Source organism: Phocoena sinus, chromosome 5, assembly GCF_008692025.1.
Source record: "Phocoena sinus isolate mPhoSin1 chromosome 5, mPhoSin1.pri, whole genome shotgun sequence".
NCBI classification, from domain to species: Eukaryota; Metazoa; Chordata; class Mammalia; order Artiodactyla; family Phocoenidae; genus Phocoena; species Phocoena sinus.
This window is the reverse complement of record NC_045767.1, coordinates 47,106,559-47,178,647: the sequence shown is the minus strand read 5'-3', so window position 1 is coordinate 47,178,647 and position 72,089 is coordinate 47,106,559. Positions and strand designations below refer to the sequence as shown.

Below are 72,089 nucleotides of genomic sequence, written 5' to 3'. Positions count from 1 at the left end.
GAATGTATGGTATTTGTCTTTCTTTGTCTGACTTCTTTCACTTAGCATGATGTCCTCAGGTCCACCCATGTTGGTGAAAAAGGTAGGATTTCCTTCTTTTTTTAAGAATGAATTATATATATATATACAGTTGACCCTTGCACAACATCGAGCTTAGGGTTACTGACCCTCCACACAATCAAAAATCCACATGTAAGTTACAGATGGCCCTCCATATCCAAGGTTCCACATCCGTGGATTCAACTAACCTTGGATAGTGGTGTAGTATGAATTTATTGAGACAAATCTGCATACAAGTGGACCCACAGAGTTCAAACCCACATTGTTCAAGGGTAAGTAGAATTACATTTTATCTGTTCACCTGTGATGGATACTTAGGTTGTTTCCATGTCTTGGGTATGGAGAATAATGCTACAATGAACATAGGAATTCAGATATCTCTTTGAGGTAGTGATTTCCCTTCTTTTGGATATATGCTGAGAAGTGAGATTGCTGGATCATATGATAGTTCTAATTTAAAATATTTGTGGAATTCCACACTGTTTTCCATAGTTACTGCACCAATTTACATTCTCACCAACAAAGCACAAGAATTTCCTTTTCTCCACAGGATGGTCAGTATTTATTGTCTCATCTTTTTGCCTTTCCAAAAAGTGTAAGGTGATAACTCATTGTGGTTTTGATTTGCATTTCATTGATGATTAGTGATGTTGAGCATCTTTTCATATACCATTTGGCCATTTGTATATCTCCTTTGGAAAAATGTCCATTCAAGTCCTCCACCTATTTTTTAATCTGATTGGTTGGTTTTTTGTTTGTTTGTTTTTGTTTGGTATTGACTTGTATGAGTTACTTATACAGATTCAGATTGATCATTGACCCTTCATCAGATACATGGTCTGCATATTTTCTCCCACTCCAAAATTAGCTTTTCATTTTGCTAATTATTTCTTTTTCTGTGCAGATGTTTTCTAGTTCGATAGTCCTACTTGTTTGTTTTTGCTTTGTTGCTTGAGCATTTGGCATCATATTTAAAAAACCATTGCCAAGACTAATGTCAAGGAATTTTCCCATATGTTTTCTTCTAGTAGTTTTACATTTTCAGGTCTTACATGTAAGTCTTTAATACATAGCAAGTTAATCATGAGAGCAGTGTAAAATCAGAGTCAAATTTTATTTTTTGGTATGTAAATAGCTAGCTTTCTCAACATCATTTATTGGAAAAACTATACTTTCCACATTAAGTTGTTTTTTTGGCTCCTTTGTCAAATTTTAGTTGACCATATATATGTAGCTTTATTTCTGGGCTCTTGATTCTGTTGTATTGATTTATGTGTCTGTTTTATGTAAGTACTATATTCATTACATTGTTTTTATTACTATAGCTTGTAATAACGTTTGAAATCAGGAATTATGATGTTTACAGCTTTTTTATTCTTTCTCTGGATTTCTTTGGGTATTTAGGGTCTTTTATGGTTCCATAAGAATTTTTTTTTTTTTTTTTTTTTTTTTTTTTTTGCGGTACGTGGGCTTCTCACTGTTGTGGCCTCTCCCGCTGCGGAGCACAGGCTCCGGACGCGCAGGCCCAGCGACCACGGCTCACGGGCCCAGCCGCTCCGCGGCATGCGGGATCCTCCCGGACCGGGGCACGAACCCGCGTCCCCTGCATCGGCAGGCGGACTCTCAACCACTGCGCCACCAGGGAAGCCCCCATAAGAATTTTTGAATTGCTTTTTCTTCTATTTTTATGAAAAATGTCATTGAAATTTTGAAAGGGACTGCATTGAATCTATAGATAGCTTTAAGTAGTATGGACATTTTAATAATGTTAATTTTTATAATAATGAACATGAGATATCTTTCCATTTTTGTGTCTTCTTAATTTACTTCATCATTGTCATAATTTTCAGTGTACAGTTCATTCCAGTTCTTTGTTTACATTTATCTCTAGGTATTATATATATTTTTTATGCTATTGCAAATAGAATTCTTTCTTTCTTTTTCAGATAGTTATGTGTTAGAGTATAGAAACAGAACTGATTTTTGTATGTTAATTTTACTGAATTTATTTATTGGTTCTAATATTTCTTTGCTGGTGTCTTAGGATTTTCTATATATAATATCATTTCATCTGCAGTTAGAGACAATTTTACTCCTTCCTTTCTGACTTGGATGCCTTTCATTACTTTTTACTTCCTGATTGCTCTGGAAATGATTTCTAGTTCTATGTTGATTAAGAGTGGTGATAGCACAGTTGTCTTGTTTGTGATTTTAGGTGGAAAGCTTTCAACCCTTCACTGCTAAGTATGATTTAGCTGTGAGTTTACCACTTATGACCTTTATAATTTTGAGGTATATTCCTTCTATACCCAATTTGTTGAGAGTTTTTATCCTGAAAGCATGTTGAATTTTGTCAAATGCTTTTTCTATATCTATTGAGATGATCACATGATTTTTATCTTCCATTCTATTAATGTGGTATATCACATTTATTGATTTGCTCATGTTGAACCATCCTTGCATTCCAGGAATAAATTCTCCTTGATTATGGTATATTATCATTATATTGTGCTATTGAATTTGTTTTGTACTGGAGCAAGCAAGGAGCCTGGGTGTATGTGATACAGCCTCGGGCAAGGATGTGTCAAAAGCCTGGGTCTGTGTAGTTATTCTGGCATTGGTCCTAGTCTGGCATTGGTCCTAGTCAGGAGCCAGAGTTCATAAGGGCGAATTGGTATCCTGGGGCCATAGGAGCTTCCTAGGACCATGGGAGCCCATCAGGAGTCTGTTGCCATGGGAGCCTCCCAAGGCCATGGAAGCCAGCCAGTGCTGGGGTGAGCTGAGATCCTGGTTGGCAAGAGTCTACTAAGACCCTGGTGCCAGGAGAGCCACTCATTGCTGGGATGGGCCAGGAGCCTAGGTTTACAGGACCTTGCTGGGATCCTGGGGCCCCAGTGTCACCCAGGCCATGGAAACTTGCTGGGAGCCTGTAATTGCTGGAGACCTCCAGCATCCTAGTGTTGTGAGACTCACATGTGGCCAAAGGAGCTGGTAATTGCCAGTGAAAGTTGGGGGCCTTGGTTCATGGTAGCTTGCAGGGAGCCACCTAATGCCATGGGAGTTGGCATGACGTTGGGGTGGGCTAGCTTTGGGGTCCATGGTGAAGTAGATGCTCACTTTCCTCTCCTTCCTCTGTGGGATGGGTGTCTCTCTCTGCACTGGGCTACCCTGGCTTGGGGGGTAGTTATTGGGGGTAATGTGAATCTATCTTTCTTACCCTCCTCAATGCATCTTTTCTTATTTCTGTGCCTCATCTGGGTGCTATAATCTCTTGCCTGGGATCCTTAACTATTGTGAATTATTTTTACACATGGATAATTTTCTAAACTGATGTTGGGGGGCTGCCTGGGAAGACAAATAAGCACTAGAAACTCCTATGCCACCGTTTTGCTGATGTCACTCCTCAAGCAATTCTTAAGGAAGAAAAAAATTGTGAAATGTTATCAAGGCTTATAAAACTATTGCTGTTAGTGATGTAAATGATGGGAGGACTATAAAATGAAAGGACAAATATAAGCAACATAAATATTAAGAACATAAATATAGTAGTGCATTCTGGAAAGTTAAGAAAAATGAGGTTAGGAGGGCTTCCCTGGTGGTGCAGTGGTTGAGAGTCCGCCTGCCGATGCAGAGGACACAGGGTCGTGCCCCGGTCTGGGAAGATCCCACATGCTGCAGAGCAGCTGGGCCCGTGAGCCATGGCCACTGAGTCTGCACGTCCGGAGCCTGTGTTCCACAAAGGGAGAGGCCACAACAGTGAGAGGCCCACATACCACAAAAAAGAAAACAAAAAAGAAAAATGAGGTTAGATGAATGTGATATTTTTCTATATGTTAATATTTAAATACTTGAAGGTGTATTTAAGACCAAGTGTTTATGCTTTTCAGTGGGTCAAGATAAAGTAGAACACCCAATCATTCAGTTAGCCTTCTTCCAAATTACATATAGAAACCAGAGTCATTGACATAATTAAATTATCTTGGGAAATGTAAAACAATCAGTATACTGCTTCAAATGTGATCAGCAGTGATCACACAAGCAAGTATAAGCATCTTTTTGAAAGATGCTTGAAAAACTCATTCATTTCACCCATTACAAATAGAAATATTTACAAATATTTAAGGGGAAAGTGTCTTTTCAAAATTATGCAACACATCTAAGATTTATTGTCCTTTAAGACCTATACATAAATGAACTAGATTTTTACAAATACATGAATGCATTTTTATCTTTTAAATGACTAATAAGCTGTGACAAACCACTTGGAAGGAGGATACAAAATAGAGATAGAAAAATAATAAATGTTTATGAATAAAGGATAGATGTTATGTTCAATAATTAATTGTAGATAAACAGTTGAGAAATAAAGACTGAAATGGAAATTAGGATAGCATATCTTGCCCTCTGTTAACCATTGAAAACCTACCATACAAGCATATTTTCCATTTCTTATTTTAATTCTTCATCTGTAAATGCATCAGAAGATGACTACGTAAGAGCATTGCAATACAAATCAGGGCACTAGATCGCAGCTCATCTACCAACCAGCCCTGGGAGCCTGGTCAAGCACCTAAACCTCTCTCAGCTTTCTTTCCTGCAGTCCTTTTAATTCAACATCTATTTCTTGACAGTGTATGGACTAGATTCTCAGAGAACACTTGCTGTCAAGAAAGTTCCAGGGCTTCCCTGGTGGCGCAGTGGTTGAGAGTCCGCCTGCCGATGCAGGCGACGTGGGTTCGTGCCCCGGTACGGGAAGATCCCACATGCCGCTGAGTGGCTGGGCCCATGAGCCATGGCCACTGAGACTGCGCGTCCAGAGCCTGTGCTCCGGGATGGGAGAGGCCACAGCAGTGAGAGGCCTGCGTACCGCAAAAGAAAAAAAAAAAAAGAAAGTTCCAGTTCATTTAAGGGGAAGATGAGGATATTATATGCCTACCTGTAAAGAGACTTTGATCAAACTTCCCATCAGCTGTTACTGCTGGTAAATATTTTTCTCAATATAATGATTCATGCTCTGGACACTCATATGGCCAACAAAATTGTTAAGAATCACTCCCATTATCTCGTGAAAAATACTTCACCTCTCCAATTTTCAATCACCTGATCTATAGAGTAGTCATGATGATAACTATCTTGTTCTCTTGTAAGAACTGAAACAAGCAAGAATCTGTATATAAAGTACACAGAATATTGTCTGCTATCAAATATAACAGATTTTATTAGTAATATTTCTTCATCATCATCATCATCACCACCATCACCACGATCCTCATCATCGTAACTATTTTTTTTTTGAGTCAAATTCGGTTGATGAAACTTGCTAATCCAAGATAATTATTGAATCATCTAACAAAATCTTGGTTCTGCCAATGAACAGCAGTGTGACATTGGGCATGTTATTTACCTACTGATTACTTTACTGTGTCTCAGTTTTCTTGTTTTCAAAATAAGGATGGTAATATCATTTACCACATAGAATTGATGGAAGTGTTAAATGAGATAGAGTTTTCTCTTGCTATTTGAAAGTACAGCATTTCTACGAAAACTTCAGAAGTTTAAATGGCATAAAAGGAAGAAGCAATTACCTTAGGGCACGTCTTGCTAATGCATGCAAAAAATAAATTGAGATAAAGCACAGATGCTCACAGACACAGTTCAAAGCTGTGGCAGCTTGATGCTGAGAAGCAGAGTATAGTTCCTCAGGAAAGAGCTTGGGGGTGCCCCTCTCACCACTGGGACATGTGCTGCCTCTATAAGGGCTCATTGCAAAACAAACACTGGATGCTGGTTTTGCTTTACACCTTTTTTCATAAAGTGAAAATGCTCTTCGGATTTATTTTGTTAGCAAAAACAGGTACTAATGTAGGTCTTGTAAAAGTGAAATAGAGTGAACTTTCTGAAAAGTGGAGGATACTGTAAAACTTATTACTGACCACAGTTTCAAACACATTGTAAGTGTTCAGGAAGGGTATTTTATTATTACAAATATTGATATTAAATGTGTTCCTTTCTTCCTTCATTTATTCTTTTTTGAAAAATAGTAAAAACAATGGTAGTTATTAATAGTGACAGTATATTTATTAGCAGCATGAATTGCTGAAACTTCTTAAGGAAGGGACATGGAATTAATAATAGTAGTCATTAAGTGAGGTCATGAAAATGGTTACTGTAATCTGAAGATGGGAGAGGTATGCTTAGGTTGAGTTGTCCCTTTATTACTGATGAAGAATTTCTTACCAAACTGATGAGGATATTCTACCAGGAAGAGTATACTTTCCTCAGAAAACGACCCCCTAAGATGGACAGACTGTAGGTTACTTAATGAGAGACCTAGAAATGTCAGTGAGGGTGGGAGAAAATCTGAGGATTTTGAAAAGCAATCAGTGAAAAAAAAGTGACAATTCATGCTGGATGGAGAAGAAAGTAATACCGTCTGTACAGTGAGGAAATAGAAAGTATTTCTGGGAAGTAAAAATCCACTGATGATATTAGGCAGCTGTGTGGAGCCTGGGAGACTGCGAAGAGTGTCAAGACCATCAACATGAATAAATTGGAGGTCAGGAGATCATTGTGTTCATCAGTCAGTGTCACTGGTGATGAATGTTTCCAGGGGAAAGGTCAGGTGATGAGCGGGGACTAGAGTATTCCAGGGAACAGTGTTCTTCTGTTAAACAGGAGGCTCTTGGAATACTGACACGTGATCATTAAACCTGTCATATCAATGAACAAGGACCAAAATCAAATCAGAGTGGAGACTCTAAGAATTTTGATAAACTGAAAAAACTAGATCAAAATTACATGCCTTTCTACTGAACTATTACTTTTAGATATTTATGTAAAAATGCCAATTGCTATTTTATAACATACCACTATTTTAAAAAAAAAGTAGGTACTTGATATCTAAAAACATGCAAAATAAGCCAACTTTTTGTTTTCTTTTCTTATTGTTCAGATATTTCTAATGAAAGCAAGCTTGTAAAGCCATAACCAGTCAATCTCAAGTCAAGAGCTCTGCTAACAAAAGACAATGCCAGGAAATTAAGCAAGGCTCATTTTTGAATGGCTGCCTATTACTTGCGGGAATGGGACTGACAATTTATGGAGTCAGAGTGGATGTATTAACTCATTTTTAGATCACGCGCAAATACAGTATCAGGCCAGGTATGATGAGCAGAATGGGCTGGAATCACACAGATTCAGTTTTAAGAATTGTTATGTGTGTGACTGAGTGTACATTATTTAATTTTTCAGAGGCACAGTTTCTAAAACTGAAGAATGGGCACAATAATGTACTTCAGATTTGTTATTATAAATAAGTAAAATAATGTGTATATAATATCTAGTAAAGTGAGAGGCATCAGTTACGTCAGCAATAAATGACTATGTGTTTGATTATATGTATGTGTATGTCACAAAATTTGGCCTTATTTTAAATCTTAATACTGACTTGATGCATGAAATTCATTCTTTCAAAGAATATATATTGAGTCTCAGATACTGTTTAGGTGCCAGAGACATAGCAGTGACCCAAATAGCCAAAGTCTCAACCTCATAGACTTTATATTCTAGTGAGAGGGAGGCAGATGATAGACAAGTACTAACACAGTGTGTGTGACAATGCTAATCAAGGTCCAGGAGCTGCAAGTGCTGTCGGGGCAAAGGTGGGAAGGACTGTAAATTTAGAAATACGTGATAAATTGTGGATTTTAGAGGGAGTGGCCAACAGTGAAAAGATAAACTATGTGTAAAACATGGAGATGAGCAAAGGAGCTGTGTAGGTAACAGGAGGAGCACATTTCAGGAAGAGGGAAGAATTTGTGTAAAGGCTTTGAGTCAGGATATGCAAGGAGAACAGCGTGGCTGAAGGAGAATGAGCAAGGGTGACTATAGTAGGGAAAGGGGCAGAGGTGCAGCAGTGACTGGATCATACAGGACTTTGGAGACCATTTGGGGGGCTTCGCTTTGTACTCTGAGGAATATGAGAAAACATTGGAAATTACCAGTAAAGGAGTGACAGGAATTGACTGAATGTTCCAGTTATGCTTTTAAGTATGTTTCCAGGAATCTCTATTTTAAAATTCCCACAATACCCAGTGAAGAAGTTGCTGTTCTTATTGCCACTGTTCAAGCAAGGAAATGGAGGCTCAGGGACGTTAGGTAATTGACTAAGGCCATATGTTTAGTTTGTGGTTGAGCTGGGTTTCAAATCCAAGCAGATTCAGCCACACATCCTGCTTTATTTTTGGTTTTCTTCACTTTCAGTTGTGTCCATCCTATTCCTTGCTGTGTCTAGTCTACAAGTTTGTTCTGTAATACTGTTTTATGTTAATTTCTTCTACTTTATAGTCTCTATTGTCAACCCATTTCCTCATTTTAGCACCTTATTGTGAAGGGCTTATTTATATATTTTAGATTAGAATCTTAACAAGTTCCAAACTTTAATTAAACACTCTTTAGGAAAGATACAATTTTCTTTGGGTTGTCTTTTAGCTCTTCCAGACTATATTTTTTCTTGGTCCTTTTTATGTCATTTTTCTTTACTTTCTCTCTTCTTTCCTTCTCTCCCTCCATTTCTTCTTCTTCCTCCCTCCCTCCCTTCCTTCCTTCTTCTCTCCTTCTCTTCCTTCCTTCTTCCAACTTCCTAACTTTTTAAACTTCCTATCTCTTTTTTTTCTGATTTAATTAAGGTACTTCTCATGTTTTATGGCATTTGTCCTTCTATATTTTTGGTTATACACCTCTCTCCCCTTTTTCTCCTGTTTATTCATCCTAAGACAATGTCCAACTAATTTGATGTTGCTTACCCCACCAAAGAATGTCTCCAGCAACAAGCACTTAGAAGCTTATTAGAAATGCATCACACAAGCTTTGCTGGATCCACAGGTGATTCATAGATACATAAATGTCTGAGAAGCATGTTTCCTGCATAGGATTTGTCAGCCATACTCACTGTCCACTGGCCTTTTAGGTAGAAGCTGTTTCTCAGATTAAGAGTTTCAGAAAAGTTCAATTTCAAAGATAAATCTGATAGCCATTATCAAAAAGAAATTTATCTGATGTCACCAATATAGCAGAGTAGAAAACCCAGCCTCCATTCTCCTCAAAGATCAACAATGACACAGCTATCCATAAATGAAAATAGTTCTTACAGAGCCCAAATGTCCATTTTAAGCAACAGAGTGAGACAAAAAAACCCTGAGAATAACCACACCAAAAGGGAAGGAAGAATGAAACAATAATAGATGTAGAAAATTCTGAAGACTCCACAAATAACTAATAGAAAAATCCAGTAAAATTTTTGGGTATGAAATGAAAATACAAAAGTCAGATGCATTTCTATACACTAACAATGAACTATCTGAAAAAGATATAAAGATAATACATTAGCATTAGCATAAAAAACTAGCATGCTAGCATAAAAAACTAGCATACTAGCATAAAAAACTATAAAAATTTAGGAATATATTTAACCAAAGAAATGAAAGATCTGTATACTGAATCCTATAAGACACTGATGAAGCAAACTAAAGGAGACACAAATAAAGTAAAAGATATCCTAAGTACATGGGTCAGAAGAATTACTATTGTTCAAATGTACATAATACCCAAGCCATCTATAGATTCAATGCAATCTCTATAAAATTTCCAATGTAATTTTTCACTGAAATAGAAAAAAGAATACTAAAATTTTTATGGAATCACAAAAGACCCCAAATAACCAAAGCAATCCAGAGAAAGAAGAATAAAGCTGGAGGCAGCACACACTCTGATTTTAAACTATATTACAAAGCTGCAGTAATCAAAACAGTATGGTACTGGCATAAAAACAGACACATTGACCAGTGGAACAGATTTTAGAAATAAACCCATTCATGCATACTGAACAAATATTGAGAAGGGAGACAAGACTACTCAATGGGGAAAGGATAGTCTCTAATAAATGGTTTGAGGAAAATTGATTATTCCCATGCAAAAGTATGAAATTGGACCACTGTCTTACACCATTCACAAAAGTTAACTCAAAATACATTAAGGACTTAAACATAAGACCTGAAGCCATAAAACTCTTATAAGAAAACATAAGGAAAAAGCTCCTTGGTATTGTTCTTAGCAATAACTTTTGTATGTGACACCAAAAGCTCAATCCACAAAAGCTAAAATAAACAAGTGGGATTACATCAAACTAATAAGGACAACAAAAGAAACAACAATGTGACAAGGCAACCTATGGAATGTGTGAAAATATTTACAAATCATGCATCTGATAAGGGATTAATATACAAATTATATAAGGAACACATATAACTCAATATTTCATCAAATAATTGGATTAAAAAATGATAGGTGGGCTTCCCTGGTGGCGCAGTGGTTGAGAGTCCGCCTGCCGATGCAGGCGACACGGGTTCGTGCCCCAGTCCGGGAGGATTCCCACATGCCACGGAGCAGCTGGGCCCATGAGCCATGGCCCCTGAGCCTGTGCGTCCGGAGCCTGTGCTCCGTAGTGGGAGAGGCCACGGCAGTGAGAGGCCCGCGTACCGCAAAATAAATAAATAAATAAATAAATGATAGGTAGCCTGAATAGACATTCTTCCAAAGAAGTCATACAAGTTGTCAACAAGTATATGAAAAGGTGATAAACATCACTAATCTCAGGAAAATGCAAATCAAAACCACAACGAAATATCACTTTACACCAGTTAGAAAAGACAAGTGACAATAAAAATTCACAAGGCTGTGGAGAAAAGGGAACACCTGAGCACTGTTGGTGGTAATGTAAATTAGTACAGTCAAGATGGAAAACACTATGGAGTTTCCTCAAAATCTTAAAAGTAAAACTACAAAATGATTCAGCAATCCTATGGATGGTATGTATCCCAGGGAAATGAAATAACAACAACAACAAAATTAACAAAATGTTAATTATATGAGGTGAGGAATGCATTAAATAACCTTATTGTGGTAAATATTACTCAATATATACATGTTTCAAATCATCATATTGTACACCTTAAACTTACACAATGTTATATGTCCATTATATCTCAAAAAACCTAAGAAAACAATAAGAAATTTAACTAAAGGAGCCATGCTAAATAAAAGTGGGATCATTTTCTACCCCCATTCCCTCATTTTGTTCACATAGAAACATGAATTTTATAAGTTACACTCCACAGCTTGCACTAACTCTGGAATGCTTTTGGGTTTTGCTTCCCTATATCTTTTTTTTTTTTTTCTGGAAATGCATGTTTCAAAGATCCAATGAGCCACAGTTAGTTCCTACCTCTCATTTTCCTTCTTATCCTGATTTTGTAAGTGGAAGTCACTAAATATTCTTAGAATGAGACGTCTTAAAGGGAAGGAAGAATGCTATATTCTATCCTTCTCACAAAGTATATCCAGTTCTTCAGTCTCTGAGACAAGGGCAGAAAATGAAGGAAAGATGGCAGCTCCTCCCCTCCTTTTAGCCCAGTGGGTTTACTCCATTTCTGATGGCAAACAATGCATTGGAAACCAGCTGTGCTTCTTAGGTCACTGCTATAATTAGAAAATCTTTCCAGATTCTGGCAAAATAAAACTCTGAGAATTAGTTTTCAGTGTTCTCATGAGATACAGAGAAGTTAAAATACCTGCCTAAATTTCTAAGTGATATAGGCAAGAGCCAAAATGATTATACACATGTGCGCGCACACACACACACACACACACACACACACACCCCGCTGACACACATGTACACACAGAATGAGTTCCATCTCATGCCTTTATACTAACATGCTCTACATGATTTAAGCAAAATCTGAGGAATACCAACATGAGTACTGTCCAATGACATTAGTGTCATTCTCCATTTCATATTTCACTGCTGTTTTTGCAGCTGATGTGGTGCCACATCTTCTAATTACATTCCCAGGTCTCAGTCACTGCGAATATCTATAGATCACCTTCTTTTCCTAAATTGTGGCCTCTGTGTGGTTAAACCTGCTGCCCTCTCCCTTAAGTCCCAGCTGTTTGGATCCTGCTGTGAGAGATTGTGAGTGACTGGGTGCTGGACAGCTGCAACGTCAAGTTAAAAAGAAAAGACCAGCACATGTCTTTGCTACTGAAATCCTTGGTTTGTTCACGTGTTGTATATGAGCACAGAGAATACGTATCTCTCGTTCCTAAAGATTTGAATGTCTTATTTTTATCTCATTTTGTGGGACCGTACACTTACAGAGTGTGGAGCAGCATTCATCTTATAAAGTCAGAAATATTCTTGGTTTAATCTAAAATAATTTAATTGCATTCATTTTATGTAAATTTTTAAGCCAAATAAAATTATTCATAGATATGAGTCCAGTTCTGTGTTTTCTAGGCCACCATTACTTGCCTTTTGCATACAGTATCTTACTGTGAGTTCTGTAAGTCTTATAGATCTTGAAACATTCAAGGACTAGAAATAGCAGATGAGAACTTGGGAGGCATTATAACAGCTAAGTCATTATTTTACTTGGACAATTTAACTTAGTCAAACCAAATAGTAACATAAGATGAAACCCATGTGTATTAAATTGCCAAAATGTCTGTTTATTTTAAACAGCTTTTATTTCCTTTAATAACACTTCTGGAATATCACTTATAGCATATTCACTTTTTTAACTGCACTATTTATAGTTTTGAATGTCCTGAAGATATTATAACTAATTAGTCCTCTGAGCATATTGATTAAATTCATTTACATTTCATACACCTAAAGATCTAAAGAAAGAAAAAAATATTGGTGGAAGGTTATTTAAGAATACTGCACAGAGAAAATGAACAAAAATGAAAACAGTTAAAAATAATCAAATGCTCAATGTACACTGTTACTGCCAAACAATTTTAATACATTTTAGGAGAAATCATTCTGTTCTTAAAACTGTGCCTACGGATATTTTTCTCCCTTCAGTAATTATCTTTTATAGTCCCAGCAATTTAACATGGTGAATATGTTAATATTACTAACTTATCCTAGGCTTGCCCATTATGCATGAACTATATCTAAAAGGGATCAGATCTGCAAAAATCTCATCCTCAGACCTTTTTATAAATTATGAAGTGTTATGGATCAATTCAACAAGCACTTAAGGTTAATTAATGAATCCAACAATGATGATGCAGTGGGAATTATATGCCAGGCATGTTTGTTAGACTCTAGAGTCAGAAATGAAATGGCCATTAATCTGAGCTCACTGACAACTGAATGAGATAAGAATGTTATGGTATTGAGGTAGCAAGGCATAAATATTTTTTATTATGCATAAATCTGGGACTGTGATACATACAAAGAGGTATTTATTTATTTACTTATTACCTATGGGTAGTTTACAATCCCAAAGGGTAAATTAAATTTGTGACTTATTTGAAGAAAATTGAATTTTCCTCCCTAGTAGATCCTCTCTCCCTACTGAAGGGGAAGAAAACCATATTTCCAAGACATAGTCAGTAAATTGGTGTCATTTTTGTTGTTTTGCCTCAGAATGTCAGTATTTTTGAAGCTATTCTTAAAGAATAGATGGTAAATGTTTTAAAGGGGGAAAATCATATTAGTTTGCTGGCTTTGTCTTTTATGGGAAGACAATGATCTTACTGCATTTTGGTATGGTTATCCATCAGATAAATTTAATTCCCTGTTGAAGAGCTCATCTTTTTTTTTTTTTTCCTGTGGTACGCGGGCCTCTCACTGTTGCGGCCTCTCCCATTGCGGAGCACAGGGTCCGGATGCACAGGCTCAGTGGCCATGGCTCACGGGTCCAGCTACTCCGCGGCATGTGGGATCCTCCCGGACCGGGTCGCGAACCCGTGTCCCCTGCATCAGCAGGTGGACTCTCAACCACTGCGCCACCAGGGACACCTGAAGAGCTCTTTCTTTAAAGGGGTTTGGTATTTCTGGTATCAATCATCAGCAAAAGATATGGGACTTCATTCACTTTCTATTGTTGTTGTGACAAATTACCACAAATTTTGTGGCCTAAAAAAACAGAAATTGATTATCTTAACTGTTCTAGAAGTACAATGTCAGAAATGGGTCTTAGTGAGCTAAAATCAACGTGTCAGCAGGGCTGCATTTCTTCTGAAAGTTTTAAGGGATATCTGGTCCTTGCTTTTTCCAATCTAGAGACAGCTGCCTTTCTTACTTTGTGGTCACTTCCTCCAACTTCAAAGCCAACAACACAGTATATTAAAATCTCTCTCTGACTCTGATTTCTTCTTCTGCCTCTCTCTTTTATTTTAAAGAATCTTCTTGTGATTACCTTGAGCCCACCTAGATAATACAGGATAATATCTTGATCTTTAAGTAAGTAAAGATTAGTAAAATTAATTACATTTGCAACTTAATTGTCCACTGCCTTGTAACCTAACATATTCAGAGGATCTAGGGATTAGGATACAAACATCTTTGGGGAATCCTAATTCTGTCTATCACAATGGTTTGACCAAGAACTTCTGGGTTCCCTTATCTTGGATATGAATTTCAACTGGTTTTGGCAGAATCTCAAGTACTCCTGTATAACCACCAGCAAAGGTAGTTATAGAGGTGTAGAGCATGATATATGAACCAGGTAAAAGGGTCCCTGTCTGGATCATGAAGTGAAGAGGAGTTAAACTTATCTTGATACTATCTTGAACTATTTACCTTTTTTCATTCCTGAACCCTTAGGCAAAGCCTTGTCTTCCTTCTTCCTCATAGTACCGGTCAAGTTTGCAGTTAGTAAGAGAACAATTATGAGTCCAAATTTGGGCCTTAAGAAGACAGCAGTACCTTGATGCCTAAGTGGTATTTAGTTACCAAGGAATAGGTCATTCTTGGGGAATAATCTTTGAGACTATGAGTACCAACATTAATCTACAAGTGCCATTGTTCATCTCTTGTTGTTATTGGAGAAGGTTGGCTTGATTTTTATTATGGCATCTTTCTTTACATGGAGTAGTACAAAAATTAGGCAAATGTGATTTAAAAAACAACTAACTTAGTATAGAAAGCCCCATAAAGCAATGATTTCAAAGTACTGTGAAGTGAGGGTAAAGAAGCTTTGTGGCAAGAAAGATACTCAGTGTGGACATCTCTAATGTTTCTCTTTTCAGCTCTATTCATGGATATACTTACTTGATGCACTGACATGACTATCATGGTCATTGAGTCATTGTTCCCAACTCCTCACTTGATTCCCTATATTAGAATTGTGTATCCATGTCCTTTGTCATATGACTATGTAGTACTTCCTGGTGTGACAGGAAGTGTGTTGCTGTCCTGTTGATGTTGGACTTGGCCATTTTACTTACTTTCACTGATGGCATGTGGATGGGATTGGCAGTATGGGGGATATGTACCTACACTTTAAGAGCCCCTGCATGTTTCTGATTATTTTCCTGGCTCCTGGACTTTCCATGAGACATATGTGCTCCAGCTAGCCTCTGGTCTGAAGAGAGTGAATGACATATGGAAGAGACCTGAGCTCCACCCACACTCTGCAGCTCATCCCTTGCAGACATGTAGTCATATGAGCAAAAAAAAAAAGTTTGTTTCATTAGTCACTGGGATTTTGAGGTTATTTGTTATGAACTATTATGAAAGGCCATATTCAATTGCTACAGTATCCAAAATTGTACTGAAAATTTTTGTTGACTGTATAATGTTGTTCTCAGTTACAAAAATCTAAATGAATCTCTTGACTCCACTGTTTTCCTCAAATTCCATATATAATCAATCAACCGAGTCCAATAAATTAACCCTATTAAATTTCTCCATAATTTTTCTTTACTCACTGATCATATGTCACTGCTTTAGTTCATGTCAGCATTATTTCTCTCCTTGGTAATAGGAGAGGTAACAGCACCAGCATCTTAGATGCCTCCATCTCAAGCTTTCCAATCCATTCTTCACAATGATCTAGAGTAACTTTCGTAAAATGAGAGTCTAAGAGTGCCAGACTTCTGAATAGAATATGTAACTGTCTCTCTATTCCTTATACAATGAAGGGCAAATGCATTGTGGTGGCATGCTCAGCCCTTCATCATCTGATTTCTGCTTATCTGACTACCATGTCATTCTCCCACCTATATCCTATGCCTGATATAAGTCCCTCAGAAATCCAATCTGAAGTGTCTTGATATGTCATATATTAGTCTCAGTTTGGTCTATTTTTTTAAAGATAAAATTTCTTTGTTAGGAATGAATTGACTTCATGTTTTCATAATGATCAATTTGGCATGCTCTAAGACTCAGAGCTAACAGAAGTCCTTACATTAGTAAAATATTTCCTGACTTTCTCTCTCCAGGCAAAATCTGATGCTCCATTCTTGGCTCTTATAAACCCTTGCACAGACCATTACTATAGCACTTATATTATTGTATTAGAACAGACAGCATATCTATAGCCACTATAAAATAGTGAGCTGTTATTCTTTATGATCCTAGTCACCTAAACAGTGTCTAATAGATTGCTTTATGCATTCATTTTCTTATTCATTAAAAAAATGTTAATGAGGACTCTGTCTAATAGGTGATGGTTTAGGCATTGGGAATAAACAGTGAATGAAATGAACAACATATTTCTACTACTTCTGTAGCTACAGTGTGCAAGCACAGTATTAAACATATTACATATATTACCTGATTTACTTCTCTTAAACATTCTGAAAATTATATAGCACCCTTACTCCACATGTAAAGACACTAAAACTCAGAGTCATGCTCCCTTTGGCAACATACACTAAAATTGGAACAATACAGAGAAGATTAACATGGCCCCTGTGCAAGGATGACATGCAAATTTGTGAAGCACTCCATATTTTTACTGTCATACAAGTGGAGTAAGTCACAAAGAGAAAAACAAATATTGTATATTAATGCATGTATGTGGAACCTGAAAAAATTGGTGTAGATGATCTTATTTACAAAGCAGAAATAGAGACACAGACATACAGAACAAACATATGGATACCAAGGGGGAAAGGGGGTGGTGGGATGAATTGGGAGATGGGAATTGACATATATACACTCTTAATACTATGTATAAAATAGATAACTAATGAGGACCTACTGCGTAGCTCAGGAAACTCTAGTCGGTGCTCTGTGGTGACCTAAATGAGAAGAACATCCACAAAAGAGGGGATATATGTATACATACAGCTAATTCACTTTGCTGTACAGTATAAACTAACACAATATTGTAAAACAACTATACTCCAATAAAATAAATAAATAAGTAAAAACTTGAGTCTAAGAAGAGCTAGTGATGTGATTCCTCCATTTTTTTTTTCCTCACCTAGTGTGGGCCGGTAATTGAGCTTTGTGGATGCTACAGTGACTGTGAAAGACAGATTTCAATTATTTGTTGCTGTGTTACAACTCTAGGATACAGGGACTTAAACAGCCATTTTACCTTTACTCTCAATTTTGTGGGAAAGGAATTTGGATGGTTCATCTCTGATGCACATGGTAATAGTTATGGCTGGAAGATCCACTTCCAAATGGCTTCATCTCTCATGTTTGTTGCCTTGGTTCACCTTGCCAGCTCTCCTTTCCTCTTCTCTCCCTTCTTCTCTCTTCTCCTCTCTTTTCTTCTCTTCTCTTCTCCTCTCCTCTCTTTTCTTCGTTCCTCTCCACTCCTCTCCTCTTCATTCCTCTCCTCTCCTCTCCTCTTTTTTCCTCTCCCTGCCTCTCTCTGTTTTTCATTCCTTCTTCCCCTCTTTCCCCCAACCCTCTTTCTCATCCCCTCTCTCTCACTCTCATTCTCTCCCTCTGAGGTTTCTCAAACTCTAGGTCTCTCCCCACTGCTTGAACTTTTCAAAGCATGGTCATTTTTGACTACATAAATCATGTAAAACAGATTTATTTCTATCAGGCATGTCTCAACTTCAATGTTAAAACCTCAGAGAAGTCTTCCATGAACAACAAATCTTGGATAAGTCATCCACTATCAATTTTTTCATCCAGTATGAATTCTCTGCAAAACATTAATCAATATCTTATATATTTATTTATTCCCCATAATTTCCATTTATTTATTCACTCATGTATTCAATAAATATTTATTGAGCACATACATATATCAACAGCTATTATAGACATTTAGCAAACATCAGTAGGAAAGAAAAAGAAAAGCCACTAAGATTCCTGATGGCATGGAATGTATACTCCATAAGAGAAGGAATCTAGCCTGTCTTCCTCACCATTGTATATCCAGAGCCTAGAAAAATGCCTGACATGTAATATATGCTCAATAAACATTTTTGATCGACCAAATGAGCAAAAGTGGGGCTGTTATAAAAGGGGACAGGAGGAATCTTAGAGTAGTACGAGAGACACAACCAGGGGAACTCATTATCATTTGAAGATCATGGGAGAACTCCTTGCAGAGGTGATACTTAAGCTGAGAATCAGAAGATGGGTTGAAGTTAGTGACAATAGCAACATCAGTGGAGGCAGGACTTCACCAGAGTGATCTACATCCCAGTGATAGAAGTTAGATCTGAGATTCAAAGAAAAGTAGAGAATAATGGGAAGGAATATGCAATTTTCTCTTTTGGGGATTGAAGCTAGGATTTATATTAATTTTTATAGTAATTTTGAACTCTTAGCTCTTGAAACCATATATTATAATTATATACATAGAAAGATGGATTTTGTAACCTCCAGAGTACATTGACTTTTCAATGGTTGCTCTTGAAATTGATGCTCCCAAGTGCTAAACTTCTTTTTGAATTAAATTGAATATTTATTTCAAATTAAATATCTAGTAATCCTTTTTTTTGTTTGTTTGTTTTTTGCGGTACGCGGGCCTCTCACTGTTGTGGCTTCTCCCGTTGCGGAGCACAGGCTCCAGATGCGCAGGCTCAGCGGCCATGGCTCACGGGCCTAGCTGTGAGCATGTAGGATCTTCCCGGACCGGGGCACGAACTCGTGTCCCCTGCACTGGCAGGCGGACTCTCAACCACTGCGCCACCAGGGAAGCCCTAGTAATCCTCTTTTAATCATAGATTCAAAATGTATTGGAATTTACTTAAAGAAATATTATTACCTGGAGGGTATGTGTTTCAAGCCCCTCTTTACCACCAAGCTTCTTTCAACAATTGTCTATTCACAGCTTCTTTATTTGATTCTCATAAGTCCTGCAAGGTCTCACTGACTCTAAGATTCCAACTTCTACCCTGTTCTTGGGATATCTCCTGTTCTAAAGATATGACAATTACTTCTACTCTGCTCTTTCAGGGTGATAGGGGAAAGTGCTGTTTCAAGATTTATCCCCATTTGGTTTTGCCTCACATAACATCTCACTACAGTAACTTTCAGTTTCAGAAATAAGCAAGTTCATCTAAAAATTACAAAGCCACAAGGAAATATATAATATTTATAAATTTGATATGTACTCAAATATTGAGATACGTTGATGAGAATATTATTTTTCATAGAATAATACACAAATCAAAAATTAAAACCAGAAGTTTAAACAAAATAAAACCATATGTTACGATGTGTGATCTCATCAGACCTGTGCCCCTCCACCATTAGGTGGAGTCACTAAACCTATTCTCCTGATGTTTCATTTTACAAGAGTCTTGTATTAAGGTAGCACTGGACTCTTACTGACCCCTCACTTCCCTGGAAGATAGTAATCTAGAAATTTAGGGAGTAGAAACTAGGTAGGCAGAGCTCAACCTATTACCCATTCAGTTTTAATCTGGCTTCCAAGAAGTTTGTATTCTGGCCTGTTTTTGTCCCCAGTGGTTAAGTTTATTGGTAAAGGCTCCTTCCACATGGAGGAAGCAGTGCTACCTGTGACAAGGTGAGCCCTGATCCTGGGGAGCTGCATTTTGTTATCACACAGTGAGCTCTCCTCTCCATCAATTATATGAGTTATATTTTTATCTCCATAGGATAAACTTCTTCATATATCTCTTAACTGGTTCAGAATTTGAGTGGGAGATAGGAGACCCTTCAGATGTTAATATTGTAGGAACAATGTAGGAAGTAAATGGGAGCATATGTTACAAAAATGCACAGAACTGGGCTCCTTGTTCTTTTTTTGCCATTAAAAATTTTTTTGTTCTTGGGTAAATCATTTAAACTCCCTGAAACTCTGTTTTCAGTCATTAAACTGAGGGGAATGGACTATATTAATGTTTTTCAGACCCTAAAGTACCTACCATCCCCAGAGAGGTAGAAGAGGGCTCAGTGGAGGAGAAGCAACTTTGGAGTTCCCACATCTGCTTTATCAAGATCAGCTCTATTTCTAGAAAATATTGAGCTTCCCAGTAAGACTTTGCAATGAAATATTTGAAAACAATTCCATTAGATGATTTCCATTATTTCTTCCATCTCTGACACAGTGTTGCCGCATGTAAAATGACTAGTCAATGACTTGGTATAACAGGAATTATGCAGGCTTGGACACAAAGATCAGCCTAAGTTTGGATCTTGACTGTAACATACACAATGACATTCGACAAGATACACAACAGAGTTCTTGGATGGATGGATGGATAGATAGATGTATAGATAGATAGATAGATAGATAGATAGATAGATAGATAGATAGATACGCCATTATTTTATGTGGGGAATTCCTGAAATCACAGACAGTATTCAATAATTGCTAAGGCATTCTTACCCTCTCCCTTTCCATTTTTCAAAGGGAAAGCCTTTCAATAATAACATGAAATATTTATATGATGCTTTAAACCATTTTTACACATGGCCTTGTCTCATTTGCATCACATGATTCTCTAGTATAAGTCTACATTAATTTCCTCCTTTTTAAAGAGAGTAAACTAGCTCAGCAGTCTGGTCAAGGTCATGCAGCTACTAAATGGCAGGCTTAGGGTTTGAACCTGGTCTCTCCAATATTGAATCTGTCCTAGTGCCCGTGGACTAATAAGCCAGCTCTGAATGAGTCATAACATATTCAGTTTCACCTATCCTCATCACTTTTTATGGTTCAGATGACCAATGCGACTCTTGTAAAATGAAATTGGCAATTGTTCATGGCACTGGCAGTGGGTTGTTATGTCAGCTCATCTACTGAGGCAGCCATTGTGAAATAACGTGTGGTGACCCCTCAGTGTGAAGACTAGCACCTGTGTCATACTTGTCATTGTTCAGCATTAATATCTGCCCTGCTACTCCTTCAATACACTTTCCAAGTATCCACCACAATGTATTTGTTCTCAAAGCGACTTGGCTTCCAAGTTTGAAAAAATTGTATGCTGACTTCTGATGTTTAAACACGATGCTTGACTCTTCAATCCAGGTAAAATACTGTTGAAAACAAATAGTATTTCAAACAAGAGTTTTGGATAGCCAAGCTGTTGTTATCTCTTAAAAGATGCTGCGTGGAGACAATTTTTGTTGACGTGGTTACGATAAGCCAAATTCCACAGAAAATATAACCCAATTCTATCATTTTTTCCCAATTTCTGTCCATGTAACAGTAACTATTTTCTAGGCTAAAAAGCAAAGCAAGCAATGGAGCTTTGCCTCTGTAATGATATTTTTACTGCAGGCCTGCTATGAATATAGTTCCTAAAGTTTCTTTGAACTTACCCCAAATTCCAACTAATTCCCTCACCCTTCTGACTCTTTCCATTCTACTTTCTCAAGCAACTCATGAAAAACAACTCATAAACAGATAAACAGCAATAACAACAACAGCGACAAACTCAGCAGTGCATACCCACAGGGTTAGCAGGAAAATTAATGAGGATTATATACAACTTATTACCTTTTAAATGTGTGGTATTCATTGATGCCTCTCTTCCTTTCACAGCCCACATCTAGTCCTAAATCATGTACTGTCACCTTAACCTTAAAAGGATATCCAGAATATGATCCAGTCTTATCACCTCCGCGTGATTGGCCACATCCCTTTTCACTGATTATTTCAGTCATTCCTAACTGACTTTTCTACATTTGTCTTTATCAACAAAGTCTCATCCCAACACAACAGCCTAGGTGATATGATGTAAACCAGATACTGTCTTTCTTTTGTTCTAAACCCTGCAGTGACTGCCCTTCTCACTCAATCTAATACCCCCAATTCTTACAATGGACTATGAAGCCTTATAAATTCTGGCTTCTTGTTAGCTTTTTCCCCATTCTCTCCCTTGTTTCTTCTACTCCAGGCACACTGACCTCCTTGTTCTGCATACACACCAGGCCCAGGCATCTCCCACCAGGGGCCTTTTACTATAACTGCCTTTACTTGGAAAGCACTTCTCTGAGATCTCAGGGCAGCCCTGTCCTTCTTCTACAGGTCTTTAATTAAATGTTATCATTCTAGTGAGGATTTCTCTAACCATTCAAAAATAGCACATTGGTACTCTTTATCCCCCATACCTACTTTATTTTTATTCTGAGTCCAGAATAACATGTAACATATTTTGCTCATTATTTTGTTTATTTTCTGCTTTTCCCATCTAGAAGGTTAGCTCCACAAAGACAGGACTGTAGCTTGTATTAGTCTGTGCTTTATCCTCAACCCCTAAACCAATGCCTGGTGCTTGCTGGGTATCTATTTGGTATTTATTGAATGAATAGCTCTCCATTATATTTGCTCTGCAGACTGAGCCCTGATCAGTACAAAGAAACTGAATCTCTGTCCTGCATCATCTGCAGGATCTAGTTTGGTCACATGATTTCTAGCAAGATTAGCTGTGTAACTTTGCACAAGCCAATCAGCTTTATTTCCCTTTTTTTTTTTTTTTTTTTTTTTTTTTTTTTTTTTTTTTAATATCTTTATTGGGGTATAATTGCTTTACAATGGTGTGTTATTTTCTGCTTTACAACAAAGTGAATCAGCTATACATATACATATGTTCCCATATGTCTTCCCTCTTGCGTCTCCCTCCCTCCCACTCTCCCCATCCCACCCTTCCAGGCTGTCACAAAGCACCGAGCTAATATCCCTGTGCCTTGCGGCTGCTTCCCCCCAGCTATCTACCTTACTACGTTTGTTAGTGTGTATATGTCCATGACTCTCTCTCGCCCTGTCAAAACTCACCCTTCCCCCTCCCCATATCCTTAAGTCCGTTCTCCAGTAGGTCTGCGTCTTTATTCCTATCTTACCCCAAGGTTTTTCATGACATTTTTTTCCCTTAAATTCCATATATATGTGTTAGCATACGGTATTTGTCTTTTTCTTTCTGACTTACTTCACTCTGTATGACAGATTCTAGGTCTATCCATCTCATTACAAATAGCTCAATTTCATTTCTTTTTAAGGCTGAGTAATATTCCATTGTGTATATGTGCCACATCTTCTTTATCCATTCATCCGATGATGGGCGCTTAGGTTGTTTCCATGTCCTGGCTATTGTAAATAGAGCTGCAATGAACATTTTGGTACATGACTCTCTTTGAATTTTGGTTTTCTCAGGGTATATGCCAAGTAGTGGGATTGCTGGGTCATATGGTAATTCTATTTGTAGTTTTTTAAGGAACCTCCATACTGTTCTCCACAGTGGCTGAACCAATTCACATTCCCACCAGCAGTGCAAGAGTGTCCCCTTTTCTCCACACCCTCTCCAGCATTTATTGTTTCTAGATTTTTTGATGATGGCCATTCTGACTGGTGTGAGATGATATCTCATTGTAGTTTTGATTTGCATTTCTCTAATGATTAATGATGTTGAGCATTCTTTCATGTGTTTGTTGGCATTCTGTATATCTCCTTTGGAGAAATGTCTATTTAGGTCTTCTGCCCATTTTTGGATGGGGTTGTTTGTTTTTTTGTTATTGAGCTGCATGAGCTGCTTGTAAATTTTGGAGATTAATCCTTTGTCAGTTGCTTCATTTGCAAATGTTTTCTCCCATTCTGAGGGTTGTCTTTTGGTCTTGGTTATGGTTTCCTTTGCTGTGCAAAAGCTTTGAAGTTTCATTAGGTCCCATTTGTTTATTTTTGTTTTTATTTCCATTACTCTAGGAGGTGGGTCAGAAAGGATCTTGCTGTGATTTATGTCATAGAGTGTTCTTCCTATGTTTTCTTCTAAGAGTTTGATAGTTTCTGGCCTTACATTTAGGTCTTTAATCCATTTTGAGCTTATTTTTGTGTATGGTGTTAGGGAGTGATCTAATCTCATACTTTTACATGTACCTGTCCAGTTTTCCCAGCACCATTTATTGAAGAGGCTGTCCTTTCTCCACTGTACATTCCTGCCTCCTTTATCAAAGATAAGGTGTCCATATGTGCGTGGGTTTATCTCTGGGCTTTCTATCCTGTTCCACTGATCTATCTTTCTGTTTTTGTGCCAGTACCATACTGTCTTGATTACTGTTGCTTTGTAATATAGTCTGAAGTCAGGGAGCCTTATTCCTCCAGCTCCTTTTTTCGTTCTCAAGATTGCTTTGGCTATTCGGGGTCTTTTGTGTTTCCATACAAATTGCGAAATTTTTTGTTCTAGTTCTGTGAAAAATGCCAGTGGTAGTTTGATAGGGATTGCATTGAATCTGTAGATTGCTTTGGGGAGTAGAGTCATTTTCACAATGTTGATTCTTCCCATCCAAGAACATGGTATATCTCTCCATCTATTTGTATCATCTTTAATTTCTTTCATCAGTGTCTTATAATTTTCTGCATACAGGTCTTTCGTATCCTTAGGTAGGTTTATTCCTAGATATTTTATTCTTTTTGTTGCAATGGTAAATGGGAGTGTTTTCTTGATTTCACTTTCAGATTTTTCATCATTAGTATATAGGAATGCCAGAGATTTCTGTGCATTAATTTTGTATCCTGCTACTTTACCAAATTCATTGATTAGCTCTAGTAGTTTTCTGGTAGCATCTTTAGGATTCTCTATGTATAGTATCATGTCATCTGCAAACAGTGACAGCTTTACTTCTTCTTTTCCGATTTGGATTCCTTTTATTTCCTTTTCTTCTCTGATTGCTGTGGCTAAAACTTCCAAAACTATGTTGAATAAGAGTGGTGAGAGTGGGCAACCTTGTCTTGTTCCTGATCTTAGTGGAAATGCTTTCAGTTTTTCACCATTGAGGATGATGTTTGCTGTGGGCTTGTCATATATGGCTTTTATTATGTTTAGGAAAGTTCCCTCTATGCCTACTTTCTGGAGGGTTTTTATCATAAATGGGTGTTGAATTTTGTCGAAAGCTTTCTCTGCATCTATTGAGATGATCATATGGTTTTTCTCCTTCAATTTGTTAATATAGTTTATCACATTGATAGATTTGCGTATATTGAAGAATCCTTGCATTCCTGGAATAAACCCCACTTGATCATGGTGTATGATCCTTTTAATGTGCTGTTGGATTCTGTTTGCTAGTATTTTGTTGAGGATTTTTGCATCTATGTTCATCAGTGATATTGGCCTGTAGTTTTCTTTCTTTGTGACATCCTTGTCTGGTTTTGGTATCAAGGTGATGGTGGCTTCGTAGAAGGAATTTGGGAGTGTTCCTCCCTCTGCTATATTTTGGAAGAGTTTGAGAAGGATAGGTGTTAGCTCTTCTCTAAACGTTTGATAGAATTCACCTGTGAAGCCATCTGGTCCTGGGCTTTTGTTTGTTGGAAGGTTTTTAATCACAGTTTCAATTTCAGTGCTTGTGATTGGTCTGTTCATATTTTCTATTTCTTCCTGATTCAGTCTTGGCAGGTTGTGCATTTCTAAGAATTTGTCCATTTCTTCCAGATTGTCCATTTTATTGGCATAGAGTTGCTTGTAGTAATCGCTCATGATTTTTTTTATTTCTGCAGTGTCAGTTGTTACTTCTCCTTTTTCATTTCTAATTCTATTGATTTGAGTCTTCTCCCTTTTTTTCTTGATGAGTCTGGCTAGTGGTTTATCTATTTTGTTTATCTTCTCAAAGAACCAGCTCTTAGTTTTATTGATCTTTGCTATTGTTTCCTTCATTTCTTTTTCATTTATTTCTGATCTGATTTTTATGATTTCTTTCCTTCTGCTAGCTTTGGGGTTTTTTTGTTCTTCTTTCTCTAATTGCTTGAGGTGCAAGGTTAGGTTGTTTATTCGAGATGTTTCCTGCTTCTTAAGGTGGGCTTGTATTGCTATAAACTTCCCCCTTAGAACTGCTTTTGCTGCATCCCATAGGTTTTGGGTCGTTGTGTCTCCATTGTCATTTGTTTCTAGGTATTTTCTGATTTCCCCTTTGATTTCTTCAGTGATCACTTCATTATTAAGTAGTGTATTGTTTAGCCTCCATGTGTTTGTATTTTTTACAGATCTTTTCCTGTAATTGATATCTAGTCTCATGGCGTTGTGGTCGGAAAAGATACTTGATACAATTTCAGTTTTCTTAAATTTACCAAGGCTTGATTTGTGACCCAAGATATGATCTATCCTGGAGAATGTTCCATGAGCACTTGAGAAAAATGTGTATTCTGTTGTTTTTGGATGGAGTGTCCTATAAATATCAATTAAGTCCATCTTGTTTAATGTATCATTTAAAGCTTGTGTTTCCTTATTTATTTTCATTTTGGATGATCTGTCCATGGGTGAAAGTGGGGTGTTAAAGTCCCCTACTATGAATGTGTTACTGTTGATCTCCCCTTTTATGGTTGTTAGTATTTGCCTTATGTATTGAGGTGCTCCTATGTTGGGTGCATAAATATTTACAATTGTTATATCTTCTTCTTGGATCGATCCCTTGATCATTATGTAGTGTCCTTCTTTGTCCCTTTTAATAGTCCTTATTTTAAAGTCTATTTTGTCTGATATGAGAATTGCTACTCCAGCTTTCTTTTGGTTTCCATTTGCATGGAATATCTTTTTCCATCCCCTTACTTTCAGTCTGTATGTGTCTCTAGTTCTGAAGTGGGTCTCTTGTAGACAGCATATATAAGGGTCTTGTTTTTGTATCCATTCAGCCAATCTGTGTCTTTTGGTGGGAGCATTTAGTCCATTTACATTTAAGGTAATTATTGATATGTATGTTCCTATTTCCATTTTATATATTGCTTTGGGTTCGCTACTATAGGTCGTTTCCTTCTCTTGTGTTTCGTGTCTAGAGAAGTTCCTTTAGCATTTGTTGTAAAGCTGGTTTGGTGGTGCTGAACTCTCTCAGCTTTTGCTTGTCTGTAAAGGTTTTAATTTCTCCATCAAATGTGAATGAGATCCTTGCTGGGTAGAGTAGTCTTGGTTTCAGGCTATTCTCCTTCATCACTTTCAGTATGTCCTGCCACTCCCTTCTGGCTTGTAGGGTTTCTGCTGAGAGATCCGCTGTTAACCTTATGGGGATTCCCTTGTGTGTTATTTGTTGTTTTTCCCTTGCTGCTTTTAATATGCTTTCTTTGTATTTAATTTTTGACAGTTTGATTAATATGTGTCTTGGCGTGTTTCTCCTTGTATTTATCCTGTATGGGACCCTCTGTGCTTCCTGGACTTGATTAACTATTTCCTTTCCCATATTAGGGAAGTTTTCAACTATAATCTCTTCAAATATTTTCTCAGTCCCTTTCTTTCTTTCTTCTTCTTCTGGAACCCCTATAATTCGAATGTTGGTGCGTTTCATGTTGTCCCAGAGGTCTCTGAGACTGTCCTCAGTTCTTTTCATTCTTTTTTCTTTATTCTGCTCTGCAGTAGTTATTTCCACTACTTTATCTTCCAGGTCACTTATCCGTTCTTCTGCCTCAGTTATTCTGCTATTGATCCTATCTAGAGTGATTTTAATTTCATTTATTGCATTGTTCATCGTTGCTTGTTTCATCTTTAGTTCTTGTAGGTCCTTGTTAACTGTTTCTTGCATTTTGTCCATTCTACTTCCAAGATTTCGGATCATCCTTACTATCATTATTCTGAATTCTTTTTCAGGTAGATTGCCTATTTCCTCTTCATTTGTTAGGTCTGGTGGGTTTTTATCTTGCTCCTTCATCTGCTGTGTGTTTTTCTGTCTTCTCATTTTGCTTATCTTACTGTGTTTGGGGTCTCCTTTTTGCAGGCTGCAGGTTCGTAGTTCCCTTTGTTTTTGATGTCTGTCTCCAGTGGCTAAGGTTGTTTCAGTGGGTTGTGTAGGCTTCCTGGTGGAGGGGACTAGTGCCTGTGTTGTGCTGGATGAGGCTGGATCTTGTCTCTCTAGTGGGCAGGTTCACGTCTGGTGGTGTGTTTTGGGGTGTCTGTGGCCTTATTATGATTTTAGGCAGCCTCTCTGCTAATGGGTGGGGTTGTGTTCCTGTTTTGCTAGTTGTTTGGCATAGGTTGTCCAGCACTGTGGCTTGCTGGTCGTTGAGTGAAGCTGGGTGCTGGTGTTAAGATGGAGGTCTCTGGGAGATTTCCGCTGTTTAATATTATGTGGAGCTGGGAGGTCTCTTGTTGACCAGTGACCTGAAGTTGGCTCTCCTACCTCAGAGGCAGAGCCCTGACTCCTGGCTGGAGCACCAAGAGCCTTTCATCCACACGGCTCAGAATAAAAGGGAGAAAAAGTAGAGAGAATTAGTAGAAGTATGAGGAAAGAAAGAAGGAAAGGAGGAAAGGAAGGAAGGAAGAAAGAAGCAAAGAAGGAAAGAAAGGAGGGAGGGAGGGAGGGAGGGAGGAAGGAAGGAAGGAAGGAGGGAAAGAAGGAAAAAAAGACAGAAAGAAAGATGATACAGTAAAAATAAAATAAAGTATAATATAGTTATTGAATTAAAAAATATTTAGAAAAAAAAAAAAGGGACGGATAGAACCTTAGGACAAATGTTGGAAGCAAAGCTATACAGAGAAAATCTTACACAGAAGCATACACATACACCTTCACAAAAAGAGGTAAAGGGGGAAAAATCATAAATCCTGCTCCCTGAGACCACCTCCTCAATTTGGGGTGATTCGTTGTCTAAAGGAGGGAGGGAAGGAAGGAAAGAAAGAAAGAACGAAGGTAAAGTATAATAAAGTTATTACAATTAAACTTAATTATTAAGAAAAAGAATTTTTAAAAAAAGTCATGGACGGATAGAGCCATAGGACAAATGGTGGAAGCTAGAGTATACAGACTAGATGTCACACAGGAGCATACACGTACACCTTCACAAAAAGAGGAAAAGGGAAAAAAATCATAGATTTCGCTCCTAAATTCCACCTCTTCAATTTGGGGTCATTCCTTGTCTATTCAGGTATTCCACAGATGCAGGGTATATCAAGTTGATTGTGGAGCTTTAATCCGCTGCTTCTGTGGCTGCTGGGAGAGATTTCCCTTTCTCTTCTTTGTTCTCACAGCTCACAGGAGCTCAGCTTTGGATTTGGCCCTGCCTCTGCGTGTAGGTCGCTGGAGGGCGTCTGTTTTTTCGCTCAGACAGGACGGGGTTAAAGGAGCCGCTGATTCGGGGCCTCCGGCTCACTCAGGCCGGGGGTTGGGGGATGGGGGTAGGAGGGGCACTGCTTGCGGGGCGGGCCTGCGGCGGCAGAGGCAGCGTGACGTTGCGGCAGAGGCCGGCGTGACGTTGCACCAGCCTGAGGCCCGCCGTGCGCTGTCCCGGGGAAGTTGTCCCTGGATCCCGGGAACCTGGCAGTGGCGGGCTGCACAGGCTCCGCGGAAGAGGGGTGTGGGGAGTGACCTGTGCTCGCACACAGGCCCCCCGGTGGCGGCAGCAGCAGCCCTAGCGTCTCCCGCCCGTCTCTGGGGTCCGCGGTTTTAGCCGCGGCTCGCGCCCGTCTCTGGGGTTTGCGCTTTCAGCCGCGGCTCGCGCCCGTCTCGGGGGCTCGCGCCCTCAGCCGTGGCTCGCGCCCGTCTCTGGGGTTTGCGCTTTCAGCCGCGGCTCGCGCCCGTCCCGGGGGCTCGCGCCCTCAGCCGCGGCTCGCGCCTGTCTCTGGGGTTCGCGCTTTTAGCCGCGGCTCGCGCCCGTCTCTGGAGTTCCTTTAAGCAGCGCTCTTAAACCCCTCTCCTCGCGCACCAGGAGACAAAGAGGGAAGAAAAAGTCTCTTGCCTCTTCGGCCGGTGCAGGCTTTTCCCCGAACTCCCTCCCGGCTAGTCGTGGTGCACTAACCCCTTCAGGCTATGTTCAAGCCGCCAACCCCAGTCCTCTCCCTGAGCTCCGTCCAAAACCAAAACCCGAGCCTCAGCTCGCAGCCCCGCCCGCCCCGGTGGGTGAGCAGCAAGCCTCTCGGGTTGGTGAGTGCCGGTCGGCACCGATCGTCTGTGCAGGAATCTCCCCGCTTTGCCCTCCGCACCCGTCGCTGTGCACTACTCCGCGGTCCCGAAACTCCCCCCTCTGCCTCCCGCAGTCTCCGCCCGCGGAGGGGCTTCCTAGTGTGTGGAAACTTTTCCTCCTTCACAGCTCCCTCCCACTGGTGCAGGTGCCGTCCTTATTCTTTTGTCTCTGTTTTTTCTTTTGCCCTACCCAGTTACGTGGGGAGTTTCTTGCCTTTTGGGAGGTCTGAGGTCTTCTGCCAGCCTTCAGTAGGAGTTCTGTAGGAGTTGTTCCACGTGTGGATGTATTTCTGGTGTATCCGTGGGGAGGAAGGCGATCTCCGCGTCTTACTCTTCCGCCATCTTCAAGGTCCCCTCCCCCTTTTTTTTTTTTAATGAGAAAATTTACGTGCAAGTCACTAGTAACTGTGAAATTTAAGTGAGACAATGTGTATCAAAATAAGGTTTTAAGGGCTTCCCTGGTGGCGCAGCGGTTGAGAGTCCGCCTGCCGATGCAGGGTACGCAGGTTCGTGCTCCGGTCCGGGAAGATCCCACATGCCGCGGAGCGGCTGGGCCCGTGAGCCATGGCCGCTGAGTCTGCGTGTCCAGAGCCTGTGCTCCACAACGGGAGAGGCCTTCCAGAGGACACCTCCAGTTCCACAGGAGGTGGAACTGAGAAGTGGTGAAAGAAAAGAAACACATTTATTAAAATGAGAAAGATTAGCAAAAAATAACCTGACCCAAGTTCAAAACTCTTTCCACGATACTTCACAGAATATCCAGTACTGAATTCATTTTCCACTTTGAAATCCCCTTTTATAACCACTGTAGCTTACACATTCTCCTGGGTTATGATTACATGGGCTCTTCCAGAGTGTGCTTTGGGGATCTGCCTAATCCAATCTATGGGTAGGTTCTCTGATAGTTCTCTCCTCTTTATGGAAGAGGAATCTAAGCCACAGGAAATTCAAATATCTTGCCTCAGCCCACACGGGTGGGATATGCAGGGCCAGAATCTTAATTCAAATGGTGAATTTCCAGAATTTATATTCTACCAGGAACATAGAGAGATGAGTAAGAAATTCCCCAGACACATAAACTAAGTATTTAGTGGAATGAAAATAGAATTAAATTGATAATTTTGATATAATTGTTATTGATGATTGGACTGCCCACTGCATATAATAAAAGTCTTGGAATTCAGTAGATTCTAAAAACAAAATGTTGGTTTAAGGAAGAATGGTTTGGTTTTAACACATAGCTTATCTGAAGTATTCATACTCCCTCCACCCAACCCCCCCCAAAATAAAACCTTGTAGATATTTGATTATGTTTTACACTTTTTTGACAAAAATCATACATGTATGTTTATATATATATATATATATATATATATATATATATATATATATAAAGTTCATGAAAAAGCAAAATACATCACCCCTGTCACTTTGAAACAGAATTACATAGATTGTGAACTGCAGTAAGAAAGAAGTGGGATATATTCCTTTACCAACACATAAAACTTGTAGGTACAAAGAGAATGGTGACACTTTATTAATTTTGCTTCCCTCAGAAGGAAGAGAGGTGGTGCAGCAGCTTCTCCAGAAGAAAGTGCCTATGAAGAAAATCAAAATAAATCCAGAATAAAACTTTTAGACATCCAGAAAAATAATGGAAATTTTTTAGCCCCAAGATTCAAAAGAAAGAGCTCAAAGGTGTTTTGTTCTCTGCATACATTCAGTATATCTAATGAAGGATAAAATGTATTTAATGTGGACATGTTACCTATGCCTGAATGTGCCTGTCTCTTAGTCTTGCTGTGTCACCATGGGTAAAATTTCTTCAGAAAATTCAGAAACAACCCACCAAAGAACTGGTAGTAAGTCAAGATAATAAAGTAATTGAGCCAAGAGCTCCCTCCCTCACCAATGATGAGGTGGAAGAATTTAGAGCTTACTTCAATGAGAAAATGTTCATCCTTCAAAAAGGTGGGAAAAGACCAGAAGGGGCAGAGTAGAGACTGGTTAATTGCATTAATCATGAAGAAGAAAAAAAGAAAATGAATAAAAAAGAAAAAAGAAATTGGGAAAAGCAAAAGGATCTCAAGCTCAATTGGTCTCTAACACTGATGAGGTACAGAAGATCAAGGATATTTCTATGCAGTTCTTGGATGGAAATGATGAGGAGGAGGAAGAAGGACTTGATGCTGATTTCTTTAAGGTGAAATGTGCTTGGGTTGGACCTTAAAGAGAATAAAACATTACAGAAGGAAGAACCTTCTAAATCCAGTGTCAAGAAAAAAGTGACCATAGCTACAGAAGCAAAAAAAATTACTGGAGAGAAATATGTATGGTTTATATGTATGATTTTATATATAGAATGTATTGAATAAGTATATACATATATGTATATGTTTAGTACTTCCACTGCATATATAATATTGTCAAGAAATTTTTTTAAGTCACAAAAATTTATTATTTATTCAATTCACATTTACTTATATTACTTTCCTAGGGAACTTTATCTGTATAAATGACTTAGTTCAAAATAACTTCCTAACTTCAGTGTAGTTACTGTGTGTAATGTCTGAAAATATCTCAAGGGAGTTGTTAAATTTCTATAATCAAAAATGTAAGCGCAGCATGAAGAGTACACATTTCATAGAAATATGGAGCTGAAAAAGAATCTTAATATATAGGTGGTCTCTTTTCGGCTGAAAGAATAGAGACATAGAAAGGTTAAGTGACCTCACCAGCATCATACAGAGTACTGATTCCCAAAGGAGTGCTCAGACCATGTTACTTCTCCATTAATTCTCCTGTGAATCATTTTATGGCTTGAAGACTCCCCGTGCAATAAAAGTTTATTGGCCATGTGTCAGGAACTTTGCTAGGTGCTGGAGTAACAGCAATTTATGAGACATAGCCTGTGCCCTAAAGGATATCATAATCTAATGGTAAAGATAGGCAAAAAACATGGTATAGAGTCTAATAAGTAAAAGACATACAGAATAGGGACACATAATGCAGCCTAGAGAGGTCAGAGCAAAGGCTTTGGAAAGAGTGACCTCTAATCTGAATCTTAAAAGATAAGTAGAGGTAGAAGTTTTCCAGGTAGACTGGGGGAGTGGAGGAAGGAGGAGGCCTATGCCTAGGAAGGGTTAGCTAGACAAAGATAAACATAAGCAAAAGCAGTGTGATATATTGGGGAGGGATTGAGGTATAGAGAAAATATAAGCAATTCATTGCTGCTGGAGTATGAAAGGTATAAAGGAAGATAGCAGGAAGTAAGTCTGCATGAGTAGGTCCAAACCTTACAATGCCTGGTAAACCATATTTAGAAAATGTGGAGTAAAGGTAGGATTTTCAATAGAATTGTCACAGTTGGGTTTGTATTTACAGAACACTGAAACCAGCATAATCGAAAGAGTGAAGAATGAAAGCAGAGAGATTAGCTAGGGAATTAGTGCAATAATCCAGTTTTGTGATTTGGGGGACATGACTAGGGCAGAAAGACTGATATGAAAGCAGAGGAGTGATAGACAGACAGATAGATATAGACAGATATAAATGGATATAATATACACATAATGTGAAATATGTCTTTATTTCATATATATATATTGGATGTGAAATATTTAGGACTTGGTAAATAACTGAAAGTGGTGGCTGAAGGTAAAAGAAAAGTGAAAACGACAGCTAAGTTCTTGAGAGATGACAGAGTTAAGCAACTCAAATGGTACAGAATTAAGTGGACATTTAATTGGCACATAGTCAATATATAGAGCTTGGGGTATATTCAGGTGAAGGAGTCCAGCAGAATTTAATGTAGATATATGAAGGTGACTTGAGCAATCCATATGAGTGTGATTAGCATGAAACTATGTAATTGGATGCCCTTGTCATGGGCAAACATATGAGTAATAAGAGCATAATGGGTAGAGGAAAAGGAGAGGGTAGATAAGACCAGAAAGGTATCTTCAAAGGTATGAAGAGGGCAGGAGAGAATGATGCTACAGAATCAAAGAGAAACAGCATTTCAAGATGGAAGCATTTCAAGATGGAAGAAATTGCCAATTAAATACAGAATAAAGGTTAAGGAAGAAAATAATAAAAAATATCCATTGCATTTGAGAATTGATGTTATTGGTACCATGTAAGCCAAAAATTTACTTAGATTTTTATGATTTATTTTGGAGGGAAGGGGAGGTGAGAAAATGGAGATAGAGACTGTTGCTGATTATTTTGAAATCGTGGATTAGAATAGCTTGAGAAAGATAAGAACTTGGGAGTAACGTGATTCAAGGATGAGATACTTAGACTAAAAACTGTCTGAATAGAGAAGAGGTTGAAGATAGAAAAGCTACAGGGTGGATCACTGATGGTACAAAATTCCAAAAGAGTCAGGGATTAATGAGATCAAAGACATTGATAGGGTCAGAGGTTGCCTAAGAATAGGAAGAGGGATCTCATTCTTTGGAATTACAGAAAAGGAAGTAAGTATAGATAGTAATGAAGTTGAGGAGCAGACAGAGGGGAGACAAGTTGAGAGAGACCATGCATAATAACTTTATTCTCCAAGCAAACCAAGGAATTGTCTAGTTACTATCTGTGTGATACTGACTTAATATTGCTGAGCTTCCATTAAGACGGAAGAAAAGAGAGGTCAAAGAATTGGTGGCCTCAGTACTTTAATTAGAAAATTTAGTAAATGTGAGGGTGTGAGATTCTTGGAAGGACAAGATTTATTGGTCAGAGAGTAATCTTGCTTGATATTAAGATTTCTTTTATGCTGGTCTGCCTGATAAAAGAAGGGTCATGAAATGGTATAGGAAGAAAATAATGAAGCAGAGCATGGGTGAAGCCTGTAAATGGAGGAAGCCCAGGAATTTAGCACCTGGTTACTTGGATGGATTTTGTTCATAATTATTGATGTTTCCTAGATATATGGTGAAAATATCTAGGATAAAGAATGAAAATCTAAACCAGGCATAGAACTCTTCAGTACAAGTTTGTTTGTGGAAAAGGGGTGATGCATAATTGGAATGGTAAAAGCCAGGTGGGATTATCCACAATGGGTTTGGTAAAACGAATATTCTCCATTGTTGAGTCCTGTAGAGGAAGTGATATCCTTAGGCAGATCCAGGATTAAGAGAACGCAAGGTAGTAGAGAAAAAAGGCCATGAAGAGGGTGAGGAAATAGGTAGATAAGCCTTCTTTTTCCAGAAAAAAAAAAAAGTTGAAAGGATTCAGAAATGAAATCAGAATCAAAAGGAATCAGGCTACAGGAAATATAGAGAAATAAAAAAACGAGAAAAGTCCCAAGAAGAATGACAACTAATTTTGGTCACTCAAAAGAAGCAGAATAAACACTCACCCCAAATTTGGTTCAGATGTCAATCCTAATGATGTCATACATGCACGAAGAAGTTACGAAAGGTTTATTAGTCACACAGAGACTTTCTGGGAGAACAGGGGTGAGCTCTGAAACTGGTACAAGAAGGGCTTGAGAGAACAGAGAAAAGAGACTAACTTGGGGTTTTAGGGTGGTTAGGGAATGAGGCTGTGGTGAGGACTCCCATGCACTAGCTGGAACTTATGGGGTTTGATCTTCACAGTGGCATCAAAGGAGAGAGAAAGTAGGCTTTCTTACCAGCTTTCCCAGATGTAGGGTAGAAGGAGATACCAGCAATCATATATTAAATATGGAGCCAGACTCTGTTTACAAGAGGATTGCCTTTCCTTCAGTAATCAAGGACTATATGGATAAGACACATGGTTAGAAATGCAGAGTTAAGGTGTTTATACTCATTAAGCTTAAACTATTCACATATAGATTCTAGTGACAATAAGCATTGAAAACATGAGATTAAACTGTCAAAGGGCAAGCAGTCTAGGACTCAAGGAAAGATTTCCATCCCATAGGGACAGTGGAGCATTGAACCCAGAAACTAAAGACTGAATATACAAATCCAGCCAAAAGAAGAGACATAAGGTAAGATCCAGATGCCAATGTTTCTGTTGATCAGAAGTTCTTAAGTGTTCAGGAATTTGGCTGGACTAAGCCTGCAGGTGAATTTTATTATTGACTGCAGCTGAGAGATGCCAGAATCATGTCAAGTTTTCAAGATTTTACATCCTTGTTAGTAGAAAGGAAAATGATTCCTCTGAATCCATAAATGGCACATCTTACCTGTAGGAGACAACCAAGAGCCAAGACTATGGTTGGAATGAAGCCTAGAATTATCAAAGTTCAAAATTTAAGACATCATGACAAGCTTATAAACCCACATGCTTTATCCTCTGGGTTAATTCAAAAAGGAAAAGGAAGAGATTTTTCAACTCTTTAGGTCAAGCAGCCTGTCTGAGAAGGCTTGAGAAGAGGATAAAGATTCTTACTGTGGCAAGACTATCTGGACACAATTGAAATTCTGCTATTCAAAGAGAGCCAAGATAAGCAACACAAGTGGATTTTAGTCTTATATTCAATTCCTTTTTAAAATTTTTATTTGTTATTAACTTTTATTGGTGTATAGCTGCTTTCCAATGTTGTATTAGTTTCTGCAGTACAGCAAAGTGAATCAAGTATGCCTATACATATATCCACTGATTTTTAGATTTCCTTCCCATTTAGGTCACCACAGATCATTAAGTAGGGTTTCCTGTGCTAAACAATAAGTTCTCATTTCTTATGTATTTTATACACAGTAGTGTATATACGTCAATCTCAATCTCCCAATTCATCCCATCCTCCTTTCCCCCCTTGGTAACCATAAGTTTGTTCTCTACTTCTGTGATTCTATTTCTGCTTTGTCAATAAGTTCATTTGTACCATTTTTCTAGATTCCATGTATAAGCAATATTACACAATATCTGTTTTTCTCTTTCTAACTTACTTCACTCTGTATGGCAATCTCTAGGTCCACTCACGTCTCTGCAAATGGAACTATTTCATTCCTTTTTATAGCTGAGTAATATTCTTTACTTCTTTTCTCAAAAGTCAACCTGATCCATTAAATTCCTGTTTTCATTTAGCAGTTCTCTCTCTAAACTGAAATCACAAAACATAGGAATATTTTCCAAATATATTTATGATATAGTTGAAAAGAATTCCCACCAGTAACACACTATCAAAGATATCATCACTGAAACTGCTGTTTCAGTGTCATGGAATCTCAGAAATTTATTCAACATCCTGTTGTACACATTTGTATCTCAAATACTTCAGGTTTAAGCAGGTCCTTATTGACAGTAAATCTAATAATATTACTATATTTTGGAGTAAAAATGAATGATGACTAGGATGGCTTTTCAATAATGGAGAACTAGTGTCATAATAGAAGGAAGAGGGGTTTGAAAATAAGACTATATTTTCTGGAAACTAAATAATACATAAAATATTTCATTTATTGTCTCTGAACAGCCAAGCATAGAAATGTCAAGAGAGCATATTGTTCAAAAAGGGCTGTTGTAAAATTCTTTTCTTTCAACACAGTTGTTAAAATCATAAGACTCTAGAACCAGAAAGCTTGGGTTCAAATCTTGTTTCTGACTCTGAGAAGATCTGTCTGCCTCATCCATAAAAATATTAGGGGGCTTCCCTGGTGGTGCAGTGGTTGAGAGTCCGCCTGCCAATGCAGGGGACACGGGTTCGTGCCCCGGTCCGGGAATATCCCACATGCCGTGGAGCGGCTAGGCCCGTGAGCCATGGCCGCTGAGCCTGCACGTCCAGAGCCTGTGCTCCGCAACGGGAGAGGCCACGACAGTGAGAGGCCCGAGAACCGCAAAAAAAAAAAAAAAAAAAAAAAAAAATATATATATATATATATATATTAGGAAGAAAAAAAGTAATAATTGAACTTGCCTTATAGGGTTTTGAGAAGGATAAAGGGGTCAGTATTTATAACACGCTCAGAGCAGGGATGAGATCATTGCAACACGGTACAAGAAACATTAGATAAGTGTGAGTTACTATTATTAATCTTGGGAGTTGCTTCTGATAAGTCAGTTCTCTCACCTCTCTGTCTGAGACTGATATTTGGAGTTTCAGAATTTTCATCGTTTACTCGTGCTGAAATCAGGGCAAAAGCTATACTGTAAGTACTATTAATCCTCTCAATTGTTGCCATGTTACTGTAGTTTTAATTCTTCGGTTAATTCTCCAAATTGGCTCAAATTCTCTGTCATCTTTGTCATTATCACCTAATCCCATAATTAATTCTTGACAGAATTTGGTTCCCAATGCTATTTGCCTTCTAAAACAGTCAGAAATTGGAAAGCAACAATGTAATTGCCTTGGCAGCATTTTTCTTGGTTTCATGAATCTTGTTTTGGTTATATTCTAGGAAGAAGGATCCAAGATTTGTAGAATTCAAAATCCCATCTTGGCAGTAATAGCATTTGACTTTGCACAGATTGCTGAGGTAGTTTGCTCAGCAGGTGAGAAAATTTCTGTTAGTCATTATGGCTGTCATGCTTTGGGGAGGCAATTCAGAAAACTCCTTTCATAATACTTAAAAGGTTTCCTTGACATTCACTAAAAGAATGGGGGGGAGTGATTAGTGAAATTAATTTAGTCAAAGCAAAGCAATAACCAATATAATTATCATTTCAGAGATACATTATTTATTCATTTGGTCATTAATTCAACAAAAATTTATAGAGTGATCTCTATGCATCTCTCACGGTTTTGATCTTGCAATAAAATGCTGAATAAAACCTGGGCCTGACATCCATATGCCACAGAAAATATATTTTAAAAATACTGTTTTGAATATTAATTCTAAATCTATAATTGAGAAAACACCATTTCTCTTGATATCACTTTTAATCAGTCCCAATATTCCTGTGTATATACTAAAATGAATATATTTAAATTCGATTTTAAATTCAATAATTTAGAAATAAAAATGATTCTGGGGGAAATTTCCTCAGCCATTGGATGTACTCCTATGGTCAGCTGTTCACTCTCAGTGTCACATGTAAGAGGGATAATTATTCTCATTTTACTTAGTGTTTCATAACTGTTTTAGACTGAAAGCTACTACAGGGACCATTTCTTATTAGTCTTTAGAGTCCCTGTGCCTAGAATAACATCTTGAATAGTGGTCCTTAACCTCAGTATGTACCATTATCTCATCTTCTATATAGCCTTAATAATATGTTTGGTCTGGACCCACTGCAGGTCTATTGATGAAGATTCTTCAAGGGTACAGACATGTCTATTTTTAAAATAGTCCAAAGTGGTTTCAGAGCCTCAGTTAGGGTTGAGGGTTGAGTCCCACCCGTATAGAACTATTGCTTCAATGAATAAGTGACTGAATACATGAATGAATGAATAAAAACTAACATCACAAATACATATAAAAATCATGTTAGGATATTTCCTTGATTTGTACAACCAAATTCAAAGCTTTTGTACAACAGAACTGAAGCAGTAATTTAAATAAAATACTCTTCATGCCAACGTTCTATTCTCAATTAACCAATCTATCAGTAATTCATCATCTTTACCTATACTTCTGTATTGCCAAAGGAGAACAAACTATAACCATGAGAGAATAAGAAGCTTCCTCTAGGTTGACTCACAAGTTAGAGGAAAGGTTCACAAGATGTGAGTTAGCTGTTGATTTTCAGGCAAGCTGGATGAGTGAAAAAAACAGTTACTGAAAGATCTGAGATTTGAAGGCCAATATTATCCTAGAAGTCAGAGGTGGTGTGAGTGAAGAGCACCTGGTGTTCAGTTAGCAACCCACAAGTTACAAGAGAAATTAATGATTGAAAACAAGCTCTTATAGTAATATTTTATCCTAGAGTCTTCTTTTCAATATCTACTAACTCTTTATAGGAAAGTTAGCATTTAAATATAGGATCTTAAGAAAAATTAATGACATTGTGAATTCTGTAGGTATACACAATCTTAAATGAAGTAATGGTTCCTTTGCAAACTTTTGTGTGTTTAGGATATGCCCCAAATATCTTTTTTTTAATGCTAATAATATTGAGAAAAACTTATGGATAATAATAAGCTTTGCCAACAATTTTAAGCTCTGAATAATAGCTATGCAAGAAGTGATTAATTACTAAGTGTTTTAATACTAATTTAATTAGCTCCATTCATTTTCCACACCACGCTGTCTCTAATTAGCTGATTTGCCATTAAAAACAGCACAATTTGTGACAAGAATTGTACAGAAAAAGAAAAGGAACATGCTGTCATTTGAATTCAAAGTCTAATTTACAGCTACAGCCCAGGGAAAGAAATATATTTTGTTTACAAAAAAATTAAAAAAGGAAGAAAGTCAAACAAAAATAATCACTGATAAACAATAGTAAACATATGTTCATCTAACTACAAATATCTTCTACAGTGTAAAGCTTTTAGAATGAATTATAAGTATAGGAGCTACATACCAAGAATTGGTTCTACAATTCAATCAAATTTAATATAGTTGTAATGTCTTACAAAGCATTCTTTCTTCCAATGTTTTTATAGCAAAATACAAACATGTTAATCTAATTGCTCTTGACACTTCTAATTCCCAAGATTGAATCATTCTATTATCAGGATAGGTGAGAATCAGATTTCTAGTAGAAAGAATCATCATTATAGTGGAACTTAATTGAATTTTTGACCTCAACCTGATAGGCAAAGTTATTAATGGACCAGCTTTTATGTAAATTGATATTGTGTTGCTAACTTCTTATTTCCACTTATATAAAAGGCATTCATTGCACATTGAATATCTAGAAAAATGAGTTACACTTAAATAATAGCAAGGAATATTTTAGTCATTTACAGCTTACCTTTCTGAATTATAGATCCTTTAATAGCACCACCAATATGCTTTCTTTTTCATAATGTTCTCAACGCAGCAGCAGGCTCATTAATGCATATATCATTGTTTTGTAATCTCTGACGAGAGACGCCATTTAGTGGCACAATGTGAGTTGTTATATGCTAAAAAAAAAAAAAAAAAGACAAAACAGAGTCCAGGGTTTATTTGGAAAGGTTAAAATGGCAGACACTATATTATAATCTAACTCTATATAGTATCTGTTTGTATATATAAAGCACTATATCAACAGGATAATATTTATTAGCCTGTCACTTTTGTTGTCAATTGTGCTATTAAAATGTTTTCATTAAGCATCATATTTTCATGAAGAACAGAACATTGTATTAATGAAACATCAACTAATGTCAATTTATTTAAATTAACATAAGCAACATCAATGATATTTAAGCCTAAAAAGAGATATAGAAACACCTTTATTTAAAAATTGCTAGTCTTTGCAAATGCTCCTCAAAGAAAAAACATTATGAGCTCTTACAATGGTTCGGGTTATCTAGAGGCTAGATCAGAAGCTATAGGACCAAAATAGTGCAGAAGAAGGTGAAGCACCCTGTGTTTAACACCATGAGAATTAAATTTGCCTTCCATATCTCTGTACTGAATAGCACAGTGGTTCATAGGAGAAGCTTTGGAATCAGACATATCTGAATCTGACTCCTAGTTTCAACACTTAGTAGCTATGTGACCTTGAACAAAAAATATAAATTAATTAAACTGCCCATCCCTAAAATGGAAGCATGATAGTTCTTTTAGGAGAGGATGGTAGAGTAGATTACATGAAATATTTGCTGTTAGTTATAATATTACCATTATTGTCATCAATGATAGTGTGCAATGACAGTGCCCATCAGGTAGTCCTCCACATTTGCAGGTCTCGTTGCAATTTATTGGGACCATGTGATTACTACTGGTAAATGAAATGTAAGGGACAATTATGTGAGTCAATTCCACACTGAGGCAATTGAGAGTTAGGTGCCTCTTTATATCGCTCCCATTCCCTATGACAGTAACATTGAATAGCACATGTTCCAGATAATATAGTTACAAGGTGGAGGAGGTCCAACAATCTAGACTGAATTTCACACAAGTGGGAAATAAAACACAGACACGTGAGGGTTATTTTATTTTAATTGTCACCATAACATGCCTAGCCTAAACTGACTAATAAAGATCTTTTGAGATAGGAATGGCAAGTCCAATTGTTCCTATTTTATAGTAGGCGATACTAAGGCTCAAAGATTTAAAACAATTTCCCTAAAGTTCCAGAGATAACCAGTGATATTACCAGGATTAGATTTCAAATATTTCCATCCCATGGAATTTTTATCATGGAAGGTGAGGGGCTAGAGAACTTAGATCATGATCACTGTAGTCAGGTAACATTTATACGAAGATCTGAATCTATGCAATGCCTTCAATCAGCTGGCATTGCATTAACAATCTCTAGAGTCACTCATCAAAATAGGTGCTTATAGAATAAGAAGAGCACTGTATACTAAGCTCTTAGTATTCACTGTAAGAAAGATATTATTATAGAGGGTGTCACTTGATGATAGGTTAACTATTGAAATATCTTCACAGGAAAAAAAAATTCCTTGGATTGGTTTTTCCATTCATGTAATATTCCACAGGCTAGGCTTTTCACCTTGAAATTGCAGACATATTGAATGTAAATCATTTTTTGCTTCCAGAAATAAATTCACTAATTCAGTATTAATTCAGAGAAAATGAACTAAATTTTGCTTATCTTATTTCTAGGGAAATTATGGCTTTTGGAATCTTCACTCCTTTTGTTAAATCCAAATAAATCTAGTAGTCATTCTAAAATGAATGAATTGACCTGAACACCAAATTTTTACTACCTGGGTTAACTGATCTCATTGATATCATCCCCGCCCTCGAACCCACATCCACCAACCTCCTTTCCTTCTTTGCCAAGTGGAACAAACATGATCAGAATCATATCTTGCCTATGATTTCAAGGAAATTGCTTACATCTGAAACTTCCCAATTTAATGGTTTTGTTTTGTTTTATTTATTTATTTTTTTGGACAAATTGGTATTCATTGTTTCCTTTGGAAAAAAATGCATTCAAAAATTTTAAAGTTCTGAATAACACCTTTAGCTGGTTTTATTTTATTTTATTTCTTTCTTAATACATACTCAGAGCCCATTCTAACACAGTTCATACAAAAGCATTTGCTTTTTTGTGCCAATAAAGCATATTGTGAACAACAATGTTTTTAAAGAGAAAACTTTGCTTTTAACGATTTCAACTGAGTTTTTACCAACTCCTGAATAATGAACAGTATAATGAGTGCTGAATATTTCAACAGACCTAAGATCTACTTTTGGTTCTTCCAATAAAGCTATTTGAAAATAGAAAACTCACTTACTCTTATTGAGTTTTAATTTAAAATCCAGTAGTGTGAAAAGACAAAGATCTCTAGGGTCACTTCCATTTCCAATTCTGTGCATCGGTGCATGCATGGCACTTTCATTTAATCTTCTTTAACCTGTATTTGTGCAATATGTTCCTAACTAATCCTCTGTATCAAATTCCTTATTCACCACCCACCAAACAGTTCTCTCTTCTACAACCATTCATCCTTCAATGACTTTATTAAGATATAATTCCATACTACAAAATTTCCCCATTGTAATTGTACAATTCAATGATTGTTAGCAAATTATAGAGTTTTTAATAATCATCACAATTTACAAAGTCTTTTTCAGGTATGAGACATAAATATTTTTTTTTAGTTTGTGGATTTTCTAAATGGTATTTTTGAAACACAGACTTTTTAATTTTGGTGAAGTCCAATTTAGTCATTTTATTCTCTTATGTTCATTGCCATTTTTTAGAATTTGTTACCCAACCTAAGGTCACAAATATTTTGTCCTACGTTTTAGAAGTTTTATAGTTTTAGGTCTTACATTTAGATCTGATTAATTTTGAGTTAATTTTTTCTTATGGTGTAAGTTAAAGGTTTAAGTGCTTCTCGTCCCCTTCCTCTTCCTCCTCCTCCTCTTCCTCATTCTTCTTTTTGCATAGGGATTTACAATTTTTCAGCATCATTCAGACCCATAATTTTGTTTTATTAATCTATATACCTATCTTTGTGTCAATACACTATTTTGATTACTATGGCTTTATACTTTGTCTTGAAATCAGATACTATACATTCTTCAACTTTCTTCATTTTCAAAAGTGTGATGGATTTCTTGTTTTTTTGAATTCCTGTATAAAGTTTAGAATCTACTTAATAATTTCTTCAAAAGACTACTGGGATTTTAAAAGAGATTTCATGGAATTTATAGATCAATCGGGGGAGAATCATCATTTAACGATATTGAGTCTTCCAATCCATGAAAATGAAATATCTTTCCATTATTTTAGATCATCTTATTTTCCCTCATCCATGTTTTGTAATATTCAGTTTGCAATTAGTTTTTTCTTCCATTATAAATAAGCATTTTATTATTTTTGATGCTATTGAAATAAGAATTGTTTTCATAATTTCCTTTTTGTGTGTTTCATTGTTAGTGAATAGAAAGAGAATTGATTTTTGTATATTGATCTTCGATCCTAGAATTTTTAACTTATTTATATTTCTATTAACCATCCTTATCTCCATGAATTTCTTAAGGTTTCCTTCATAGAATGTTAAAATCATAAAGAAATGTTACTATTCCCTTTCCAATTTGAATGCCTCTATCTCTTTCTCTCTTAGTTACTGCCTTATCACATTAGTTAGAATTTCTAGTACAATGTTGAGTAGAATTGGCAAAACTAGACATTCTCACCTTATTCCAAATATCAGGGAAAACATATTGTCTTCCAACATTAACTTTGATGTTGCCTACACAATTTTCAGAGATGGCTTTTAATAGACTAAGCTTAAGTGCTCTTCTATTCCAATTTTTGGGGGAGTTTTTATCATGAATTTGTGTTGTGATATTTAAAATGCTTTTTCTATATCTATTGAAATAATAATGTGGTTTTTGTCCTTTGTGTTCTTTACTACAGTGGTATAATATTAATCGATTTTTGGTTGTTAAACGAACCTTGCATTCCTGAGATGAGTCCCACTTCACCATAGTGTATAATCCATTTATTCATTGCTGGACTCAGTATGCTAATATCTTGTTACAGATTTTTTGCCCATATATTCATCATGGATATTGTTATGTAATATTCTTATGAAGTTTTTATCTTGCTTTGGTATCAGGGTAACATTGGATTCATAGTGAGTTGGGTAGTATGTCCTCCTTGTCTAAATTAAGTAAGAGTTTGTGAAGGACTGGTATTATTTATTCTTTAAATATTTGATAGAAGTTTCCAGTGTAGCCATCTGGGCCTGGGTTTTTCTTTGGAGAGAGTATTTTCATTAGTTATTCAATCTGCTGTTGAGTTCTACTAACAAATTTTAACTTCAGTTATTGTACTTTTCTACCATTAAATTTCATTTTAGTTCTTAATTTTAATTTATAAATTTTAGCATGTATATCTTTGATTTATTGTTGTTATGCTTGCCTTTAAATCCTGAAATATGCTTTTCTTTAGCTATTTGCACATATTTATAGTTGCTTTGAAGTCTTTGTCTTCTAAATGCAATGCCTGAGATCCCTCAGAAATAGTTTGTATTGGCTGTTTTTTCGTGGTTTGGGTCATACTTCCTTGTTTCTTTGCATATCAAACTTTTTGTTGTTGTTGTTGAAACAGAACATTTTAGATAAACTAATTGTAGCAACTTTTGATTCTGACTTTTACTGAATGATAATTGTGGATGGGTTTTTATTATTTCCTTTCATTTTTTATTTTTATTTTTTCCTTTAATGGTTGATTGGACTAAAGTTATGAAGTCTGTCTCCCTTACAGTGTGCAGCTACTGATGTCTTTGATCAGTTCTTTTTTTATTATTGTTTGTAAAATTATTTTTAAGAGGTCTCCCAATGTTTGCAAACCTTAGTCATCAACTGATAATTGAGGTTATGCTCATCCACTTCAAGTCCATAAGACTTTTATACTCTGCATATGACATGTATTTGCCTGTATAGAAAAGTGCACTTAAATTCAGATTGGTTTCATATATACTACAGATTTTACTTTCTATTGAGCCCTTTTTAATTTTCTGTGCTCACGTGAGCATCCTCAGATTTGGTCAGGAGTGTGTGGCTGTCTGAGGTCCTCCATGTCTTAGCTTCAGTCAAGCCTCAAACATATTCTTATATAGAACAACTACCAAATCAGGCTAGTAGAGCCATTGGCCCTTCATGCCACTGAGAGTGAGCATCACCACCACTACAAAATAAGGGAGCCTCCTTGGATGGTAGCAGAAGCTGCTCTTCTGTATGGCTTGCCCTGCTCTGGCAGAACTTTCATGTCTACTAACTTGTGGGGATGTGAGTGAGTTAAGAAAGAGCCTTGGGCCAGAATTTTACAGATTTCCATTCTTCCGATGTTCACTCTTCTAAGGTCAGCAGGATTTTTTTGTTTGTTTTTCAGGGTTTTTTTGCAAAGATACTTCTCATAATATTTTACACCTTTGGTTTTATTAATTTCCAAATCACTACAAAGGTATTTTGAGCTTTATGTCATTTTGTGTGGGTGTGGGTTTGTATTTTTTATTTTTGTACTTTTTTTTCCAAATTTATAAGGAGAGGATTTTCCTACCTTCTCACTTGACCATAATCTGAAGTCACTTATTTTTGTGATATATAATTGGTTATTTTTCTCTGCTTAAAACATTTAGTTACAAGATTAATATTTACTAACATGGGCATCTAGAAAATCAACTTAAAATATTTATAATGGTAACAAGATAATCAAATATCTTGGAATAAATTTTTTAAATGTACAAATTTTATGCAAAAATTATAAACTATTTCTGAATGAATTTAAAGAAGACCTAAAAGTTCAAGTAGATTGTAAATTCTTTTGGGTAGATATATAATCACACAATCAATAAATGACCAAAATTTTTACTAACTAAAAAAAAAAAAATTAGTAGCCTCTATTTTTTTCTTAGAATAACAGCTTTTAGAGTACTAATACTTGATACCTCATTTAATGCATCTCTGTAGCAATATTACACCCTGTGCTCCCTTTTCTCCCTGTGGTCTAGCACACTGGCCTTATTTGATGCACTGGTTTCCCTCCCACCACAATGCCTTCATAATTGTTGTTTCCTGTCTGAGATGCCTTCTTCCTCTCTCCTCCGCTGCACAGTTAGCTCTTCTTTTCCTTCATATCTTAGCTCAATCATTACTTTCTGATCTTTCCGACTAGATTAATTGTCCTTTAAATATTCTTGAGCAACAGATAATTCTACTTTTTAACATTTACAATGTTTTTTTTTTTCCTTTATTCATTGCAGGCTAAGAAATAATCTGCTTTGCTTTTCATCATATTCTCAGTGCCTGACAGGGTGCCTGGCACTCATTAAAATAAGCAGCTGAGGGATTATTTTCTTAAACATTTGTTAAATATGGGATCTGATTATCATGAGCTGGTAAATAAAGTTTGACATATAATATCTTTACATCTACTGTGAACCAGGCACCTTGGCAGGTCTGGAGGATACAAAGATAAATTAGATGCATTAATGTCATTTTTATACATATTAATGCAAATAGTCATTTTCTGCATTAACATTATTACAACACTATCCCTGAGCTGGGCCAGATAATACTTTTTCCACCATTTAACTTGACATAGGTAAGGTAGTTTATGTAAAAATGTATCATTGGGCACAGTAAATTAATGTTTTGAAGTTAAATTTTAATATTTTGTAGACTTCTTGCATTTAATATATAAATTTGTTTCTCTTTCCTTCTTGAAAAAGAGATATAAGCACAAGAAAATTATACTAGTTTTATAGTGTGAATATTTAAACGTTAACATTATGATAAAAGTAAATCAATGGCAGAAGTCCATAGGTATAATTTTCCTGTAAAATTGTACCTTACATGACTCACATTTGAGCAATATTGAAGCAGAGTGTTTTTACAGTAATTCTGCTGTCAGAAGAAAGAGGAGTAGGAAAGGAGGGAGAAAAAGAGGAGGAGAAAGGGAAAGGCAAGTGAAAGGGGGCCAAGAGAAATAATTGTTATATAAACAGATACAGTGGGTAAGTGCCCAATTATCTGCTCCCTTTCTCTATTAGAACATTATTCCTACCTATTAACTGCTGTGTGATTTTCAGTGTCTTCCTGGGGAGCAGTATATTCCTTAGGCTGAAACCTCAAATGAGAAAGCATGAGTTGCAAAGTTCCATAAAACCCACAGCCACTACTGAGAGCGAGGAATAAGGTACTGTTATTGAAAGCCACACGGTTTGGGGTTATGGCAGACTTACCTAGGAACTGAGGGTCAAAATAAGCATTATACATTGTTGAGAGCTTTTTAAGGAAAACTGCAGATAATACGGTGTCCCTGCTTTTGAAATGTCATTTTATTCCTGTGAAAATAAAGCATGTTAACCCATTGCACATTTCCATCTCTTTGTGCTCCCTGGTTGCTGTACACATGTCACACAAAACTATAAAACAAGTATAATGAAGCAAGTTAAAACAACAGCCACCCCAAAGAATCAATTACCTGTTTTTCCCCGGGAGCCACTGAAGGAAGTTAGTTTTCCAAAGTCGCTTTGATAAAACAGTGATACTCCACAGGCATCACCCCAGGCTTGTAGCTGAGCTTCCTGCACTGCATCTTCCAAAATGTGAAGGGCAGCAGTCTTGGAACTTCAAGGAAGGAAGAGATACTGATTCTGGGAACTCACAGCAGACTAGATACCTAATGTTAAATTTGGGCTTTAGGACTCTTTTTTTCAAACTACTTACTACAAATTTAAGAAAAATTCACATTCTTAGTTAACCTCACAACTTACCTGAGAGTCTTATTTCACTAGTTTCACACATTGTAATTTTATTTTAACTGGAGGCTCTTTCTCAGTTTTTAGTAATGAAAGGGCATGATCTGAGACATTGTCATGTCCCACGAAATCTATTTCCATAAATCCCATTTCCCAAGGAGGGATGGCAAAGGAGAAGGTACACAGACCTTGATGTCTTCATGGAAGACATTTATCAGGGAAATGGTGATAGAATGAGCAGAGAAAAGAAAAGCCATGAATGCCAGGTTGAGTTTTGTTGCTGACCACTGCAAAAGCAGAGTTTTCACGAAAAATTTGGGAAGAAGCCAAACACTTAAGGCGAATATATGTTCACTTTGCATATGTGAGTATATGCAGGTTTTACTTGACTGGGAATTATCTGCAAGTTAAGCATTTTCAATGTGCACAATTTCTACTTGCATCTCAGACCTCCTTTCAGGTGCCACTATCCTTCTTCCCACCCTGTGTGAATATCAAACATAGGTGTCCTAAGTTCAGAAGTTGCCTTTGTCGTTTAGTCATTTATTCAGCACTGTGTTTTGGCTTTATTTTTCTTGATTTTTTGTAATTCTGTTCCAAATTTTAAAAGAAAAGGAAGCTCACCATCTAATGAAGAGATGGTCAGTAAATACAAAATTATAATAAAATGTGAGAAGTGCTGTGATAGAAACAATGAGTAGTATAGTGGGATACAGAAGAGGTGTGCTTGCTTCAACCTGCACACAGGGTAAGTGGTTAAAATGTGAACTAATCTTATAAGCCAAGTGAATTAAGTAGGTGAAGAAAGGGAAAAATTTTCTGCTTCCCTGTAATAAGGATATGAGTGGGCAAAGGACTAAACCAGAAACTGCAACTCGCTCCACTGAACCAGAAACTAGCACTTTGATTTTGCTCCTTTTTGGTGTATAATTCAAATCTTTCATTCATTAAACTACTTAGGAATTTCTATTGAGGTGTCTTTCTTTATTCTCTCATTTCTCTCATTCATGTAATATAAAAAACTGATTCCTTAGGTTGGGTGAATTGCTGGTTAAATATACACACAGGTGCACAACTTTTCTTTTTTACTGTCACTGGATATCTATTTTGTTTTGTTATTAAGTAGTCCCAAGAGTAACTAATGTTCAATGTATATGATTTCTGAAGATATACTACACTGACAATTCTTAGCTTTTTCTTTATGTAAGTCCTGCACTTAAATAAATCATCTCCATCCCCTGAACCAACACTTTAGCTTAGCTTAGCTTCCTACCTCATGACATATTTTCAATCATCTCCTAGCCCACTTTTCTAGCTCCAGTCTCTACAACAACTTATTCAAAATCAACTTTATCAAATCACTTCCTTGCTCAAAGAATCTCCCTTGACTGACTCTTTCTGGCTGGCCTCCTCTCCTGTTATTATTTTCTTCAAATAATTTTTATTGTCATATAGTTGCTTTACAGTGTGGTGTTAGTTTCTACTGTACAGCAAAACGAATCAGCTATACATATACATATATCCCCTCTTTTGGGGATTTCCTTCCCATTTAGGTCACTACAGTTCATTAAGTACAGTTCCCTGTGCTATACAGTATGCTTTCATCAGTTATCTATTTTATACATAGTATCAGCAGTGTATATGTGTCAATCCCAATCTCCCAATCTGTCCCACCGCCCCCACCTTCTCCTCTTGGTATCATCTAGTTCTTCTTAATCAGACTTTTACTCATCTATTTTCTTTTTTCTCAGTTAAAAAAAAAAAAAGCTATACTCTTCCTGCCAGTCTCTGTCCTCTTGGCTTCCTTCGTATACCTCAACTTGACTTCCTTTTTTTTTTTTTGCGGTACGCGGGCCTCTCCCATTGCGGAGCACAGGCTCCGAGCACAGGCCGCTCCACCGCATGTGGAATCTTCCCGGACCGGGGCACAAACCCGTGTCCCCTGCATCGGCAGGTGGACTCTCAACCACTGTGCCACCAGGGAAGCCCTGACTTCTCTTTTGGCATCTCTTTCCAGACAATTTTTATTCATCTTTCAAAACCTTAATTCATTCATCTTAAAATCTTCCTTGTCAAGACAGAGAACAGGAAGCCCTGCTGAAGGGCCATTCTCTGAATTCTTATTGTGCTTAAAATCAATTCCGTGAAACTCATTGCTGAAAAAAAATCCCTGTTTTGTACAGATCAATTCTGTCTTGTAAATATTGGTATTGTCTTCTCAACTAGGTTCTACTATCTTTAGGGAGGAGAACTATGGCTCATACCATTCTGCATTCCACAGTATGCCTTGCATTCTGCTGAAAACATAGTGAAAGAAAACTCAGCAAATGTTGGTTGTAATGAAAGTACTTTTCTTTTTCTCCATTCCTAGCTTACTTAATGACTTCAATTTTCTGTTTTATGTAATTTATGAAATGTCATCTTTTAAAGTTGCATTTAATTGATTTGTTCTATAATACATACAAACAAAAAATAAACACATTTAATATTTAATATTTACATGTCAATTTTTAAGAATTTGAATGATTCATTTCATTCCTTTTAATATCCATGCATATTCCCATGTTTTAGTTTTTTTTTTACATTTTTATGGCATCAGCGGTGGTCATTATAAAAATTTAGATGTCCTCTGCATTTGACTGTCTATGTGTGTATCTGTGTGTCTCTTATTGTCTTGATAGTAAGTAAGTCTGACCTCACCAGTGTTACCCAGAACTAGCTGGAGAGAACACACTGAAATTGGAAGTGCTCCACATTTTAACCCTTAGAGTTATTTGAACCATCATTATTAATTTCCATTCAATAAATTTACCACTGCAGATGGTCACGTTTCTGATTTTCTAGGTTATTGTTGTTTTTGTTTGTATTTGTTTTTGTTTTGTTTTGTTTTACAAAACACTTGGAACTGACTAAATGGGTATCAAATTAATTATCTCATATCTCAATGGGTGGCCTGATTTTTCTAGTGCAGCCAACAAATTTAGCCCTGCGTACCACTCACCTGATTGTCCATTTACATAAGTTTTTATGATGGGGAGATGCTAAAAAACTGCCACAAAATACAAAACTCTTTTCAGTATGGGATATAAAATGGTACAGTAGACATGGCATAAATGTGGAATAGAAGACATAAGTTTGAGTCCTAGGTAGACCACTTACTTTAGTGTAGCATTACTAAAACACTCTAAGTCGGTTTCCTGCTTTGTAAAGAGGATTACACTTAGAATTTTGAGGATTGAGAAAGTTTTTCAAAATTAACAGCATGATATCTTTCACACAAGGGTTATTTGTAATGACATTTTGGTTGAGAGATACATCATAATGTTTAGAGAACGGGTTCTGGAGTTTTGCAATCCTGGATTTCCAGTTGAATGAACTTTGGAAAATAACAGCCTTCTTGACGTTTAATTTCATCAGTAAATGAAGAATGCAAACCTTTGTAAAAATGTCTTGGCTTAAAGCAAATATATTTAAAATACTGAAGAAATACTTGATATAGCATAAGAACTCAAAAAAACCTTAGCCAAAAGGGCAAAATGCAGATTTGAAAGAACATTCCTGAGTAGCTGAGGTATGTGTTACAAATTTATAGATTTTATTTATTTTTATTAAAAAACAAACAGATACTGGACACTGCATGATTCTTCTTTATTATATCACAGTTTCTATGAATCAGGACTCCTGTCATAGTTTAGCTATGTTCTCTATAATATTGCAATCAAGATATTGGCCACGGCTGTTGTCTAATCTGAAGTTGGACTGGGGAAAGATGCACTTCTAAATTCACTCATAACATTGACAGAATTCAGTTCTTTGAAGTATAGGACTGTGGGCTCTAGGTTCTTGCCGGCTGTCAACAAGAGGCAGCCTTAGCTCTAGAAACAGCTCACAGTTCCTTGACACATAAGGTTTCCCAAGATGGTCACTTGCTTCTTCAAATCCAGCAAAATAGAAAGGGACTCCAAGAAGACAGGTTCTACAATGTTATGTAAATATCATATACACCTAATTACATGCATCCTGCCACCTTTGCTGTGTTCTCTTCATTAGAGATAAGTCACAAGTCATGCCCACAGTCAAGGTGAAGTGACCAAAGAAGGGCAGAATATCAGAAGGTGAGGATTCTGGTTGTTATCCTGGAGTTTATCTACCACACTCCCTCAAACAAAATGAGGCTTATTAAGGTAATATAATCTTTTAAAAAACTATCAAACGAAACTTTCATTCCCTGAACGGCACCACAGTTCAGACAAAATGATGGCATAGTGATGGGATAGCTACTTCAACATGTGCTCATTCCTACAGATGGCCTACCGCTCTCTATGTAATAACTTGTTCAGGTTTCCTACATGAAGCTTTGGGTGATGTTTCTCAAAGATTCTAACTGTGTGCTATGACCTACACAAAGTTTATTCATATATTATATGAATTTTGCTAACTTCATAATCCCTATAGGGATTATAGACCTTCTTAAAAATGGAATATTTTAATGTAAGATTATCTACTATGGCAACTGAAGACCAAAAATGCACCTAGTTGTTTCCTGTCTACCAGGTGGCCCCACAGAACATATTGAATGGTAGGGAACCATGAGATCATAATGTCTACCTCACTGACCAGCTGCCATGATTTTGAAGATTAGTTGTAAAATGGGTGAAATATTTAAATAGCAGTCTACATCTCAGAACATTACTGAAATTTGGTCCCCTGCTAATTGACCACTGATGGAAGTAACCACTGGGCTCCCACTGAGCAAATGCAGCAAACTGCCTGAATGAAATACAAATGTGGTCTATTGGTTCCTATAACTTCTTCCACTGAAAAATTAACCTTCCATCCTATCTTTCATTTATAAGATGAAAACTCATTACTTTAAAAAATTCAATGGAAACATACAAATCTCTTTGGGAATTACCTGACTCTTAAAAACTAAACCAAAATACATAAGTAATAAAAAAAAACTTTGTTGCTATAGAAAAATTGCTTGAATAAGAATTTTGGTGTGTTATTGTTTTTCAGTGAACCAATTATAAAGGCTAAACTTGGAACCTAAGTGAATAGCTATTTAATGTTGCTGTAAGTGAACTGCAAGAATTCTCCATTTCAAAGTCACTTGACATAAAACTTACACATTCCAGACTTCTGATACTTTCCACCTACTTATATCACTGTCACTTACACATATCGTTAATCCATCAATAACTCTCAGGGTTGCAACAGCTAAATGGAAAAATGGCTAAGGTTCTCCCATTTCATAAATCTCAAAGTGCTTGTGATTCTTAATACTGCACATATTTTTATTTGCAGTTTCAGAGTGATTAAAATAATTTAGAAATAGATACTCTTAACTGGTGAGTGATTTAGTCTGGAGTTAGAATTAATATTACACATTTTCTCATTTTTGGACAGAGAACTATTTACTAAAAGCATTTCAAGCAAGAGGAATTAATACATTTTTTATGTTGACTTTCCACCTTAATATTTAAAAGGAGAGCATTTATTGAGGAAAACCTGATTTCATATTTACTCTAGATAGTTTCGTATATTGAAAGTTTCATGTAGAAGAAAATATTGAAAATTTAAAGTTACGGAGGTTTATTTTACTCTAGTACATATTGAGTAATTTATATTACAAAGATTGGGTTATTAATTTTTTTCAGTAAACGTGCCCCAAAATTGCAGATTCCAAAAGAGAAATAAAGCAAATTCCTGTAGACTGACAAGACAAAAATGAAAATTTATTTGAAAATCAAACTTAATTTTAAATTATACTAATTCATAATTCCTGAAGGTGTATCATATAACACTATTTGGGCATTTAAGAACAAGTATTCTGTGGCTAGAGAAAACCATAGGGAGAAGAACAAAAAGGAAAATTTTGAAGCAAATTTAGAGAAAAACTGCATCTGTCAAGATAAGGGACTTAGATTTTATTATCACTTTCTTGAAAGGATGAGCGAATAAAGACAAAATTGAATAAAAAACATTAGAAAGAAAAAGGGAACAATGAAAAATCATGTCAATTGAAATGATTCCACTACAATTTGAAGAGGATAACATGTAAAAAGAAAGTAGAGAGACTAGGGTGTCTAGGAAAGTGTCTAGTAAGGGGTTATTTAAAAAGTAATATAAGTACAAAAAAAAATAAATAAATGTTCCCCAGGGTGTGGGCCCTTGTTAATAAAGGCATTTTCCTCAGGGAAGTTTCAAGGAGCTCTTGCTCTAACTATAACTGTACTGGTTACAAGCTTTTTCTTCCATGTAGTTACCTCTATGTTTCTTAGCCTTTTCTGCAGCACTGAGATAGCTTGTTCAATCTTATTGTTTGGAGTCCAAGTAGATATAAAAGCCTCCTGGTTGCTCCACTTGAATATTGTAACATTTTCTTCTCTAATGTGAAACGCTGAACAATTCACCAGGCAAACAGACGATCTTGAACACCTTACCACTAAAATAAGTAAAAATTGTCAGGAACAAACTTATTAGGACCCTCTATAGAGTGAGTTATTCAGAGGCTTTGTTCATAAAAGGGAAAATAATATACACAATAAATAAGACAGTAGAGCGTTTTAATTAATTAATTTATTGGCATTGTCAAATTGGTCTGGCAATAAAATGCCTGTAGTTTTCAAACTGTCTACTGTCATGATTGACATTTGGAAATGCTTCCATTTGGCACTTCACTCATTTCCAAAAGAATTTCTTTCACACACATACATTTTTGTACAGTGGTTTTGACAATAAACCATATACAAGGCACATTTCCCATGTCATTCCTATAAATAACATCAAGCTGTGTTAAGTATTTCAAAGTCAACCTGAGAATATTTTTTATGGAAGAGGTTTAACACATTTACACTTATCATCATATTAGATATAGTTGGTCTTAATTTTGTCATTTTATTTTATTTTTTCTTATTTGATTTATACTTCCATTACACCCTACCTATTTTTGTTACTTCTTCATTTTTCTCCTCTAAAGTTTCAAAATATATGAATTCCATTCTATTTTATACAAATGCTTTCTCTTAACTTTTTTCTGTTTGCATATATACTAAAAAAGCTAATGTATATTAAGCCCTTACTGTGTGCTGGGTACTAGAGTAAATCTTAGCTCACAGTAAATTCTCCTCACTAATCCTATAAAATAGGTATCTTCTTCTTCTCCTTCACAAATACAGGACCACTGATGCTAAGTAACTACCAAATTCAGAAAGTATGAAGAATGGCAAAAGAAGTGGAATTCAGGTCTGTTGGACCTAATATCATGTGTTCTTAACATTATGATGTAATATATCTCTTTAACTATCAATGCACGGTGAATGCACGGTTAGCAGAGAGAATGGAGAACACACAACTGGAGTTGTAGAAGGGAATAGCCTAGTGGGTGAATGTTGTCTTTTCTATACTATAATAGTTTGAAATAATGTTTGATTATGTATGTCTTTTACATATATATTTTAACTATTTCTCCATTTATCATTTGTTTGACTTTACTTCATTGTTTTTTCCTTCATTATAACTATAATAATTCTAAACCATTTTATCTTTAGTTTCAAATTTTGGTAATGTTTTCAAATAATACTCCACATTGCAATATTTTAAAATAGTCACCTATAACTTCTAATATTTACTTTTCTGTTTTTAAATGAAATATTGAATAACCTTAACATTTTCTTTACTATATCATATAAGATAAAGATTAACTTAAAATAAATAAATCAGTATGTGACTTTTAAGAAATAATTTGTCTAATGAATAATATATATGATGTTATAATACATAATTATACAAATATGGATTTATATGCATATGTGTACACATAAATGCAAATGTATATATTTACATATGTACATATACATGTACATGTGCATACATATACTACATATACATACCATGGATCTACTTCTTGAGTCTACAAATAGTTCTATTGATCTGTATGTCAATAATCTGGTACTCATCACACTAATTTTAATTATCTTAGTTTTATAATACCTTTTAATAATGGTTTAAAAAGTCTTCATTATACTCCATTTAAATAATTTCCCTAAATATTCTAGATTTTGTACACTACTACATTAACTCTAGAACATTAATTTGGAGAATGACTTTAGAAATAATTTTACAAATAGCATTTTTAGTGGAACATGTCAGAAACATTAAAAAACATATTTGACATGTTAATAGGTATTGTATCAAAACCAAAGATTAATTTACAAAAAACATACAGTCAGGATTTTTTACAAAGAAATGTTATTTAATGATTGGAATCAATGAATATTATCATTTCTTCTCATTTTCACTATTTATATTATTTTCATTATATCAACCCCCCCTTTATATGCTTCAGTATAAAGCTACAGAGCTTTGTTTAATGTACACATTTCTTTGATTTATCAGCATGCTCTTAATATTTGCATCTCTATTTACCTGTGATATCATCTAATTTTAATTTCTTTTTCTGTTTGGAGAAGTTTTATGATGAGTATTATTAAGATTAAAAAACAAATGGGACAACTGCTATAAAGAAAAAGTGGAGGAACTTATGAGGAATTATAGCAGGAACTCTGAAATAGATTAGGGGGTGAAAAATAAAAGACTTTCTAAGGACATTATATTTAAGACATGACTTGAAGAATGTATAGAGTCTTTGCAGGCAAGAGATGGAGACCATGAAAGAAACTTCCTGACCAAAAAAAAAAGAAAAAAGAAATCAGCATGTGAAGCCAAATCTGTCTCAAATGCTTAGACATGCCAATAGCCCTGTACTATCAGAGCATAGGAGATGAGGCCTCAGGACCCCTCAGATTTAGTCAGAAAGAAGAGCAGAATCATGAAAAGCATAATGTGGAGAAGTAGACAAAGAGTTAGGAGAAATAGCTGGGGATTGTCATAAAAGCTGTCTGTCACAGTTTTGAAAAGTATATTTGCAGGGATGATTTAGATACACTAGAGATATTTGGCTTAAAGAACAAGAATTTGTATTGGATTAAATATTATGGTTGACTGATCCAGCATCTCAACAAGGACGTAAAGGAGCATGATTTTTCTACCTCTTTGCTCTGCTGTCCATAGTGTAAATTTCATCTTCAGGCCAGCTTCCCTCTTGCCAGTCGAAAACAGAGTTATATGAGTTCACATCCTTTGAAAGAAATCTTTCCCTTTTTTGAGACCTTTCCCAGATGTCTTCCACAAACACCTCCTTATGTTCCATTACCTATGATTGGGTCATCTGCTCATTTTTACATGAGCAAGAGAAATGGAAATACTTAAAGACCAACCATGATGGTACTGAGAGTGGGACAGGTATCTCCTAGTGGCTTAGGGGTGAAAGGTTGTGTGCCTAGAACAGCTAACATTCTGTTAGAAAGGAAGACAAGAATAAGAGAAGTTTTACAGGAAACTGACAACGTGTGCCACAAAATTAATGTAAATTTGAAAATTAAAAAGTGTGTATTTGATTCAGCAACCAGATCATTTGTGGACATAACAAGTTTCAGTAGATAGGAAGCCAGATTGGAATAAGTGGAAGAGAAAATGGGAAGTAAGAACTAGAGTTTGAGAATTAACAATATTTTCAACATATTTTGTGAAGGACACAATAGTGAGGTGGAAGGACAAGAAAGGAAGCATAGGAAGGGTAACTAATAATACCAGAAAGACAGTTGGAGATGAGACCTAGACCAAATGTTGAAGATTTGACCACAAGGATGCATGAATACTTTCTATTGCAATGCAGTGTTAAGAGTATGGATTGAAATGAAGGACTCTTTTATTTATTTACTTATTTTAACATCTTTATTGGAGTATAATTGCTTTACAATGGTGTGTTAGCATCTGCTTTATAACAAAGTGAATTAGCTATACATATACATATATCCTCATACTTCATCCCTCTTGTGTCTCCCTCCTACCCTCCCTATCCCACCCTTCTAGGTGGTCACAAAGCATGGAGCTGATCTACCTGTGCTATGCGTCTGCTTCCCACTAGCTATCTATTTTAAATTTGGTAGTGTATATATGTCCATTCCACTCTCTCACTTCATCACAAATTACCCTTCTCACTCCCTATGTCCTCAAGTCAATTCTCTACATCTGCATCTTTATTCCTGTCCTGCTCCTGGATTCTTCAGAAAAAAAAATTTTTTAACATTCCATATATATGTGTTAGCATACGGTATTTGTTTTTCTTTTTCTGACTTACTTCACTCTGTATGACAGACTCTAGGTCCACCCACCTCACTACAAATAACTCAATTTCATTTCTTTTTATGGCTGAGTAATATTCCATTGTATATATGTGCCACATCTTCTTTTTCCATTCATCTGTCAATCAACACTTAGGTTGCTTCCATGTCCTGGCTATTGTAAATAGAGCTGCAATGAACATTGTGGTGCATGACTCTTTTTGAATTATGGTTTTCTCAGGGTATATGTCCAGTAGTGGGATTGCTGGGTTGTATGGTAGTTCTAGTTTTAGTTTTTTAAATAACCTCCATACTGTTCTCCATAGTGGCTGTATATTTACAGTCTCACCAACAGCTACCATGACAAGGTACCACAAACTGGAAATTTAAACAACAGAAATTGACTGTCTCACAGTTCTGGAAGCTAGAATTCTGAGATCAAGGTGTTGGCAGGGCTATGCTTCCTCTGAAGTAAGGGAAGGATCTCTTCTAAGCTTCCCTTCTAGCTGCTGGTTGTTCCTTGGCTTGCAGTAATCAATATGGTCTTCTCCTTGTGTATGCGTCTATGTCCAAATTTCCCCAGGCATAACTCTATTCCAAACCTCGTCTTAACTATTCACATCTGCAATGACTCTATTTCCAAATAAGTTAACATTCTGAGGGGGGTTAAGGATTCAACATACGAATTTTGGGGGACACAATTTAACATACAACACTCCTCTTCCTCCCCTGTGAAAGAGGTTTAAAGTTATATGAATAATAGTATTGTTGTGGAAATTAAATGAGAAAATGTACGCAAAGTTTTATCTCAGTAGCTTTTCAATCATTGTAATACTATTAATTTAGAATGTATCTATTCTTGTCTAATATTCTTGAGGTTGTCATCTTTTTCCAGCCTATCATCTGCATTAAAGTCACAGGTCATCTATAGTTCCTCCTAATAAGTTAAAGGTATACAAGTTTCAAAAAGATACGCTGGGAAAAATAGTTGTTTACCATTTGTTAATTTGTGATTTATTGCTTCCTGCTTGTGGAAGGGATTGGATATGTTTGAGCCATTTTTATTGTCACAGAGAACCATTGTCTTGTGGTGTCCCCATTCAGAGAGAGAATTTGCAGGGCAAAAGGCTACTCTCTATACTAGACCAGCACTTGCTTCTTTTTCCTCCTTTTTAAAATTTACTTATTTAATTTTTGTCCTGTTTGCTGCCAAAGATGTCCCAAATGATGAGCCCCTGTACTGGACCTGTGACCATTGGGAATAGAATCATTGCTGAGAACACATTCTCACAGTTGAATGGGCAGCTTGCAGGTGGTAATGACTTTCAGTCACAATTTGTGTGAGATCCAATGCCGTGCTTCAGACTGCTAGTCCATTACCAGTTTTCCCTGCTCTCTCAGTCTGTTACTGGTTTAACTCCCCAAAATTCCCTTTTACTCTCTCTTTTGCTATTGTTCTCTCTTATTCAATTACAGTGACTTTGCTCAGGGGCTGAATGGAAGGTTGATGCAGCACGAGGTAAAATTAAACTGCTGTTGCAATACCACCTGCATCTGCAGGCATTTGAATTGAAAAAGAGTTTGACCGTTCTGTGGTCATTCCGTTTGACCATTTTTATCGTACAAATGCAATATTTTAGTTGATTTTCTAAGGCACCTGGTCTTGTATTTCCTACTCAACAAAGGAACAGGCAGAGGGATTATATAGTGGACATTGTGTTTGTTTCCTGTAGTTGTACTAAACATCCCCTCTTTACCCACCAGTTTCATGTGAGGGGAAAAAAGTAAGATGACCCCCAAAGGAAAAAATATCCAAATCAAGATGGAGGCATGTTTTTATATACATATATTTTTATTATAGTTAGGGGAAAAAAATCAGTTCAAGTATTTATCTAGAAAATAATTACCATTTGTGTATCTACAGTGTATATACCTAAGTGCTGATCTTCTCTCCAACACTGCAAGTTTATGTATTATCCATATTTCTCAAATAGAAAAACAGAGGTTTAATGAATTTAAGTTACTAACATACAGTTATATCACTGTTAAATAGAAAGCCTGAATTTTTTTAACATCTTTATTGGAGTATAATTGCTTTACAGTAGTGTGTTAGTTTCTGCTTTATAACAAAGTGAATCAGTTATATATATACATATGTTCCCATATCTCTTCCTTCTTGCATCTCCCTCCCTCCCACCCTACCTATCCCACCCCTCTAGGTGGTCACAAAGCACCGAGCTGATCTCCCTGTGCTATGCGGCTGCTTCTCACTAGCTATCGGTTTTGCATTTGGTAGTGTATATATGTCCATGACACTCTCTCACTTTGTCCCAGCTTACCCTTCCCCCCCCCCACCCCGTGTCCTCAAGTCCATTCTCTAGTAGGTCTGTGTCTTTATTCCCATCCTGCCCCTAGGCTCTTCATGACCATTTTTTTTCTTTTTAGATTCCATATATATGTGTTAGCATACGGTATTTGTTTTTCTCTTTCTGACTTACTTCACTCTGTATGACAGACTCTAGGTCCATCCACCTCACTACCAATAACTCAATTTCGTCTCTTTTTATGGCTGAGTAATAAGCCACTGTATATATGTGGAAGGGCTGAAATTTTATCTTGAACTCCAGATGGGTTCCCTGGAACCTCTGCTCTGGGTAGAGATTGCTAATATAACCTAACATCTGGCCACATTGCCAAATATACAGCAGTTTTAATTTTACCTAATCATAGTAGGTAAATCACATTTACCTAATCTTCTTTGCTCATCCAGGCAGGGCAAAGATGCCATCACTTAGGATCTACAGTGTTTTCCTCGGTATCTTCTCTTTTCACTCATCCTCTTGCCTTGGAAAACTGGGGAAAGGCAAGTCTAGGTGAGATCACTGGATGCTGTGTCACTGTGCAAACAAGCTAAGAGGTGAGCAACCATTTTCCATTTTTGTACCTCTAACAGAGACCAGAATATACAGGTTAATTTTAACCTATTTCCAGCTCAGCTAACTTGCCTCCAACCTCCCACATTTAACTGGAACAAATTTAATTATATATACATATATATATATAACTAAATATATACATATATTTAGTTACATTGCTTCCATAATAAATTGATATTTTTGCCAGCCAGACTTCTAGTCAGATTCTATTCATATTCTTTCCCAAATCTGGGCATTTTGGTGGACACAATACTTGGATATCTAGTTCTTATATTTTATCTTGAAAATTGCTGTCAAATAAATTTTATGACATTCCATTGTGCCCTATTGTTCTCTATTGTTTCTAAATATATCAGGATTGAAATCATTGGATAAATAATGATCTGGGTGGTGATCCAAAATGAGATTATCACAAGCCTCCTTGTCCTTGTGAAATTTAGCACAGTTATATGCTTTTAAAATTTATCCAATATGAATTGAATTTACATAAATATTTGTATTCACATGAGTCAGCCCTTTCTCATATTCAATTTGCTATTTGCTTTTACTAGTTAGTGCTGAAACAAGGCTAGAGCAGTCTATAGGTCATATTAGGGCCCACGGATGATGAGGACTGTTAGTACCAATTACATTTTGCTAGCAGAGAGTGGAGCTGGAGCATCTTAGGAAGACTGAGACCATTAGGAACCCCAAAGAATGAGGAAAGACCAACTACATAGTTGCTTTCATCTGCCTTTCTAAACAGGGGGGTCCACAAAATCCCTGGCGGTCCAGTTGTTAGGACTCGCGCTTTCACTGCTGGGGCCTGGATTCGATCCCTGGACCTTGAACTAAGATCCCACATGCCACGGTGCAGCAAAAAAACAGAAGACAAAAAACAAACAAACAGACAAAAAACAGGGACTCCACAAGAAAATTAAACCCTGAAGCTCCAAGAGACATCTATTTTACCTAATGAGTTTCTTTCTTTCCTCTTCATCTAGTATGATACTACCTAACTATCATTTTGAAGGAATTGAGGTAATAGTCACTGGAATCATTTTCTGGGTTATACAGTTTAGATGAAGGATCCCAACTAAAAAGCTAAGGAAAGTGTTGCACATTCTGTCACTCCTTCACTCTCAAAAAACTGTGGGAAAGAGATCATTTGAGGAGCAAATGCTGACCCCCAATTTAGGGCCAGATGGAGGGGGGCATACATGAGAATTAGTTTCTTCCAGTCTAAGCTAAGTTTTTCAGAATCTTACTCCTAGGGAAGCTACTTAATAGGTCTTCCCAATTTCCATAGGATCTTTTCTACCCTTAAAGAAATGCCCATATAGATATATGGTCATATGAATTTAGCCAATGAATATGGTGCATGAGGTCCCATTGGCCACTGTCTGTGATGCTGGGATTATTGCAAAATAGTATAAGTATATACAAAGAGAAAAAGTACTTGCTAAGTAAAGACGTTACTGCTGAAAACTGTCATAAAATAACATCGACTTTTATTTTTGGAACTATGGATTAAAATGTCCCCAGAACAGGCTGTTTTAAAGTGCTTTCTCATTCTGAGAAAAGGTCACAGTTGTGACAATTATTGTTGTTCCCTTATTTTGTCACAGTAAATTTACAAACTTTATTAGATGAAGTGTGGTAAATAATGAAACAATAGAAACAATTGATCTAGATCTGGAAAAGCAAGGCAAAGTTGCAGTTCTAGCATCTAAATCATCTTTATTGACCATGTGATCTTGGACAAGTTTCTCAATTTCTTTAAGTCTCAGTTTCTGGCACTATAAAATACTAACTCTTGATCTCAAGGGTTATGGTTAAATTCAAGAGGTGAGATATAAACAAATCCTATATGTGCTCTAAAGAAACAATTATGAAGTCCACCAAGATTTGCTGATTAAAGTAGGAATATTTTCATTTATATGTATTTTGTGCTTTACAGACAATTTATCCATTTCTCATGACACCACCATGAACTGAGTCAAGGAACATAACATGACTTGCCTGAGGTCAAAAAACAAATACATAGCTGAGCCTGGACTCTTCTTGTCTCCTTGATTCTCAAGTTCAATTTTTGTAATCTGTACAATATATAATTTCTTTAATTGCCTAACTTTTAAAATGCCTCCATTGATTTTACTTTTGCGATTCATTTGCATTATAAAGACTGTGAGGGCCACCAATTGAAATGCAGAGTGAGGAATGAAGGCAGAATCTTGGAAGCAGAAATTTCTGTTGAAGTCATCTAGGTGGACTCCTTGCCTTATGCAAAGCTCACCAAACCATTCCAGACACATTGTCAGGGATAGAATTAACCGCTCTGCTAACTCCTCTGCTACTTACCATGCTTGCTACCCCCAGAGTTCCTCCTTACCTCATCTGAATTCCCTCCAGCTGCAATTTATGCCCTTATTCTCTTATTCTGCCCTCATCAGAGAGAGAACAGCTGGTCACCATCCTCCATATAATCATACTCGTGATAATGAAGGTGGTTATTGAGTCACTCTTCCACAATTCCAGTCCAGGTCTTACTACACAGACCTACTTACTGGGGAACTGACAAAGATGGCAAGTAGAACAAAACACATTTAAAACATATTCACACCTAGTAAAATGCTGAATAGGAAAACTGCTTTAGGAGTGAAAGTTGTTCCTCATTACTTTACCGCAGCTTATGTTCTGCAATTGTTTTAAATCTGAAGCCCATTCCATAATGGCTAATGATATGATTTTTCATACAATTTGGATCTGGCTTATCTGAGTTTGAGATAATTAAGTCAGGAAATCCAAGGTTAAAAAAAAAAAAGAGGTTTGGACAGCAGCCAGCAGAATATTTGATCCAAGGCACATGTGTCTGAAATTAAATTTGGGAGTTAGTCTGTGCTGTCTAATTCACAACAACAAATGAAGGGGAACCTTCTGTATGCTAAGAAAAGGGGAATATGTAGGCAGCTGCCTTACGGGAATTGCAGGGAACAGGGATAATTCCTAGAAACTACCCAGATTGACTGAATGACAGTTTGGGACACCGGAGTGAGGGGACGAGAATGGAAGCCTCCCCATAATTACCTTGTCTGGGTTCCTGAGAGATCACCTGTGTGGATTTGGGCAGGTATAGCTGCTGGAGTGTGCAGAAAATAAGGCATTGTCTAAATGGCATGTATTTTAAGGTGAACAAGCCCTCAGTGTACAAGCCCTCAGTTAGAAATCGATTCTATGTGTATTATTTTGTTCATGACAGTTTTATTTTTGATACTTTTAAAAAGTTGTCTACATCTCAGACTCCCTTATTTGAGAGGTAATATTCTCCATTAGCAAGTCAGCTAATGGCATCCTGAAAGCATGATGTTTCAGGAATAGGGATGATATTCAGACTCCACTTGTGGCTCCGGCAAGGTGGGAGAATTATCAGAATTCTTTCACTCATTTATTCTTTCGCTCAATCATCCATCAATAAAATGGGAATAAAAACAGCATTTATCTCATACAGATGAACATCAAATGACTTGGCGAATGAAGAGTTTGTAATAGTACGTGGTGCATAATAACAACTCCATAGATGCTGTCTATTGGTACGAAAGAGAGAAGGCAACATAGGTCTCATGAGGAGGGCTTCCATGAACAAACAAAACTAGTGTTTAATGTGAAAAGTTCTTTAAGACAAAGTTCTAGAGCAAGATACATCTTAGTGATTAGGTTTTTAGAAAGAACAGGTAGTTTCAGAAAGGTGATAATAACTACTTAGTGCTGGTTAGGGTCGATCAGAAATATTTCGTTTTACTAGACATAACACTTTTAAAAGAATACTGATTTACTTGATTATATTCCTGGGAAGCAACCAAATAGAAAAAGGTTTTCAAACTAATTTGAATGGAAACAATTTGAGAAAATTTTATGTGTATAATTTAGAGAGGAGTTAGGCTGAGATATGATCGTGTTCTTGCATGACTGTTTATGGGCTATGAAGTCTTTCCGGAGAATAAAACCAGGACCACACAGAGTGGAAGTCTCAAGAAAAATTTCATTCATTAGATAATTTTTCTAACAATGGAATATGATCAAAATATGATTGAGTTGTCTCAAGTAGTATATGGGTTACTAAAAATATGGAGGACAGACTTGAGGAGCATATTTGGAGACTGGTGTATAAACTTTCTAGTCCTTTTTTACATTCAAACTTTTATAGTTTGATGAAGAGCATTCTTAACCTCAACATTACTAATTAACAATGTTTCAAAGACCAAATGGACAGAAGACACACTCATCAAAACAGTTTATATGCAACTTTACCTGAGGGGAAGTAAACGTTTTACCAAAACCAAATTTTAAAAATACAAAATAAAAATGATCTTCCTGTAATTGTCTATTTTAAGTATTAGGAAAAAATTGTTCTTTAATTCACCAATGGAGCTTCCAGACATTACACTCTGTAAAGTCCCCCTAGCATTGTAACCAGATATTAAAAGTCAGCTGTGAGGCCAGGGAAGGTCCACTTCCTGTAGAGGCATATTGTTGACTCCGATGGATGGCTTAATCAAGGGATGTGACTAGGGCTTCTGACTCAAGGCAAGAGTAGCTAGGACAATATTTTGTAGAACAATTACTTGCAAAGACATTGGATACACAGATCAGGCTGGTTGTCTGTACCTCACATGAAGAATTTAATTCATGACTGTACAATGTGATTGGATAAAATCAACATTTCTGACCATTATCTCTAAACCCTTGAGCTTGCCTATTTACACAGTCTCATCTCCTACTACTTTCCCTTTCATCATGTTACAGACACAATGACTTTCTGCTGTCTCTTGATCAAGCCAAGTTCACTACTTGCTATGTTTGGACTGTTTCCTCTGTCTCTTCTTTCCTCAGATCTTCGCATGGTTGTTGCCTCATGATCATTCAAATTCCAACTTGATATTCTTCTCTGACCATGGATCTAAATGTATTATGCTATTCTCTTCCATCCTCAATCATTACTCTCCATCTTATTACTCCATTTTATTTTTCCATAGAATTTGTTAGTTATCTTTTTTTTTAATTTCTGCAATACAAGTACCTAGAACAATGTTTGTCACATACATGCACTCATTGCATTTTGATTTATCTCAAGTATATATTTATGTGTTTATTATCTTTCCCCTCCCCACTAAAATATATATTTCATGAGGGCAGAGACCCCTTTTTTTTTCATGTTCACTGTGGATTTCCCAATGCTTGAACAGTGCTTGGAAGAAAATGACACCTCCATAATTTTTTTTTAAAGGAATGAATCTTGTTTGTGGTGGGCAGTCACATATGAAGAACTTAAAGTTACTTTAGGATGGTAGATGGTATAATTTTGTTTTTGCTTAAGCAGTTTTTATTCTCAAGTATCTAAGATGTAAAATTCAGAGCTTACAGTAATGGAGGTAACTCCATCATGCAATACTCACGATGATGAGGAACCAACTATGTAAGTCAGCCTTAACTACTCTGGTCCAGTTGCTGTCTTTCTTCTTTTAACTATTTCAGCACCACTATTCTCAACAAGACTTGGTCCTCTGAAAGTAAAACTAAAAGCTATGTTGGAGGTCAGAGCTAGTGGAGCAGTTAAAAATATGAAAAATGTCCTCAGATGCTAGGGAGGAGTTTCAAGAGGATGCAGGTAAAGAGAATAATGTTAGAGGCAAGTAAATGCTACTAGCAATGACTTTGGTAAAGTATAATAAAAACCTGTCAAGACCTGAAGCTGTAGGAAGCAAGTAGAAGACAAAGAAGTCAAAGGAGAGAACAAATTGATTTTGGCAGATAAAGCCTTCTGCAATATAATCCCTCTTGAAGATCCAGAAGATGCTCACCAGTCCCTCTTTGTCTATCTAAGAGGCACCAGATGTTTCTGATACATAGACCCTATTATCTAATTAGATGTGGTCATTTATTTCATAAAAGTTACTCTTCTGAATGTAAAAATAAGTACAGAGTCAAAAATAGAATTTTTATGTAGTATAAGTAAATATAATTCTATATCATCTTTCACATTATTATCAGTTTATTATTATTGGGAAATATATCTTTTTCATGCCAGTCTCCACCACTAGACAGAGATAAGGTTAGGGACATATTTCAATCATCATTTACTATTTGATTAATTATTTAGAGTTAATTCAGCAAATATTTATTGAGTATCTTCTCTGATAGGATCCTTGATAGGTCCTGGATAAACATGGTCTCTGCCTCAGGAAGTTTATCTTCTTGTAGAAGGTGGTAGACATTAAAATATTTAGGATGATATTGGATTTTGATAAGTGCTTCACAGAAAATAAAAAGCCTTGAAGTAGTAATGATTGGGAATGAGAGAATGGTGCCACTCAAGAAAGGATTGAGGTTTGGCCTCGATGGAATTTAAACTGAGATCTGAAGGCTGAAAAGAACCAGAAAGAATATTTCAATCATAGAGACAACAAGTACAAAGACTACAAGGCACAAATCAGCTTCAAGCAACTGCAAGGAAATGCCTGTGCTGCAGTGAGCAAAGAAGAGAGTGGTAGCAGAGGTGGACAAAGAAAAAAATCATGCTAAGTTTGTGGACTAGCATTAGGAAGTTCAGATTTTATTCTAAGTCCATTGGAAGCTTTTGAGCAGGGGAGTAACTTAATCTGATTTACATTTTTTAAAGATTGCTCTAGTTAAAATAGAATAGATTATATGAAGGTAAGATGGAAAGCCCAGTCTGAGAGACTTTATTGAAGGTGACAAGGTGAGATATGAGAGTGGTTTTAACTATGGATAAGCAGTGAAGATGTAGATGATAACTATAGAATAAATATGTGAAGAGTTTAGATGTATGGGAAACAGAGAGAGGACTAACTACTACATTTTGGCTTGAACATCTGGTTTGATGGTGGTATCATTTATTTATATGGAACAGATTGAGTTGAGTGAGAAAAATGTTAGAATGGTGAGAGCCATTAATATCATTCTTAATAAGTTTCAGAGATCACTCAATATAGAAAAAATCTGTCATGTATATGAAGTTCAGAGCAAATTTGGCCCAGAAATATATAACTGGGAGTCATGAGCATATAGTTGATATGTAAAGCAACTGACATGGAGGTGATAACTCAGAGAGAAGGTATATATAGAGAGGACCAATCTTGGGAATAGCAAATATTTAGAGGTCAGATAGGAATAAGGAATATATATTTAAAAATGCCTACATGGAATTATCAGTTAGATAAAGGAAAACTATGAGAATGTGAAATCACAAAAATTGAAAGAATATTTCTAATATATGGGAGTATTTATTTCTGCTGAATAACGTCAAAATGTATAGAAAGACTGAGGGACAGATATTAACGTATTTTAGGAGTTAGTTTGGAGGTCATTGTTGGCTTCATAAGTACATTTAAATAGATCAGTGAACACCTAGACACACATGAATCAAAGTACTGAACACTAAAGACAGACAGTCTTTAAAGCAATCAGAAAGAAAGGACAAATTTACTTGTAAACAAAAGATGATTATTTATACTCGTAGCTGAATTCTCAGAAGGAGCATTAGAAGACTGAATTCAAAGAATAATATCTACAAAGTTAGGAGAAAACTCCATTCCAGTGAAATTATCACTTTAAGAATGAGGGCTAACTACTTCACACGAATTAAGATGGCTACTACAAAAAAATTAACAAGTCTTGGTGAAAATGTGGAGACATTGGAACACTTATGTACTGTTGGGAATGTAAAATAATGCAGCCACTAAAGAAAACATGGTGGTTCCTCAAAAATTTGAAAATAGAATTACTGTAAGATCCATCAGTCTAACTTCTGAGTATATACTCAAAAGAATTGAAATCAGGAGTTAGAATAGATATTTGTGCATCCATGCTAGTAATAGCATTATTTGCATTATTTGCAATACGCAAAAGGCAGAAGCAATCCAAGTGTCCACCAATGGCTGGATGAATAAATAAAATGTTGTTTATATATACCACATTTTGTTTAGCAATTCTGATACGTGTTTCTTTTCTTATTTTTTACCGCAATTGAAATTTAAAAAAAAATAGTTTTGATCTTTTTGAACGTGTAAATTTCCTCTGAGATACCCAGGAGTCTACAGGCCATACTTTGAGGACTTCCAGTATAAATTAATCTTAATAAGACATATTATAATGTTTACCCTAATGATTACATAACACAATCATGTGCAAAGGACTCTTCCATGTGTTTTCAAAATATTATCCCTTTAAACCATCACAACAACCTGATAATGTAAGTGCCATTGTTCCCTCCACCCTCAATTTTACAGCTATAAACTCCTCATCTTCAAGGAGTATAATTCATATTGTGTGATGTAAACTAGCTTGACTGACTGCCTCTAAGTGAAATTGAGAGGACCCTGCCTAAGCCTCTTGAGCTAACCGGTCTCACAATCTTTCCCAAAGGTTACACATTCTCTTTAGTAGTGCTTAAGGATTTAAGCTGTTCCTTTCCCTTAACTCTGCTGTAGAGCTGGTTCAGACTGATTACGGCACATCAGAGTCTCTGTTACTTGTTGGCATTACTACTTTTGCTCTGAGAACTCATCATTTCTCTTTCAGAGCATTGAGTTTTCACTTTCTTTGCTCAAGTGTTTCCTAACGTGTAAGTACCCCAACAATCACACTGGGGGAAGCTGAAGGAAACACCCACTCACCACCTTTGTATTAGGATTCTCAAAAGAATAACCTGGTCTCTTACTGCCCTTGCCCCTTTAATTGCTAATGTTCACAAAAAAATTTTAATGGCACCCAAAGCGTCCTAAGGGCTGGATGGGAAGATAATTTAAGGTAGGATTCAATATCCTCTACTTTGTTGTGAGATGAATGTGAACACTGCCATGTCTATTCTAGCTAGAAAACAAGCAAAATAGATAAGCTAGACATTTTATAAATACTCAAGGATGGAGTCTTCTTGCAGTTTTCGTGCAATACCTTGCAAATGTGAAGATTTAACAGCATTAAGAAAATACTGCTATATATGTCAAAAAAGTCTTCGTCAGTTGTGCTCAAGGAATTGTCTTCAACCTACTATGTCAGAACCCCCTGCATAAACATCATCAATTTTTTAAATTAGAAATTTCTAGGCTGCAATTTGCTAGAGATATAAATTAAATAGATCTGAGTGGAGTTCATAAACATATTTTTAACAGTCTCCTCATGTCATTCGTAGGTAGAATATACTTTGCGTACAAATAATCTAGAGGATACCATCTTCTTTGTAAGTCGTAATGATACTAGGAACTCTTGCATGGCATGTTATGTACCAGGCACTATTCTAAGTGTTTGAAAATGCCCTCTTGCCAGGTGGCATAATCAGGTCAATCCAGGCAGGCTACCTCCAGAATATGCTTTTAACCACTGTACTATGTTTTCTCTAGCCTCATATAGAATGCCTAAATTATCAAATCTTTGCAATGGGAATAAGCCAGAGAGTTGACATTAGTCCTCCTGCACTATCTCTGTTGGTATTTTGAATTAAACGGTCTTCAAGATTCCCTGAATTGAATATCAAGCACTTAAATATATGTTGATTAACCAGTCACCTGGAATTGCACAGGATCCTTCTAAATGACTTCCAAATTATTGGTTATGGGGATGTTTAATACTAGAAGGGGGGGAAAATCCCAAGAGCCAGGGCCCATCATGCTGGAGAGTTAATCTCACAAATATCCGTAGGATACATTGTGACCTATCTGGTGACTTCAGGACCCAGGAGACAGACATTAATTGTGGGTATGGTGAACCTTCCCAACTTTCTAGGACTCCAGTGGAGAGAAACATGGACCACTTCACTTCCAGCTGAATTCTGGATAATGGAGACACAGTGGTTTTTCCAGGAAAGAACACTTTTACTAAAGTGAAAACATGTTAAAATGTTGAAATGCTCTTGGGGATGTGAACCAAAGGTAAAATAGAAAAGTAAAACAACTTTGTCAAATAAACAAAATAACAACACCTAGTTCCCTTGATATACTGATTTGTAAGATATGGGATAACTATAAATACGGTCGGTCTCTACCCTTCTTCTTTCAGAGGCACACGTTAATAGATCAAGAGTAAAATTA

General features: G+C 36.5%; 1 non-coding gene across 1 annotated transcript; it reads left to right on the top strand.

Annotated features, from left to right (window-relative positions):
• The first annotated feature begins 16,773 nt into the window (after positions 1-16,773).
• LOC116754868 lies at positions 16,774-16,876 on the top strand. Its single transcript, XR_004350197.1, has one exon. It is a non-coding gene; the product is annotated as a U6 spliceosomal RNA (small nuclear RNA).
• Positions 16,877-72,089: the final 55,213 nt, after the last annotated feature.